General features: G+C 32.8%; 7 protein-coding genes across 17 annotated transcripts; 1 reads left to right on the plus strand and 6 right to left on the minus strand.

The window, feature by feature from the left end:
- Positions 1 to 2,929: 2,929 nt before the first annotated feature.
- Positions 2,930 to 8,092, minus strand: LOC111279537 (uncharacterized). Of its 10 annotated transcripts, none has more exons than XM_089746251.1 (6): positions 7,963 to 8,092; positions 7,279 to 7,812; positions 4,626 to 6,322; positions 3,991 to 4,131; positions 3,698 to 3,870; positions 2,957 to 3,521 (listed from the first exon to the last, which is right to left on the minus strand). In XM_089746251.1, exons 2-5 carry the CDS (start codon positions 7,763 to 7,765, stop codon positions 3,709 to 3,711), a joined length of 2,487 nt encoding a protein of 828 aa, XP_089602377.1. In that variant the 5' UTR covers positions 7,766 to 7,812; positions 7,963 to 8,092; the 3' UTR covers positions 2,957 to 3,521; positions 3,698 to 3,708. The 10 variants fall into 10 exon arrangements, with proteins under 10 accessions (XP_022722241.2, XP_022722221.2, XP_089602377.1 ...); XM_089746247.1 differs by having other exon boundaries at positions 2,957 to 3,447; positions 3,698 to 3,876; XM_089746246.1 differs by having other exon boundaries at positions 3,698 to 3,876.
- Positions 8,093 to 10,395: 2,303 nt separating this feature from the next.
- LOC111287515 (heavy metal-associated isoprenylated plant protein 30-like) lies at positions 10,396 to 12,780 on the minus strand. Of its 2 annotated transcripts, none has more exons than XM_022878133.2 (3): positions 12,447 to 12,780; positions 11,300 to 11,375; positions 10,396 to 11,195 (listed from the first exon to the last, which is right to left on the minus strand). In XM_022878133.2, the coding sequence occupies exons 1-3, from the start codon at positions 12,585 to 12,587 to the stop codon at positions 10,873 to 10,875; spliced, it is 540 nt and encodes a 179-aa protein (XP_022733868.2). In that variant the 5' UTR covers positions 12,588 to 12,780; the 3' UTR covers positions 10,396 to 10,872. The 2 variants fall into 2 exon arrangements, with proteins under 2 accessions (XP_022733868.2, XP_089601925.1); XM_089745799.1 differs by lacking the exon at positions 12,447 to 12,780 and adding an exon at positions 12,012 to 12,424.
- Positions 12,781 to 16,040: 3,260 nt separating this feature from the next.
- LOC149513984 (uncharacterized) lies at positions 16,041 to 16,583 on the minus strand. The gene has a single exon (XM_089746253.1). It carries the CDS (start codon positions 16,391 to 16,393, stop codon positions 16,220 to 16,222), a length of 174 nt encoding a protein of 57 aa, XP_089602379.1. The 5' UTR covers positions 16,394 to 16,583; the 3' UTR covers positions 16,041 to 16,219.
- A 1,965-nt stretch (positions 16,584 to 18,548) lies between these two features.
- On the minus strand, positions 18,549 to 22,059 carry LOC111279573 (protein NTM1-like 9). Its single transcript, XM_022866520.2, has 6 exons — positions 21,468 to 22,059; positions 20,884 to 21,161; positions 20,439 to 20,717; positions 19,935 to 20,327; positions 19,224 to 19,751; positions 18,549 to 19,069 (listed from the first exon to the last, which is right to left on the minus strand). The coding sequence occupies exons 1-6, from the start codon at positions 21,631 to 21,633 to the stop codon at positions 18,785 to 18,787; spliced, it is 1,929 nt and encodes a 642-aa protein (XP_022722255.1). The 5' UTR covers positions 21,634 to 22,059; the 3' UTR covers positions 18,549 to 18,784.
- A 1,591-nt stretch (positions 22,060 to 23,650) lies between these two features.
- Positions 23,651 to 26,689, minus strand: LOC111279582 (uncharacterized). Its single transcript, XM_022866534.2, has 7 exons — positions 26,384 to 26,689; positions 25,621 to 26,023; positions 24,927 to 25,061; positions 24,800 to 24,842; positions 24,273 to 24,329; positions 24,059 to 24,173; positions 23,651 to 23,948 (listed from the first exon to the last, which is right to left on the minus strand). The coding sequence occupies exons 2-7, from the start codon at positions 25,941 to 25,943 to the stop codon at positions 23,818 to 23,820; spliced, it is 804 nt and encodes a 267-aa protein (XP_022722269.1). The 5' UTR covers positions 25,944 to 26,023; positions 26,384 to 26,689; the 3' UTR covers positions 23,651 to 23,817.
- A 17,510-nt stretch (positions 26,690 to 44,199) lies between these two features.
- Positions 44,200 to 45,102, plus strand: LOC111287524 (uncharacterized). The gene has a single exon (XM_022878145.2). The coding sequence runs from the start codon at positions 44,275 to 44,277 to the stop codon at positions 44,746 to 44,748; it is 474 nt and encodes a 157-aa protein (XP_022733880.1). The 5' UTR covers positions 44,200 to 44,274; the 3' UTR covers positions 44,749 to 45,102.
- A 305-nt stretch (positions 45,103 to 45,407) lies between these two features.
- Positions 45,408 to 48,203, minus strand: LOC111287531 (WAT1-related protein At3g30340-like). The gene is made up of 6 exons (XM_089745800.1): positions 47,936 to 48,203; positions 47,614 to 47,676; positions 47,408 to 47,524; positions 46,884 to 47,298; positions 45,815 to 45,966; positions 45,408 to 45,721 (listed from the first exon to the last, which is right to left on the minus strand). The coding sequence occupies exons 1-6, from the start codon at positions 48,136 to 48,138 to the stop codon at positions 45,544 to 45,546; spliced, it is 1,128 nt and encodes a 375-aa protein (XP_089601926.1). The 5' UTR covers positions 48,139 to 48,203; the 3' UTR covers positions 45,408 to 45,543.
- Between the last annotated feature and the right edge of the window lie 10,516 nt (positions 48,204 to 58,719).

Here is a 58,719-nt window from a genome sequence, read left to right on the forward strand (position 1 = left end):
TCATTATTCACATGTTTGTGTGTATAGGTTAGACTGGGCCCTTTTGAGTACGTGAAAGCAAAATTAAAAAAAAAAAAAAAAACAATAACGATGGTGGTAGCTAGCAAGTAGCAATCTAAAAGTAACAGCAGCAGGAGGGAGAGAGACCATTCAATGAATGGCGTGTAGGGCTGCGGTTTTGGACTGAGCTGAGGCAAAACACAAATGACAGCCGTAACGATATCGTGGGCAATACCCATACCTCCTTTTATACCATCAATTTCATGTAATTAGAATCAACTCTGGTCCCTTAACAGTATTTCTGCTCACATGGTTTCCATCTCCCATATGCTTTTGCTTGAAATGACCTCACAGCCCCTCTAACCCTTTCCCGCCTCTCCATTCTTCTGGGTTTGGGGGATTTTCTACTCTCTCTTTGGCTTTTGCACTCACTCAATTGCCTTTTCCTGCAGGCTGTTGCCAGTCATGAGATGATGATCATATCAATGGCAGTTCACACTTTAAAACGTCCTTAATTAATATTCCCTCCCTCTCCAAGTATATAGTATATGCTTGCTCCTTCATTAACTAACTACAAATTTAGCTTTGGAAGCCTGTTCGTACGCAAATGCAAAATCCAAAATGATCAGTTTGAAAACTTCATTAATTACTTTAACTATATATATATATATTTTAAGATATTACATGAATCAATTGAGTTAAAGTGTATATATTTTTTTGCTATTGATGTAAATACTACCACCTTGAAATTGTTGGACATGAAATGCTTGTCATGTAGCTCATGCTTAAGTTAAAATTTATGTTTTGGGTGATCCCACCATCTTATATATGAACAAAAAGGAAGCTCATAAATGACAAGCATCGTGCACGCAGCGAGTAATAACCACCAACCAAAGGCAACAAAGAAAGGTTTGACGAAGACGAGATCAGAGCAATGAATGGATCGGAAACAAGATTAGTCTTACGCGCAAACCTGGGCTGGGGCACCAAGCCCCCACCCTACAAATTAAATAGTGTTTTCAAGATCAGAGGCGTAATCAATGACGACAATAAAGTTGGAAATACAAAAGAAAAGTAGTTCTCCTTGTTTTATTGTCCTCTCTCTCCCAATCCCAAAACCCTGCCAACGGATGAGGACGCGTGCAAACTACTCCCACTCCCTAGACTGCATGGACCACGTTTTGGTTTGATGTTTCATTGGATTTAATGCACCACATTCCCGTGATACCCTTCACTAGTCATCATCTTGCGTTGGCTCTATTCCGGAAGACTTTTTCCATGGTGAAAACTAAAGAAGAGAATTCAAAGAGGAAAGAGAGAAGTGGCACACTTCCCTTCCTTTCCCTTTTCTACCACTCAACATTCCACGTCTCTTAAAGGTGGATGTGGACAATGGATTGCATCTGTCTCTTCTCAGTGTTAGGCATCGAAAATGTCAAACCGTAGACGGCTCTGATTAACTCTGCTTTTCTTGTTTTCGTTATGTAATTTTATTGATATAGATGACGCTATCATGCAGAAAGAAGCGAGAAAAATAAAGTGTAAAGAAAAAAAGAAGTACAAGCTGCAACAAAAGAAGAAGAGAAGATTAAAAAGAAACCAAAATAAAGCTGATAGAAACCAAAATAAAGCTGATGGCCGAGGGGTGGGAGGACGAACTATAGGTACTGATAACAACAACGCTACTGTTTCTATTTCATAATACTATTATTAAATACTAGTATTCTTTATCATGACAGAGCATTCATAATGACAGTGCAAAGGGTGCATGGCAGCCGATCCCATAAAACAACCGCAATTATAGCGAAATATAGAGGGAGGTGACAGTAACAACTCATTGGGTTGCTGCTGCTGAATGACCTTCATAACAGCCGTAAATACTAGAGAGAAAGACTCCAATATTTCTAAAATTTTTATGCTAGTAAATGAAATACTGTACGAAGGGGCCAGTAAATATTTTACAGAAGCAGAGGAGGGGAAAAAAAGGAAGAAAGGGGGGGATGGGGGGAGGTGGGGCTGACTGAAAAATTCTGACCACCTGGGATGTCATGGGGCTGATTTTTTGTCCTACACTTTGCTCTCCCACAATTAATGCCGGGTGCCCAGATTGTTGTTAAGATATCCCAACTGCAACCATTTGCGATATGCCCATTCCCTTCCTACAATGCTCAGATTTTTTTTTTTTTTAGCCTGCCTGGCATGGCATCTTCTAACAACACCATTATTCTGGTTTCATGCAATAATGATGAGATGGGATGGACCATATTTTATGTATATGGACCATTTTTGGGAGAGGGAGCAGCGCAATTAGAGCTAAACTACATTGAGGTTTGGCAGTATTGACTTTCCTTCTATTTATTTTACAAATTAAATTCTCTCTATTGCCATTGTAAATAGGATGCCAAGTTAGGGGTCCCCCACTTGAATGAGTAGTCACTTTAGCCTGAGTGAAGGTTTTACATGGCCTGTCATTGTACTTCCAACTGGGTATTCAAAACCTAAGCCTTTGCGCGGTACCACTATAGTAAATGAGAGATAAATGACCTTCCATCTCCAACCAGACCACTAGAAAAATACTTATCTTTTCAACTATTATCGTACTTAAAATCACAACGATGCTCTTCCCTTCATTAATTCTTGGAACTACATGGTATACCGTTTTGGTTGTACCATTGGCATATACTGAAACGTCATTGTTTTTGACAGGTTTTCGCCGTGAAAATTTGTTGGATATCAGAAGAAAAGAGTGATCGAGGAATTCCACCATTAATCCTACCATGGGATAAATGTGATGGGATATTAATTATGATTCACTCACTCTGGTTATAATGGAAAATGAAAAAATGATTTTGGTGCTGCTTCACTTTGTTTAGTTTCATTCTAACCTCACACTGATTTTTACATCTTAATAATCACGTACGTTTGTCCGAACAAAAACGCAAGAATGGATGAGTAGTACTGCCAAAAACTAGGGCTGCAGCCCTTCAAGTGAATGTTCACATAGGCACAAGCAGTCCAACAACGCTGTTCAATACGGAAAATAGAACAGAACCCACATGTTAAGCGGCCCAAAACGTTTTCTTAGACGCAATGGGCCTAGTTGCGGGACAACAGCCAGTTTAGTATTAGTGAGAGAAATACCATTTACAAGTAATCTGCCACAAGCTGAGTGTATATCCTCAGGGATGGTGAACTGAACCTTGGGGGTGCTTACCTCGATGCCTTGTCAACTGACTTTTCTGCCCCATATTGTCACCAGAAACACAGACTCTGGTGGCTTTATCCTTCTGTGTTAAGATAACAACTTTTAAACTACCATTAAACACAAAATCTGGTAGCTTGCAGGTCCAGGACAGGAGCTTCCATCCAAGGCTTCACCACATTCAGAAATGTATCACAGTTTCTTCATTATATTTATCACCTATGCACAAAATATCCTCCTTCCACCTGCACTTCGACTCATCAACCCCACATGTTAGATTACGGGCTCAAGCAGAGCCCTAAAGTGAACCCCTATACAACTGCCAAAATAGTGAAAATTAGTTATAAAGATGGTCCTACAAATACATGTCTTTTAGCCACAGCTTCCTACAACCATCAATTTAGGGCTTGGAATGCACTGCTGTGAAAATGTGCCAGAGTAGAAAGGCAGTCTCGAAAGGGGAAAATGTTTAAGGGTTGAGGTAAAGAAAATAACCTTTATTTTAATCAGTGTCTGTCTGGCTCTGATTTCATGTGCAAGGCATGCCCTTGATATTTCATTAAATATAAAGCTGCTTTAGCCTCAAGCCACAAATTCCTATAAAATAAGACTTCTGGGGGCATTTCATGCTCTATTGAATGAATTACTTTTGGATCCTTCTCAATAACCTGAATCTTAAACCGAGAATAGAAAGATTCAGCATCGAATTCAGAAACAAAATTAACAAATTCTACTTGATAGCATCAGAATTAGTAACAAAATTACCAGCATACCACCACAAATAATACCTGACCGATGTCATCGCCCTTCCTGAAACCTTCATCATCATTGCTTTGATTAAAAGAATACAACATTCTACTAAAAATGTGAGCAGATGTCTTACGCATTTCCTGATCATGTAAAACAACTTTATCCTTCACCTTTGTTACCTGAAAATTCATGTTCAGTGCTGATAGATAAATTATTCAATTAAGGTTTTTCAGAACCTAATAAAGCTTTTAGTGTGATAATGTTTACCCTATGCTGTAATAGCAAACCATTAAGTCATAGAGGGGCAGCAAGAGAGGACTAAGCTCATTCTTTTCAAGATTATTCTAGCTCAAAACATTCCTTAGAGAACAATTATGTGAGAAAAAAGATTAATAAAGGCACATTACAGGTCAATTGCTCTCAGTCTCAGCGTATAAGAGAAGAATAGTTTTTACTCCGATATAAACAGCCTGGCCGTTGAAAAATAAATCAACCAATCAAATGCATGGAGGTTGAAATTATTATCACAAAAACATAATAACAATTATAATGTGAATAATACATGCTTTGACCTTCCAAATTGGTTTCCATGGTAATTATACCTAAAACATGAAGCAAATTCTCCAGTAAGCAAATAAGACCAATGATGGCAATAGGATATTAAGTATCATACCTCATGGTGAGCAGCTGGCTGTCTCTGGTAGTATAAAGTGCACGGATCACTTGATACAGGCCTCACAGCCATTTGACCAGCCTTATTTCTGATAACAACATAAATGTTATTGATTATATTTAGGAGTTTATCATGCTCATGCTCATGCTCACTCAGTGAACCTAAATCAAATGAAGAATTCTGTAGAAGCAACTCCGACAAATATTGGATTGTATTAATCAATAATTTAACATCTATTTTGGGAGGTGTAGACTTTGATGGCTCTTGAAGTCTTTCAGAAAAATCAGAAAAAAGACCAATTCCAGTGGAATTTGAATTCAAGGCAATTTCTGTTGTAAGGAAAGAGATGCTAGTACTTGGCCGATTACGTGCAATGTCCTCAACACTATCCAACCCATTATGTGTTGCATCCGCAATACCCTCCATGGAGCCACCAACACTTGTACCTCTCACAAGCTGACTTTCAGATGTAACATACTCTTCCCTGAGATTTGGCTGAAAACTACAAGAAGAATTTACCACTGAACTTCTAAATGACTCGAAGGGAACACAATGCTCCTTTCTTGCTATATCACTGTTCCTTTCTGTAGGACATGTTCCTGCTTTAACAGAATCTGTTAATTTGTGTTCTGCTGATGAAGAAATAACAGCTAAAGCCGCAATCTTCTGAGAAGACAAGGAACTATCTCCATGACATTCCTTCTGATGGTAATCCACTTTTTGTTTAGAATTTCCAGGAATAAACACAGGTGCCAGAGGATCTAAACTATTACGTGCCACTTTTTCATTCTTGGAATGTTCTGATTTCAGAGGCACTGAAGCTCTAGCTGCTGGAGATTGACCCTTAGAATCTTCTGAATTTACAGGCACTAAATCTCTGAATGGAGATTTATAAGCCTGGATTCCTTTCCAGCAAGGTGAATCTACATCAGAATCATCATGGTTAGTGGAAGATTTATCATCAGGTATACCTGCTTTAGCACCATGTTGTTCCAGAGTTAAGTCTTCAGGAAAATTGGGACAAGCAGTTTGAAGCTTGGGTTTTGCTGTAATAGAGGGATTTTTAATCTCACTGAGGACAGGTTCAACAATCTTTCTTTTTTCACCTTTTTCTACTATGACTTGGTCATGGCAAGCCACCTTTTCTACAGGATTCTGCACTTCACCAGTATCCATCATGCTACACAAAACATGGTCAAAATAAGTATCCCTTTTGCAGACTGGCTCAGTGCTGCCAGAAGCCGCATACTTTAATGTAAACGGTTTAACAATTGAAGGATTGGAACTAGAACTTGATGGTTTGAAATTTGGAGCTGAATAAGAAAAACACTCTGGTGCACATGAAACCAGAGTTTCAGCTGCACGTGAACCAAAATGTGGAAAGCATCTCTCATTGGTAATAATAGTTGAATCACAATGACTCCAAGTCATTAATGGGGCTGAGTATGACAGTTGACTTTGAGAATCTTGAGGTATGGGAGAAAAGGACAAATCCAATGATGCCGTCAATGGCTTTGTCATACATTTGTTCAACAAATTTATCTCAGAATTAGCCAGTTGATAAACACTGCTTTCAGTACGTATGTCCTCCATGTCTTCTGGTCTAATTCGATTATCTTTTCCTATGACCACACTGACTTTTCCATGCAAAACAGAAGATGTTTCACTAACAAGTTTTGATCCTTCAACAGTTGTACCTGAACAAAACCATTAACAGTTTCAGCCCTTATAGCATGGTCACCAGAAAAAGTATAAATTGATTGAACATGCTTCTTATTTTTATTCATCTTTGCACCTTTAAGTAGTCTCCAGTCAATCCAAGAAGAATAAAACCCTGCGATTCAAAACCGATAAACTACTGCTCCCTTTAGAAGAACAACTCTAAAAGTTATTTTTCAGTATTAGAATGTTACAAACTCACAATTGTTAATACCTAATGACATTAATGAGACTGCCATAGTTAATCTCTGGTATTACACAACATGACAAATCAAAGACAACCGTTCATGTTTTCCTAGCATTGTCCTTTATACATGTAATTTGTGATCAGTGTCTCGAATTATTAAGCTAACCAAAAAAAATCCTAAACAAATGACCAAAATACAATAATGTTTCTCATTTATACACAAGTAATAACTAAAGCTGCTAAAAAATTCTGAATAAAGGAGCAACAAATCTTCACTGAAGTATTATATGCCTCATGTTCTTTCTGGTGTCCCCTCAACATTGATCCATGTCCCAAAATAATTCACCTTTGTTTTCATCATTGAATCATCCCTATCGGTGCCTAAAGTCCATATTAACTTGTAGTTAAGCCAAAAAAATACTGGGGGTAGAGAGCATCATGAAGCCACATAAAATAAGATAGAAACCATGATTTTCATCATCGTACTTACGAGATTGGGGAAATAGTGTTCTTGATGTTTGATAGCAAATGAATTTCCTCCTCTATAACATGTAGGATTTTAATTTTATATTTACAACATTAATTAGAAATGGGGCCATCAGCGGTATAGAAATATCTAACAAACACCATCACAAGTCTCATAAAGGTAACAATGACCGGGTGGGCTATTGTAAGATAATGAATCAATCATAGCAAATTGATTAGTTTGATACGAAAATGAAAATCCTCTTAAGAAATTGAAAATACCTTGCTCAAGCAGTTTCTTGTGGGGAACATCTGGCCCTTGTTGATTCGTTGCAGTTCCCTGCACTCTACTCTTGTAGCCCACATTGCCCAAGCTTGAAGAACTAGGAATGAAACTAGTTTGAGAAGATTGATGAGTAGGCAAAGTGAAATGGGTGTGAACTGCAGATTCCTCTAATGGGTAGTATGGAAAACGAGAATCGGGTTCAAAGTCAAGGTCATCAACATAAGGGAAAGCAGTAATAGAAGTAGTATCTGAGTGATAGGCATGGTAGCCATGACGACCTTGACCACCCAAACTCAGGTAGGGAAAGGGTTGATCAAGATTGGAAGTAGACAAAGAAGAAGAAGAAGAGTCAAGTAAAGGGTCAAAGGATTCATGGCGATTGAAAGGGTTGCTGATAGTGAACGGACGAGCCAAAGGTGACAAACGAGATGAGGATGTTGGGGTTGACAAGACATCAATGGCCTTATTACTCTCACTCATCATTCTCCAAACCAAACAACCCACAACAAAAACCTCTCACTTTTTTCTTTCTACCTTCATTGGCAAAACAGAACAAAAAAACAGAAAGGAATGGATAAGTCGACATGATCATCATCATAGTATAAACTTTAAAGAGGTAAAAGAACAATTGAAGAATGCAAATTGAACAAAATGACTGGAATTGTGTCATATTTCATTACCTGAAAAGAAACATAGATTTTGAAGGTGAAAGAATTCAAGTCTTTTTCTGGGTTTTGATTCAATTTGTTTGTTTTTACACTGCGGTCCGCAGGAATGGATGGAGTGCAACCAGCTCTTCCCCTTGTCTTTGATTTTATTTGAACGGAGACTTCCTCTTATGACTGCTTCTTTCATAAGTCATGGACCAATAATAGACTGACTCGTAGGATCGAAACTTACTCTTTTCCTATTTTTTCTTTTAGCCTTTAACTTTCCCATAATTTTCCTTTTTACGCCCTCATTTTTTTCCCTTACATGAAGACTTTTAACTTTAATTCTATTATTTTATGATTAGTAATATTTTTCATCCTATTAATTTAATTAATCCTCTTTTATTTTCAAATTAAAAATCATTAAAGATAAATTTATAATCTCTAATAATTAACTAGTTTTTCTACACCTACTTTACACAATTAGTTTTATTTTTAAAAAATATTTAATTAATTTATATATATAAATAAGTATATATACACACATATATATAATAGTTTTAAAAATTTTTGAAACTCATGCTATTTTATTGGAATAAAAATTAAAAAGAAAAAAAGAAAACAAATTAAATTTAAAATAATAACAAAAAAATAAAATAACAATCATAAAGCAAAATTTAAAATAATAAAAAAATTAAAATAACAATCATATTGAAAAAATAAAAAAGACAAACTAATATCATTTCTAAGTATAGTAATACCACGAAACCTACAAAAAAGAAAAAGAAATATTATTTGAGTATGATCTCCATAATCTTTTACAACAAAAACCTATATATAGAATAAATAAGAAAGATTAAAAGTCATTGATCATTAATTCATGAAATATAAAAATTTGATATTAATGTAATAATTTTTTTTTTCAAAGGAAGACAAATACCCATACAAAGAGAAAGAGAGATGACGGAGTTCGAACCCATGTCTACATTTTTTTTTAAAGCCTCTTAACCAAAATTTAATTTCAAATTATTAATATTAGTGAAATATGAAAAAATTAAAATTAATATAATAATATTTTGTAATTTTTCATATCTTTATTATTTTATTTAAATTCAATGATTATTAAAATATGAAAAAACTTTTAAAAAATTGATATTTCCTTTCTAACAATGTACCACTACTTTTTTATTTGGTTATAAAATGTGGTGCTCTTCTACAAATAACACATGTACTTAGTATATTTTAGTCCAAATTTGACAATAATCATGATATTTCAGTAGAAAGAAAAATATGCCTAAAATGAGATTTGTAAATACTACAAACATATTGTGGTTTTATGTAAATTAGGAAGAGATGTGAGACTCAAATGTTATTAACTCAAATAGGGGCACATTTGAAAGTTGAAATTGGTTGAGAAATGGTTGGTTTTCATGGGAACAGAAAAGAAGTAAGAAACAAAGAAGGAACCGATAATAATAATAATAATAATTCCTATCTGTTACTTTATAAAAAAATCGACCAATCACCTAACAAAGTGAACGTGGAACACGCTTTTTGCATTGGCAATCAACTTCCACTGTTTGATCTTTCGTTTTGCGAAATACCAAACCAATCTAACGGTCCAAAACAATTCTATTAACTTCGTACCTTCTCAATGAAGTAAACCCCCTGGCCCTGTTCATTTCTTTTAAAGGAAACCAAATGGAAAATAAATCAGAATCCCCTGTGATTATCCTCAAAGAAAACGGGACGTTGTTGGCATTTGGAAAAGGAATTTTATGAAACAATTGTTTCATATGCATTTGATATTCAAATCATGTTACCTAATTTTATTTTTTTAAAATTAATTATTATCATTTATTATGCATGATAATAAAATGATAAATATTTATTTAAAAAAATTTATTAATTTTTTAATAAATAAATAATTTTTAAATATAATTGTTTGATATAATTTGAATGAAAATTTTATATATTGATATAAAATAGTTATTTCAAATAATCTTTTCTCATGACTTCTTTCTATGTGTCATTGTTAGTTAGTTAATAAGTTTTTCTATTGATTTTTCATATCAAATTGAAAAAAAATACAAATGAATATTTTTTTATTTGAGTTTATATTTAATATATTATACAAATTTTATATATTATCAACAAATCAAATTATATTACCTCATTAATAAGCAAAAATCATCTCTTAAAATAAATATATAAAAATTAATATTTTTTAAAAATTTATTATTTTTATTATTTATTAATGAAATGATATTATTTTATTCATTAATAACATTTAAAATCTATACACAAACAGTACATCAAATATAAATTCATCTGGTTTAATCAATCAATATAGCTTATAGTGAAACTTGTTTGGATATGAAAAATAAGACATCTTTAATAACAAAGTATAAATTTGTGAAATTTTTTTTTTCATTTGTTGAATTTATGGCAATAAAAAATTATTTGATATAAAACATTTTTAATTTCACAACATATAATATAATTTTTTTAATTAGTTTTTTCATAAATTCTAAAAAAAAAGTTGACAGCCGCAAATTCTTTTCTATTAAGGGATTCGTCCATGTGTTAGGTATGGCATTTGCTTTCTCTGGTCTAAATCTGCTTTTCATCTCTCAAGGGCTAGCTCAAGGCGTCAGGGGTGATGGGCCCCTCCAGTGGGAAATATTGCCAAATTATTACCGCATATTCCTTCCTTAGCATGACTCAGGAAAACAATAACACAGCAAAGAGAAGCAGATACCAGTTGAATATATTCGCTCTTATAAGAACCACTAGATGAAGATATATTAACTATTTACCTGCACCAAACTATATATTAATATACATTGATGAAAGTCTTTTCACACTAAATGAGTTATTACGTGATGATGATGATGGTGATGATCATAGAAATAGATAGTAATAACTAATTAATATTTTTTACATGAGACGGCAGGCATTGACATTGTCATCGTTGAACATGTTGCTGACCTTGTCATCTCCACGATGAGTTACAGGAATGTTGCCATGCCTCTGTCCAAGGTTGTAGCCATGCCTGTAATAGTTGTAACTCTCTTTGAACTCGTTTGTTGTGTCTTTGAAGTATTCATTAGTAGATGTGAAGTACAAAGGAGGATTAGGGTAGGGCCAAAATTCAGCCCTCTTTCCTGCCCTCCTCACTTGTTTCAGCACCTTGTTGCGATCAACGTACCCAATCACCGTCACCTTTTCCATTTCTAGGTCCACGTCCACCGAATCAATCCCTAAACACAATATCTTTGAACATTAATCCTATGAAACAGTGATTGGACAAGAATCAGTTTAAGTATCGGTACGAGGGAAGATTTTTAAAGAAAGGAGAATATACCTCTAAGCTTGTAAATGGCGTTTTTGACTACTCTCTCGCAACCAGTGCAGCACATCCTGACTTTGAGGTCCACAGTCTGTAAAGAGAGATTAAGTTTAACAGTGATATACGCTATTTTTTTTTTCACAAAATACAGGGTTCTGTTTATCTTTCTTCTTATTCCTTTATCATTCTTTTTGAGGCCGCCCTTTGTGCTTTATGCAGTTCTACGGCACCCAAGGATTAAGAAATATCATGTTGGGTCTAGATTAAACTTAATTGGTTGCAGATTCTTGAATCCACTGAGACCAGGTAACATTGTCTTAAAGTTGGTACCAGAAATATGTTGATGATTCTAAGTAGACCTAGCAATTAAATGATTCAAAAAAAACGTAGTTTAAAATTTTAATATATGGATTTAGCAAAAACCAAAAAATATGTTTTATATTTGACGTGTCTAATGATAATACAATAATTTTGTGTTTTATGCATATTTAACAGTTCACACGAAACAAACAGACATGGATAGACGAATTTGATAAACATGATCAGTAAAAAAGCTTTGAATGGCTTGCCCTCCTAATAAAAGTTTGAATATCGTCAAAAACAATACCTTCACATGCTTTTGGATTGAGTAACTAAAGATTAGTTAACATAAGATTATTCTGCAGGTATATATTTAACTGAAAGTAAGTTGTTTTCAAATTTTGAGACAAAAGATTGAAGCACTTGCCTCAACATGGTCAAGATAATTGGTTGGTGAGGAATAGGAAAACCTTCTTTCATGGATTAAGCTTTAACCAAGCAAAGGAACAAAGATAGCACGCTCGACAAGCAACACAACTTTTTTATGAAGGAAAGCCTGAAGCGTTTTATATTTCTACTTCAACATCCATAAAGGACGTACGAAGGGGAAAGAAAAGGCAAAGATGCTGAATATACATATAATCCATAAAATAGAAGGAAAAGTTTAGCAAATTGGCATCATGGAGATGGTGCCAGTGGATAGATATAATATAAGAGAGCCAGGTTTTTTTTTTTATTATATTATTCATCTGTTTTCTTAACAAGTTGGAGATGGAGAGCCATGGTGAAAGGTGAAGGCAAACAATTAAGATACCTAGATGGATCAAAAAACAAAATATACTTTGGGGGATGAAAGGGAAACCTGCAGAGAAAGTGGTCGACCCTTGGGCATGTTGTAGTAATTGATGTCGCTGACGCTTTTTTTGTTGTCTCGGTAGCCAAAGAAACAGTATGAGATGGCAGATATAATAGAGCCAAATGCTCTGGATATTAAGGTAGCCATAGAAATAAGTCTGCTCAAGTATATAAAGAGAAGGATATAAGAGAAACTGATGAAGACAATCCCAGCCCCAGAAGATATTCCTTTATTGCATTGGCATCGCCTCCCTTAAGTTCTAATCTCTTGGTAATATATTCCAAAGTAGTCCGACACTACTTAAAAGATGAACAATTTCTTGCGCTTAATTATATCCATTGGACTCTGGCTTGGCCTTCATTTATAGTTCACACGTATACATGAAAATTATAATAAACCCTATGGGAGGGAATGGTATCAAACTCTCACGTTAATGCTTGAAATGTGGGTCAAGCTAACATGACTGCTGACACATACGGAAGGGAATATCAGCTGATTTGGGAGATGGATGGGCTTAAGGAAAGCTGGGTTTTGATGCAAAGGGAACATATATTCCTAAAATCTTGTCTTTCCACCATTTTTTGAAAATCACAATACAACATACATGCAAAAATAAATATCTAGAAAAAAGTTTTATTCCCCGCACATTTTTTTTAGTTAAGCCTACAAGCTATAGATATTTTACATTTTTATGCAAGCCTAAAGGAAAAAAGAACCTTTGCATTTTGTAGTACTATTGCCTTTTGGTAGTTATAGAAATATCAGTTGAAGGAATTTAATAGCAGAGAACAAAAGCACTGTTATTCCACACATCAGACTGCAATCCATTCAGGGCAATATTTATATTCTTCCAGCAATTACAGCCAATCACTGACCTGCAGACTGGCCAAAAAAGGATATATAGGAGAACTGAATTTATGGATGGTGCTACTTCTACCCTACTAGTAATGTATTCCCTTTAATGTACTCTGTATTGTTAACTCCAAAGAACGTTATCCATGAGATTTATGCCAATGTAGTTTATTCTGCACTACTTTTGGTTACTAATTATTCACAAGGTTCGGTGCTTTTATATACTTCTTAAAGTTAGTGTCAATTTGTTAATTTTCATAGTAATCATAGCTTATTTATTAGAAAGAGAACAACTTTTATTCTCCCTGCCATTAACACACATTTTAAAGATAGAAACGGTATAACTGGAAGAATGTCCCTTGAATTTATAAGTTATTTGTCAAATCATAATTTGTATTATTGTACTTGGAATCAAGAGCTAGCTTTCCGCATTTTAGTTCTATTGTTTATAAATTCCATGGGCCATGACTCAAGGAAAGGCAGCTGACACGCAAAACACGAGTTAAGAGGTTTTATTAATATAGTCAGCCGGCACAAATGGTCTCATTTTCAGGATTCTCTAACCCTAAGCATGTAAATATATATGTACTTTTGGCTCATAGACCAATCTTGTATATAAACGTTGTATAGCTGTATTCAACGCAAGTTACTCAAGTTATTCAAAAGTTTACATGGTAACTGAGGTTAAGCAAACCCAGCCGCTGTGTCCACAAACTCTGGTATTTATCTGCTGCCTAGGATCCCATAAGCAAGATCAGGTGCTTCATTCCATGAAAGAAGAATGGCCTATGATCTCATCAGAATATAGAGCTGCCTTAATTTCCAAATTACTTCGTCATCATACATTTCTGTGACATTCTGAAGAAACATTGACAGTACCAATTCCTTCAATTACATCAACAATTCAAAAGAGACGATGAATTCTCATGAAAACATTTACTTCCTTCACCGGCTTGCCTGCGGCCTTCCATGTGTGGGGCTTGACCACAGTTACTCTGGATTATGTCACATTATTTGATGATCCCTTCTGCAACACTGCCACTTTTAGGGTGCAGAGAACTTTAGCTTGAAAACTTAATAGCATTTGCTTGGTTGGAGGATTTGAATTTATACCAGCAAAGCATACTTGTTTTTCATAAATACATTCTTCCTTTGATCCCCACCCCTACGGACCAGACACATAGATTAGACGAGCATCAAATTCAGAACCACACTAAACAAGTAATCATTCCACAGAATCATTAAACAGTGCTTGTACATGGAGCTTCTTATGCTGAGGGTCCACATTAGAAGCGATTGTGCTCGGGAAACAGGGAGTATTTCGAAGAATTCCATTCCAATGATTCTGATATCTGAGGCACCCAACAGAATGAGCCTTCAGAATTCTTATTCTTGGAATCCCTAATAAGCACTCTTTCAACTGCATTGCATCAGAGGGCCGGGCCCAACTTGTCATTAGTTGTACGTTAGGCTTTAAGCCTGTCTGAGTTGCCAATGTAAGAAACTAGATCATCATCTAGCCCAACCCAAGAACCAACAAGAAAACAAATCTCGATTAGTCTTGTTGTTCTCGGAGTTGGTCGATTGAAATACAATTAACAGAGGTTAGTTCTTTTTTCCTTTTAAAAAAAAAGAAAGAAAACAAAGATTAGTTTGTTTTTCTTCCCATCTTACCAAGAGTCCATTGAGTTATGCAATAAAAGTCTGTCTTTTTTGTCCTAATTCTATTTTTTTCTAAAAATAAAAATGAGGGTTTAATCTCTTTAAAGCTTAATAATTAGATTAAGACTAAAATATTAAAATTTTTTTGAAATATTTCACTTTTTTAAAAAAAAGATCTTATATTTTTATTATACTAAAATAAACCCTTATCTTTTGTTTTATATCTAAATAAATTTTTATTTTAAATAAAAAATTAATTTATGTTAAGGATTTATTTAAATATAAATTAAAAATTAAAAACTCTTTTAAATGTAAATTAAAAATTAAAAATTTATTTACATAAAGTAATAAAATTTAAGAATTTTGTATTATTTTTGCCTTTGATTAACATACAAACCTTCGGTTAAGGTGTCTCTTCACTTCACGAAGAGAGTTTTGAACTTCTAATCATACAATCAAAATCAGGCAATGTAAGAAAATCACAGAGATAGATATTTTCCCACCTCATCTATTTCTCATCTGATTTTAGATCACAAAAGTACATGTTAATAAGTCGGACTTAGCCAAAACTCATCCGGTGGGCTGACAGTGACACCGGTAAATCTCGAAAGGGTTAAAAAAGTGCTTTAAAACTCCTCCAGTGGGCTGACACTTGTAAAACATCAGCTTAGATACAAATGTTGATGCTTTTGTTTGGCAGGATAAATGAACACTGAAAAACAAAGGACGTTCTAACACGTCTGCGCAACTCACATGCCCCGATGCCGATGCCGATGCCGATGCCTACCTTGTCTTTGTCCCTGTGCTAGTTTGTATCCATCTCTTACTGAATAAACCCTTTCGGCGGAATGTGAGAACTACCCAAAAACAACAGCCAATAGCTTTCTTCGGATATTTTATGAATCGATGTAGTTTCATTTCACTCTTTGACGTATGAAAAATCTGTCTAAACCGGCTTTAAATAAGGCAACGATTGAATATTATGGATCTTCGTGAAGAGATAAATATTAAAATTGAATTGTTTCCAAAATTCAATACCATGTTTCAGATCATCAAAATTGAACTACTCGGAAAGGCAAACAAGACTTTGAAGAACAAAGATTTGGCATAATGCAGTTTCGAATAAAAATTATATTACATAGATAATGAAAAGAGAACTCCGGCGGATGTATAGGTAATTGAAATCCGCATGCCTATCTATCCATAATGTAAAAAAATTTTTTAAAAAAAGAAGGAACAAGGAAAGAAAAACAGGGTTTAAACTTTTAAGCAGGGGCATGGAGAAGAGGGGGAGTGGAGGAAACAAAAGGAAGACGGCGGAGGATACGGAAACGAATACGCCTTGGAAAATGAGCTTCATGAAACATATGCTCAACCACTGTAGCCAACAGCACCGCGTACTCCTCCATAACCTCCGCTACAATAGCCACCAGAAACATCTCTTCAAGCTTGGCTCAGGCTAAAGCTAAAGACTTAAAAGCTTGGGATCACAAATCTAGCAAATCCAAATCAAATAATGAAGTCAATCGTCTCAAAAATATTTATATAAATGGTGAAACTTTGGTGGTCAGGGAAGAAGGGTGGTAGTGCTTATAAGGAAAAGGTTTTGGTAGGGTTGAGTAATCGTTAAGGGACTCAATTGGCCGTGTCCACAAATATAATTTCAGAGCGGAGGAGATGTTTGGTTTTTGGTTTTTTTTTTTTTTTAATAGTAAATTATAATTTATAATTGATAATTTAAAAAACGACATAATAATGTAATGTAAAAATTATATAATAATATAACAAAAAAATTATTTAAAAAAACCTTACGTGACATATTTTAATATTTTAATAAAAACATATAAAATAAAAAATATATTTTATATTGTCAAGACAAATTATAATGTACTATTTTTATACAAAATATAAATGGCGTAAGATAAGTATAATGGCGGCGGCGGCAGCTAGCACTTGGGTTTGCAGTTTTGCAGTTCCAGTTTCCTGTGTGCCGCTGGGTTGAGGAGTTTCCACGTGGAGTTGCGCCCACATGAAAATTCATTGTTTTAAGTTTTGTTTAGACTTATCTGGACTATGACAGCCTTGTCGTTGTCCCTCCCCGTCTTTCATTCGTCCATTTATCGTAATATTTATAGAATTTATGTTTGATGTATTATTAACATAAATAAATTTTATATATTATTTTATTAATAGATAAATATTAATTTTTAAAATAAATATTTAAAAAAAATTATTTATCAATAAAATAGTTATTTTATTTTATTTTATTAATAAAATAATATTATTATATTTATTAATAATATATAAAATCTATACACTAATTTTACGTCAAACATAAATCATTATTTATTATAGTATAAAGTAATTCGGTTGTTATACCACGTCATTTCGCCATTTATGGCTGTTTATTACCGTAACATATCAGATGAATTTATCTGTAAAACTAAGGAAAATGTTTAAGTTTAACATTAATGTCATGTTTACTAAGAGAGGAAAAAAAAGATAATGTTTTTTTCCTTTTTAATTTTGGTAAAAAAAAATAGGGAAGAAAAATAATGAATTTTCATTCTTTTCTCTAAAAAACTATTTTTCTAAAAAAAACTATTTTTATTTAAAATCCAATGAGATGATTTTACACAATCTCACGAGTTCGTTTAAAAAGTGGTTAACTTACGTCGACAATTCTCGGCATCTAAGCAAACAGCAAAAAAAAAAAGCATGTTTTTAATTTAATTCTTTAATTGTAATTCTTACTAGATAGAAATTGGCTAAAATATGTTTAATTTTAATAAATTAATATTATTACGAACTTCAATGAAGGATAAAATAATATTATTATATTTTTTATACATTATACAAATAAATAAAATTAAAATTTCTAAATATTTTTGTTGTATCCTCTCTCTCTCTCTTGATTGGAGAAAAAACGACTACTTACATTTTTGGTGTATAAAAAAAAATCAAAATAAATAATGTGGTAAAAAGATGAATAATTTACATTTTGTGATATTTGCTGGGCAAGGATTGTTGCATGAGAACCGTTGACTGAATGAAATCCGATCAACCAACTGGGAACTCAAATAATATCTCCCATTTGATCATAACGAGTCCAACCTCTTCATTTTGGATTCCAAAAAGAAATAGAAACCGTAGAAGGAAGCCCATCATTTTGGTGGTATGCAATGCAACTAAGCATTGCTTCGCGAATCCCGTAATTAGTTAATTTATATATTTGTATAATATTTTACCAAAAATTATATATCATAATTTATATTTTTTAGTTTTATTAAATTTATATAAATTTTGTTAAAATTTTAATTTATCTCTCTTTTGTGTCATTTCCATGTGGTATCATATGTTATAGATATGGCTTTGCTGACATGGAACGAGCCCACAGTATGCATTGCGTCAACAACATGGGTAGATTAGAGGTGCCCGAGTTTGACACGGAATTACGGATGCAGTCTGTGCAACTTTCAATATCAACAAATCCGCGAATTATTCTCACAGGTCTGTCTACTGAAGATAAATCAGCACGACTTCCAAAAACAAAAGAAAAATGCAACTCAGCGAAACTTCAAACACAGCTCAAACTGAACCAATCGAGATGAGAAGCTACATTGATCAATCATAAAGCTTATCCCGATTTCAACTAGTGTTACCAGCAGTGGACATGCTATCATCCAATTAGTATACCATTAGTCTACAATAATATTTTGAAAAGGGAAAGTAAAGAAAGAACCTGATCATATTTCCTACCAAGATACAGCAGGAAAATGGACTACCTATCTACAGCCTATTTCAACAACATCAAGAATTCAAGATCTAAGTCATCTCCATATTCCCATGACTAGGACACACAAGATAGTAATAATGAAAATAGCGAAAACAAGAATTGATAGAGAGCTTGAGCGATGATGCATGGGGACTGCCTTTGAATGCACTGCTGGGCCTGTTTTGCTGCTTCGATGCTCACCACCCTGCTTAAGCCTCTGCCTCAGTTTTTTACAAGATTCTTCAGTAATATTCACGCTGCCATCAAACTTGAGTAACTCGTTCTCTTTCTCTGGCTCATCAGAGCTACAAGTCTGTCCTGTAGCTTCTGCTTTTGTGACCTGCATTGAAAGCATTTAAAGATATTGCTCACTTTGTAAAATGTACTTCAGTAAACTAATATTATACTTGACCTTAGCCAAAACCCAAAGAAAGGTAAGATAAATTCACTTCAATATATCAACAGCGCTCATGATTAGCTTTCTGTGGTCCTACCTCAGTTAGAGCAGATTGAACTTCTTCATCGAGACCAGTAGTTCTCATTTTGCCATCATCAACACAGCCTGCAGAAACTTTCATTGGCCCTTTAGAAAGTTTCACTTGCAAGTGTATTCTTCTTGGAGCAGTGCCCTTATTTATGATGTACTCTGAATTTGGTTGTTGCTGAGGTTCACGAGTCCTAATCTTGATACCAGTTCCAAGGTTTTCTGAATTTGATTGTAGGGGCTGGTAGGTTCTAGTCTTCATTCCGGTTCCACCACCAAGATCACTACTGTTATTCAAATAATTCTTCAGACTGGTTAATTGTTGCAAATTATTCATATTACCCATTGCAGAATCAGTGGATGAAGTTGCTAGGCCAACAGAATAATTTCCAAGTCCACCAATATTTCCAGTTCTAAACTCTTGGTCATAAAGTGGTGTTTGTGTATGGCTAAACTCAAAGGAAGTTAGCATTTGCCGTGATTCCTTGTTATCAATATGCCCACCAAACCACCTAGGAGATCCAACCTTTGTATCACACTGGTAAAGAAGTTGAAAATATCAAACATAAGTTAGAATCCAACAGTAAACTAAATCTAAGCGCCTTAAAAGTGAAAAATAAATACCAAATAAAAATGGCATAAACCCAAAGTAAAGCTCCAGAAAATGGCTAATTGTTACATACATAGGAACATAAAAGCCAGTTGCAAGTTATTTCTTTACCTGTAGTTGCAGCATTTCAGTGCCTGTATCACTGGATATGTCATTTTCTTTGAGATAGGTTTCTGGTGGTATTGTCTTTGAGATGAATGCATTACCAGACAAAGGTAACTTTGTTCCAGCAACCGAGTTCTTCTGACTGTTTGACTCTTCACAGTAGTCATCATGGTTATTTGAGAACTCATCCAACAATAACAGAGATACATCTTCTTCACTAGTCCTATCCTGGAAATGAAATCCATTTTGATCATGGCCAAAATCACTTGCATAAGGAGAACCCATGAAGAGTGGCAGATCTTCAAAAAATTGTGAGTCCATTGGCGGGAAGAGTTTGTAGTCAATTTCACCAAATTTGGGCTCATACAGATTCGAATTGCCTTCCAGCAGCGGATATTTCTATGTTAAAAAGCAAGACAACAGTGACTTGTCAAGAATCATGATATAATCAAGATAAAATAATAATTAATGCAACAATGCCAAAATGTAGATAAATTGTCCACTTCTCACCTCTATCACAGTTTCTTCTGCTGCATGATCTTCGGCATCAGAAGCCATATGACTTTTGCAGCTGTTGTCACATGTTCCTTGACCATTTTGCATTAAGCTACTGGGCTTTTGAACTTGGGTCTCATATGAAACGGTATCTTGGAGAAGATCCAATGAAGCGTCATCAGGAGTAGATTTTGTCATGGTAGCTGAATATTGTTTTTGTTCAAGTTCATCATACTTCACAATATCATTCTTCTCTTCTGGTTTATGAAACAATCGACATAGAACAAAAGCACCCTGCACCAAGAAGGGGTCCAAGTCATATAATCATTCCTGTTTTTCTTTTAACTTTTTCTTCTTGGCTGTTTAATCAAACCCATAAAACTAAGAATAGCAAAAGTTTATGTCAGTGATGGTAGTGATGGTACTTGCAGTAACTTCAACTAAAAATTAAAAAGAAAACCTGGCCAGGGGCGGTGCCATCAAGGTCCTTAGTAGTGGGTCGATATTCGTGCATGATCCAGTTGGTACGCTGGCCCTTGGGAGCACGGCCCTCGTAAAAAACCAAGGTTTTCTTCATGCCGATGAGAGAATTTTTTGACTTAATGTTTCGATCCTTACCAGTGGCTTTCCAGTACCCTTTATCCGTTGCCCTGTTGGAACGGTGGCCGTTGGTGTACTTCCTGTCACGCGGGCAGAAGAAGAACCACTCCGGATCGCCCGATTTTATCACCGACATTCCTGAATTTAAATCATGACCCCAAAAAATAAAAATAAAAAATCCATTAATTTTGGGATATTAAAAATTCTCAGCATACTGAGAGGAATTTCAAAAAAGGAACATAAGTAGGTATAAAGGAAATTTCCAGTACTAGAAAGCAGGAATCAGAATTAATGAACTATATATATTTATTTCATGTATTGGGGAATAAAGGACTTTAAGTTGACGCTTGGATAAGGCTAAAGTATCAAATATTCAGATCAATCCAACAATTTTTTTTTTCTTTTCTTGGTAAAACTAAATTAAACAGAAAAGGGAGAACATACCAGGCAAGTCCCAGGGCTCCCATTTGCAGACATCAATTTCAGGAATAACCTCGACCTCGGAATGATGACCGTTAATCTTCAATCTAAGGAAGTGATTGACGAGCTCTTCGTCTGTCGGCCTGAATCTAAATCCTAAAGGTAACAAGTCCATCTTTAAAACTGCCATCCTTTCCCTTTGCTCAACGCTAAACTCAATTCCTGTTGCCACTACTCCTTTCTTCTTCCGCTTACTTAACCAAGGCTTTTTGTTTTTTTAAATGGTTTTGCTCCTTTTTTTTGTCCCCTCTCGAACACAAGATTTGTTATTGTACGAATGGGTCGGGTTTCCGTTTCAGTCGCCTTTTCCGTCCGGTCGCTTTCCTCGTAGGGGGTAAGCCGTAAGCCCCACTAGAGTCAAAGACATCATGTGACTCTCACGTGAACTTGTCCGTGCTTGGGGATGCGTCGCTCTACCAGTCGTACGATTAGCTGATCATTTAAGCGTATACAGGCGAATAAAAAGAAACCCGCCCGCAGTGTATAATAACCAATGCCAAACAGCTAATTCAGCACTGCTCCTTTTTTTTTTTTTTTGGTGCATGCTGCTTCATTTGCATACACCGCGTTCAATGCGCTTACTTATACAGAGCGCTGTGCTTAGCTTACCCCGCAAGTCTCTTCTTCTTTCTTTGAAAAACGGTAATCTCAATAATGCCACGCTTTTTGCCTTTTTGCCCCTTTTCTTTTTTTTTTATTAAAGAGAGAAAAAGAAAAAACTTTCCGCGTGCGGCTGGCTTTTCGCATGATTTTGTAGTTTTTGCCACAATTTTTTTGTTTGATTGATTCACGTGCTTGATATTATTTTGTTTGTAATATCACAAGTCATGAGTTTTTTATTCTTAATAACAAATTTTAGATGAACTCCAAATTTTATTGAAATTTTTAATTAAAAAATGAATTCAAGTCCCAATTTTATTATAAGAAAATAAATCATAACAGTCTTGTTTACTCTCAAGCCCTTTGTTACTAGTCTTATTAATGGTCAAAATATGAAATTAATAGTTTCTTAATTCGTGTGAAAATTAAAATTTAATTTTTATTAATAATTGAAAAAAATTTAAACATTGTATTTTCGGATGTAAAATGTCAATATAAAATGAATCAATTCAAAATTACAAAATCACCATTAAACAGGAAAGTAAAAAAAGAGAAAAAGAACATGCAAGAATTTACGTGGTATTTACATATTTTATATAGTCATATTATCAATTCACAAAGTTAAAATTTTATCAAATTTTTTTTAAAAAAATCATATCATCAGTTCAGATAGCTTAAAAATTATCACAACAGTGATTTTGTAATTTTATTACATTTTTATATCTGGAGAAGTAGAAAAAGTAATTTTGTTAGAGTTATTATACATGGATTAAATTCTTATTTTCGCATGGTATGGAAACTGATTCGTAATTTGACCCTTACTAGTTGCTTTCACCGAATAATAGACTCGAAGGGAGATGCTTATTGGTTTTCATCGTCCTCGACCCATCCTCCTATCTGCTTGTTTGAAGAATAAACCTGTACCACCCGAAAGTTAAATCTCAAGGCCATAAGAATTGGTCTGCAACCGCTAAGCGCTAAGCTATCAAGAGAGATAAAATTTAAACCTTTTAACAAATAGGTTGGAAAATGATTTGCTATCTTCGATGGTCAAAAAGATTCGGCTAGCCTTGGAAGCCCACAACCTTTATTCCCACACGCACATGTCTCCATAACATATAAAGTTAGTCGTGTCTGTAATACTCATCCCTGCAATTATACCTACATTACTACATCCTATCTTCTACTATGGCAAAAGAGATAACCCAAACACCAATCTGGCAACTACAATCAATTGGCCATTCATAGCAGCAAGCTCTTTGTTCAATATTGGCTTCACTCAAGTCCAAAGAATGCAGCTCCCATCAAAAGCAGTGGAGATGGAATTTGACTCTTTTTTTTTTTTTTATTAGTTTCCCCTGGTTGTTAGGTTCCCATTTCAATACAAATTATGAAAGATCCACTATAGGGATCCAGTATAATATCACTTTGATTTGAAGACAACAATTAATAGTTATGCATTATGCAATACATGAAAAAAAAAATTACTCATTGAAAACCCTCAGCAACTATATTTGTAACGATGACATACATATCCAAACCAAAAGTTCCACACCAAATTTGATTGTATAAATTCTAAAACCATTCAAGGAGAATGTGTGAGAAGTAAAAAACAACGTTGCCCTCCCAGAATAATAAGCTGAACATTATATACGAAACAACAAGAACTAAACAATTGGCTTGTAGGCTAAAATTTTACCATATACAGATGTACCTAAACAGCAGGATGATGCCCAAGAGTTGCATTTGTTTCTACTCTTTGCACTGCTCTCCTGAAACTCCACTCATGGCAGAATTCCAATGCAAGTCGAAGGATGGTTCCAAGTCCTAGGACAACAATAATACCTGTACAATGTCTCTTGAAGTTACTACACCATGAAGCATAAAAGCTACTTGCTAAGAATTTGATTTCCTATAAACACATACGGGGGAAGATATGATTGAGGTGAACGTACCAATCATGATGTTAACAGGCAGTGCAGAGACACCAAGAGTAATGGATATTAACACATCCAACAATAGACCACCAATAAGGATTGAGAATGCCACCCATAGTGGACTAAAACAACCCTGTCATAAAAAGTGATTTAATACTAAGTTAACACAAACAGGTAGAATTTTCTCAAGAATATGTAAGATCCCAGTTGCTGGCTGCAGTTAACCACTTACCCTTTCACGGTCATGTGATGTAAAGCTTGGATCAACCATCCAAACCCAGTAATTTGTCTGCATCATGAAACACATTTGAGAATCAACACAGGCATGACTATGAGATGCTACAATTAAACCACAAAAAATAGATAGAAAGCTGCAGCACTAGTATTCTGTGTTTGTTTTGGACAGAAACTCAATATAATCAATCACTCAGGCTTTTAAAGTGATAGAACACAGAATCACAGGGGGTATAATGGGTCTTTAATCTATCTCTCTCTCTCACTCTCTCTCTCTCTACAATTAGTTTATGGCAAGCATAATAGTAGTCAAAGAAACAAAACTGCCAAGTTCTATCTTCAACTATGTTTTACTGTCCAGCTTGTAACTTTGGCTTGGGCAATGAAACACTCTTGTTGGCAAATCAAACCCCCCAAAGATGTGATCAAACTTCCTGCATCTTGTAGGCCATGACTAAATGAGACAAGAAAACTTATCCATGGGTTTTTATTGCTAGCCCTTTCACTTAAGCACAGAATACCTACAATGGGCTCGGACTCCGGCGCTGACACATTTACGGCTACTGCTCTGCATGACAGCAGTAAATTGAACCATGATATATGTTAGAAATATGCTAATTTAATGTAGGAAATCAAAATTTGAATAACTTACTGGCATATCTCGCATTTATTAGATCCTTTTGTACGAAACCAAGTGTCAATGCAAGACCGATGTGCTTTTGCAAGACCACCTTTACATTGGCACCCAAGATCTATAAGACCTTCTTCCTTCTCCTGCTGACAAACTCTGAAAAACAATATAGATGGTAATGAGTAATGGCATGTAATACTACAAATTGTTTTCAAGATTAATCTCCAAAAATCAAATTGAAGGTCAGAAAAGGTCACTACGCTAATGGCTGTATATTTAAGATCGTTGACTTGCCACAATATAAAAGATGATCTGACTGAGGCTTTTTTTTCAAGCCTAATCTGATCTAATATCACCAAAGCCTTTATGCACTACATGCTTTTGACACGTTATAATGAAACAGAAACTAGTAGTTAACACATACACACTCCATTAGTACATAATAGTTTAGAAAGTAATAAACAGGGGAATAAGACTACTCTCAAGACTAAATGAAATGCTTAGGACAATTAACATGATAAGATAAAAAAATTCATCTATGGAATCCCAATAAACATAGCTAACACATATTCAATACTATGTGATGATCCTCATTCTTATGAGGATTCATGCTATCCAAAAACCATCAACAATTGGAAACATAAAATAAAAAAGGCACATAAATGAGGATGTTGGATGTATGATTGGTAGAAGATGCGGAAGAAGTATAATGTACCTGCATTGCTCATGAGAACTAGTGGTCCTCGAAAAATACCCCTTTTTTGGAGGAGCCACACTTGGCAATTCCTCTTTAATGGAATCCACATCTTTTGATGATTTAACTACTGGCTGCTGAGTCACATGAGACTCGCCCCTCGTTACCACAATGGTTAACAAAGTCGGATTGCCCTCACAGGCTGAATCCTCAACCGAGCATGGCTGTCTTTCCTCCTGAGGCAACACTGGGATGCTTCCCTGCTTCTCAAGGTCGGGCTCAGGTAAATTACCGGAGCGGTCACCAGATCTGGTGCTAGTCCCACTTGAACTTTCATTGTGCATCTGATTTTTATTTGCAGTGTTACCACAACCCCTTTTGCTCAAAAAATATTTAATTCTCGTGAATTTCCCCAGCACCCTCACTGTTGGTACCAAAAAAAAAAATGAAACTCCTCAAAACTGACAGTCAATCTAAACCCTAGAGATTACTTAATTTTAGAAAGCAAAAAGCTTAAACCCATCAAATCGTGCTCGAACAAAATACAACAGACGCCTTCATAGTTTCATTACTTTGATTCTAAAATAAAAATCAAACAAAAATCTATAAAACCAAAAACAACCCATCAGAGATAGCCCACTAACAAGATGGGAAAAATTAATTACAGCCTTCGGACTAGCTCAGACCAACTGAAATTTTAGTGTGCAATGACCAAAAAATAGTATACAAGAAGGATAAAAAAGAGGCGTTAAAATTTCTATTCAGAAAAGTAAGGAACGCGTACCTGAAGAATGTTTGTTCCGTTGAATCACTGTATAGTTTGTTGACAGTTGAGAGTTGAAGAAGCAACAGCAACAATAAGAAGGAAGATGAACAAGAAATAAAAGAAGAAAGTGGGGAGAGAGAAAAAATTAAAATACTGACTAATAGCATTTGACAGTTTCCTTTCAGAATTTTATGTAATTATTAACGAATTTGGCTAACGAACGCAAGAAGAATCTTTTGTTTGATTACGCAAGGCAACGCCACGGAGTAAGGTCGAGCAGCGCCCTTGCGTGTCTCTTTAAAACATGAATGCATTTTCCTGTTTGAGTTTTTTTTTTTTTTTTTTCTAATAAAATATCCATTGAACCGTTTCCTGACATGGGACCAATTTTTAGTTTTTGGTCTCTCTATAGTTATAGAAGGTTTTTAGGGTTATTTGGGGTCACTCACTAACCTTTCAGTGGCTAAAAAAATTACGAAAAGGTTGAGGGTCGAAACAAATCGTGGCTTGTTTGGCAGGAAATCTGAAAATGACAGTGAAAATGGGCATATGGTGTTTAAATGTAGATTCCATATTTGGTATGTTAAGGCACCAAGGCAGTCAGGGATTCTTTGTATTGCTTCTTTTAATCATCTACTTGAGAGTAGGACAGCCAATAATGATCTGTATTATGGTTTACGGTTATACTCAAAGATTCCCGGGATTCCAGTAGACCTTCGGATTTTTCAAACGAAACTGTCAGCAAGGTTGGTAATCCGACTCATTTTCGATAAATTTCAATCCAATTCGATCTTATAAGATTATTTTTTTCAATTAAATTTTGAGTCGAGTTTGATAAGATAATAATATAAAAAAATCAAGATCAGATCAAGTTAGAAGTTTTTCGTAAATTTAACTTGATTCAATTTGATATTATATAAAAATTATTTTTTAATTATTTTTAATTTTTATTTATATATATTTATATAATTATATATTTAAATATTATATTTTAAAAAATAATATTTTATTAATTTCGAATCGAATATAATTTATACAATATTGAATCGAATTGAATTTTGATATAAAAATATTTTTAAATTAAATTTAATTCAAATTTAATAAATATAAAATTAAATCAAATTCGATACTAACAAAAACTTTCTGTTCATCCGTTGCTAATCTACTGTTGGTTGTTCAATAATTCTGTAGTTGGGCTTGCTTCTGGTTTTAGACGAGGATTGATCTTATGAGATCATAAGTTGTTTTAGGCTTGTCGAACTGACCAAGTCCTTAAAATTCTAGGCCCAAGACGCTCTTCAAGTCCCAGCGGTGGTTCAACAAGATGGACCGAGAGGCTCGATGACGGCATTTACCTCGTGTCATGCGAGACACAAGAATCAGTTCAGGTTTTTATACAGCAGTCTGGCATTTGTTCAATGACTGGAACAAGGATGGCATCTTTCCACTGTAAATATCTAATTTGGTCTAAGTTTAGATTAATTAGATTTGATCTAAATGAATAATATGAACTCATTTTTTTTATTTTTAATTTAATTTAATTTTTAATTTAATTATTTTTTATTATGATTATGATTATGATTATTATTATTTATCTATTAATATTTTTATTTATTTATCTATTATTATTTTTTTAATTATCTATTAATATATTTTATTATTTATTTATTATTTTTATCTTTTTTTTCTTGATCAATTTTCAGTTGGAATTAGGATTAGGATTAAAAAAAATTTGTAATGAATTTAGCCGTAAATTTGGGGACTGGTAGAGTTAGAATTGGATTCAAAACTTAAATCTCAATCCCATATGGAATTGAAATTGATCAAAAACTCTTCTGATCAATTCTTATAAATAGATATTAAAACAGAACCCAATGACACAGAAAAAACACGAAGGAAGAAAGGAAAAATAAAAAAAAAAGGTGTTAGAAAGGTAATGAGCAATCTTAGGAATTTTAGAAATTTTTTAGGGAATTTTTGGTGATTTTTTTTTTTGGAATTTTTGAAAATTCCAGATTTCGATAGAATTTTTCGACGAATTTTGAATTTTTCAGTGACTTTTCTGACGCCGATTGAATTTTTCAACCAGTTACCCAGTTTTCGGAGTATCATTTCCAAAAACTGACCAACTTTTCGGTGAATTTTTTACGAACAACCCAAATTTTGATAATATTTTTCAGAATTCAACGAGATTCAATTGGTGTTCTTGGGATTCTTTTAGAGAGAAAAAGGAAAAAAAAAAGAGAGGAGAGAGAGAGGGAATGAAGTAATCTGTGAAAAAACAGAGATGAAAGTCTTTTATACCCAGCTAAAACGATGTTATTTTGGCATTAGTAAAACCCAGAGGATCCACGCGTTTCTGTTCAGACGATCCAACCCACAACGCAACCCACTTTCGACCGAGTTCGACCTGTTCCTCAGTCATCAAATCGAGCCGAGTCGAACCATTTGAACCGCACCAACTCGAGCTGTTTTTCTATCTCTTAAGTCGAGTCGAGCCATTCCAAGGTTTTATTATTATTATTATTATTATTATTATTATTATTATTATTGATTAGATTAAAATTATTTAATATTCCTTATTTTATTTTTATTTTTATTTTTTAATGATTTTTCAAAAATAAAATTCCAAAAACAAAAATATATATATATTTTGAGGAAAAGTTGAAAGTATCAATTTTTCTTAAAGATAAAATTTTTAAAGATAAAAAAAATATTTTTGAAGGAAAGTTGATTGTATCAATTTCCTTTGAACACAAAAATTTTTTTTAAAGAAAAGTTGAAAGTATCAATTTCCTTAAAAAATAAAAGGTTAAAAAAATAGTTTTAGAAAAAAGTTGAAAGTATCAATTTTTCTTAAAAATAAAATTTTTAAAATAAAATTTTCAAAAAAAAATTTTGGGGAAAAGTTAGAAGTACCAATTTTTTTTAAAAATAAAATTATCAAGAAAAGCATTTTAAGGAAAAGTTGAAAGTTTTAATTTTTCTTAAAATAAAAACTTCTAAATGTTTTAAGGAAAAGTTGAAAGTATCAATTTTTCTTGTACAAAAGCACTGGGTTTTTTAAAATGAAAAGAAAATTATTTATATCAAAAGCTAAATCATTATTCTTTTTATTTTATTTATTTTATTTTATTTTATTTTTCCTTTTTTTTCTTGAAACTTTTAATTGTTAAATAATTCAACGATGGAGTCTTTGCAAGTGAAACAGTAGTTTTCTTGTATATTCTTGAGGTGAAGAGATTTTTTTAATTTTCTGCCAAAAGTATTAGAGTTAATTAAGAATAATTTCTAATAATTAATTACTTGATAAAATTTTTAAGACTTATTAGCTAACATGAATTTGAACTGGTACCATCTTTCGATGGACATTGTGAAGATGCTATAACTTTTTCACTCATAATTGAACTCTCGAATTCTGTTCTGGTTAGTAAACCCGAACCTATTCTTAGAGACCCTTAGTCAACCTTAAGTGCTCATTAAGATGATAGATTCCTTATGTGACCCAATCACACCTAAACAAAAAAGATTGGTGATGATTCTTAAAGTCAATGTCTAGCGATAGATTTTCAGATCTAGACGTTATGACAGTTTGGCGACTCCATTGGAGACATCTGAGAGTTAGGCTAGGAAATAAATCCGTGTTATCCAAAAGCCTAATAAAATTGAACTTTTTGTATAGATTTTATATTCATATTTATTTACTTTGTTATTTCTGTCATTCATATGCATGTGCATAATATGAGCTCTATACTCAAGCTCCGTCCCTCTAGAAGGGAGTAAAGTACCTATTGCTTTCGTGAGGTTTAATGCCTCCGTAGTGGCTAACGAAATACTCTCACTCAAATTAAACTTTTTTCGCTTGTAACCGATAATGTATGAGAATTAGGATGCCTTACTAGTCTGTAATGGACAATGATATAAGAAACAATTTGGGAACCTCTAGACTTTTAACCTTGAACCACATATAGTGAACTTTAAGAATGCCTAACTTATAGATAGAGACATCTCCCTCCCTTTAGAATTGACCAAAAGCATAGGGTTCATTCTTCTTATTCTGTGTGATGTTTTAATTTACTTAGTTATTTATTTATTTCTCTTTATTTGGTATACTAACCTTTTTTCTCATTCTTTTGTATTGGTTCATGCTCATATCATAAAGTTACATAAAGAACATTTGCTTGAAAGATGATCTTCAACAAAAAGTGTTTCATGAACTCCACAAAACGATTAGTTTGCTCTTCATCTGTATTAGCTCCTTATGAGCCACCCAACGAAGTAAAAGTCCAGTAAAAAAAGATTCAACTAAAGATGAAGGATTGTTTACCAATCGACTATGATTCTACCCAGTCTCAAGCAACATCTATCCTTCTCAAACAAAATAACTAGAGGATTTAGTTGATATATAGAAAAAGATGAGCCCAGCTAGACAAGAGAAGTTTGGTCAAAGACATGGGCATATAGCATACATTTTTACAGTAAGTGTTAACAATCAACTAATTAGAGCTACAACATAATTTTGGGATCCTGTATATAAGTGTTTCATCTTCAATGAAATTGATATGATGCCAACCATCGAGAAATATTCGACTTTGTTGGGTTTGCACCTCAAGGCTCCTGACAAGATATATGTCAAAAAATACAAATTAGGATTTCATAAAGATTTAGCCCATCTCATGGGGATAAATAAAAAGATTGTGGATTCACATACAAAGAAGAAACAAGAACATGTTTGCCTACCTTGAAAGTTTTTTCATGATATTCTAGTACAACATGCCAATGAAAAACGAGGGTTAGATGTATTTGCCTTAGCTATATATGAAATGGTGATATTTTCAAAAGTTTTGGGTTATATTGAAATAGCAGTGATTGACTTCTTCGAGAGTGTGATCAATGGTTGTAACCCTTCAACGATAATATTAGCAAAAACTATCAGATCTTTGAGTTACTGTCGTTGAAATAAAAGATGTTTTACGGGCTACATATAGTTATTATACTTATGGATGAAAAGCCATTTCGAGTGAAAAAAATGTTCTTTCTCAAAGCTTTATGTCCTTAATCGAGCTCCAATTAGGGAATTTTACGAAAATGGGTGGTCAGAATAAAAGTTTAAAAATGAGTGGATAGTTTTCCTATAAAAACTGACAAGTACCAAAATAAGATGGTTGATCCCGTGGATGAATTGAAAACCTATGCTATATCAGTGTGGAGATAACATTGTCATCCTACTTTTGGGTTTATGAGGAGCAACAAGTTATGCGTCACTTCTAGTAAAAAGACAGTTTGGGGTAAAACAGTTCATTCCTATGACACATAGGCTTTATCAATCAGATTTTTCTTACAGTGAGCTAAAAGCATTTCAAAGGATGAATGAGATTATTAAAGCATGGAAAAATCCTCGTAGAGTGAATCCTAGACCGTTCACTGATAAGGTCACTTAAAGGTACTTGGTTTGAAGAGCAAGACGAAGACAGGAAATGGTATTCGCTTATGAAAGATTCCAATCGCCAACAAGAGAAAAGTTTGAAGAGACACTATCCAAATTGGAGCTTGCGACAAAAGAATTTGAGTATGAAAAAGATAAGTTAAAGCAAAAAATCCAAAAGCTTCAATAGGAGAAGGATCAATGGAAAAATAGAGCTGAAAAGCATGAAGTTAAAGTTTACAAGATTGCTAGGGAACGTGACACGACTGTCAAAGACTTATCAAATTAACACCATGAACATAAAAAGTTATGTATGAGGGTACAAGCCAAAGAGATAACAATTGATGAGCTGCCTGAAGAGAATGCATGATTGAAATAAGAATATACTAAATTGGAAAAAAAAGTACCTAAGTATAGATAGAGAATAGCATGTTGAATAGCTACCTAAGCAGGTTGAGACAGTAGTTGAATAAAAAAGAAGACTACATCGTTACATTGGTTAGAGAGCATAGAGAGTTATCATACTAAGTTTGGTGTGATAAAAGAGAAAATTTAAGAAGACAGAAGTACATTGAGCACTTAACAACCCAAATTTATAAAAGGGTATGTAAGGCAAGAAAGACGGTAGAAGAGGCAGAGGCATTGAAGTAAGTGGTGGGCCAAGTAGGAGAACATGGGCAGTGTCTCTTAAACCTCATTAAAGAAGCCAGAGCCTAGTATAAGCAGATCAAATGATTTTATGGTTATAACTCTAGAATGATAAACTCTATGTAAACGAAAATTTTTTGGAATAAATAAAATCTTTTGGTTGAGCACTGTCCTAAGGTAAATGTTCTTTACTTACATGCATTTTCATTCATTGCATCCTCATTCATTACATTTAACAAAGTAACCATGAGATAGTCATATAAACTTGCTAACCCGTCCATCGATATAACACAAGAGTCAGAGCTAGACAAATGGAGCAAGAAAACTCTCACCAATTTGAAAAACCAAAAAAAGCACAGGAAAATATTAAGAATGAGTTGAGTAAGATTCTGAATGCTCTCAACAAGCTAAACAAGAAAAAAAATATAGAAAAAAAATGCAAGCCAACAAGGCCTCCCATCATAAGAAGTGACTGACCCTCTATATCCTCCAGGTTTTAGTCCATAACAAGCCTAGTCCGCATAGGATATACCACCATAGCAGTTCATATATTCTGTATCCTTGAAATGCCATTAGTTTTAAACTCAGGGTATTACCATAGCTATGTAAATCATGTCTTTACTGAAAATGTAGAACCAATCCAAGTTCCTAATCTTGATGACTTAAAAAAAAAAGAAAAAAAAAGATAAAAGTGATAGAATCTCAGAAAGATTCAAAGATTAGTATACTTGAACAAAGGTTACGGGTTGTAGAAGGAATTGGATTTTATGGTTCTATCGACGCTGATGGGCTTTACTTAGTCCCGGATGTAGTCATTCCATCAAAATTCAAAGTACCAAAATTTTAAAAATATGATGGTACGAAGTGGCCAAAAACTCATATCACCGTGTACTGTCGAAAAATGACAGTCCATGCTCACAATGAAAAACTATTAATGCATGTTTTTCAAGATAGCCTTATAGGCATCGTTGCTATGTGATATGTCTAGTTAGACAGAACCTGCATCCGTTCTTGAAGCGATATGACTCATGATTTCATTAGTCAATATCGATATATCATGGACTTGGCTTCTGATTGTTTATCTTTATAGAACATGAAGAAAAAGGTAATGAGTCTTCTAAGGAATACGCTCAGAAATAGAGAGATATAGCTTCTCAAGTGCAACTTTTTTTGACTGAGAAAGAGACTACAGTGTTATTTGTCAGCATTTTAAAATCTCCCTATTATGAAAAGATGATAGGGAATACAACCAAAAATTTCATTGATATGGTAATTTTAAGAGAAATTATTAAGAATGTCATCAAGAATGACAAGTTGGAAGGAGGTGAAGCATCCAATAAAAGAACCTCAAAGAAGAAAAAGACTAAAGCTCAAGCTGTGAGCTTTGATAGATAATAATTCAGAGGTTATAAACCCTACCCACCACAAGGATACCCTCCATATTACCCTTCTGTGAATAACACTTCCCCTTACCCATACCAACCAATCTCATAATCCTCTTATCCCTAAGCATATCAACCTTCTTTTAGGCCTCAAAATTTCATATACAATCATAACACTCAACCTATCTTAAGACCTCAAACCCGTTCAGCTAGCCCAATGAATGGTTCACGAGAGCAACGAACTACTCGTGAAAAACTTGTATTTGACCTAATTCTCATGACTTATATAGAATTATGTTGTGAGTTTTACAACAGTCATCTAATTGCTTCTAGCAAATTAAAGTCACTCAAGTCATTTTACCCTAAATAGTATGATCCCACAACCCATTGTGACTATCACTACGGGATTGCTGGTCATTCCATTAAAAATTGCACTGTCATAAAACATAAAGTGCAACAACTAATCAAGGATAGAATGATTAGCTTTGATACATGAGGGGTAACTGCAACTAATGTTAGTAGTAATCTTTTGCCTAATCATAATGTAAATACCTTGAATAACGAACATGAGTGTCATATGAAGAGAAAAGTTACAAATATTAAGACTCTTCTCAGTCAGCTATTTGATGTTTTATGAAAATCTAACATGATACAACCAGTACGTTCGCACAGCTATCATGAAGCATATGTAACAGGCACTAGTGGTAAATATCATAATAGGGCAATTGGTCACCTTATCGAAACTTGTAAGCAATTTCACCAAGAGGTACAAAAGCTTTTAGATTCATACCAGTTAAAAGTCTATGAAAAGAGAGAAGTTTTAAAGAGTGTTGAAGTACCCATGATTGACAAGTTTATAAAATTATTTCTAAAATCGATAACAATTCACTGTAGGAACAAGCCAAAATCAGTCATAGACAAACTCATTCCTAGGTCGATAACATTTAAAGTCCCGACTCAATTCCCATATAAAGATGATAAAGTTGTGCCTTAAAAATATGACTGTTATACAATAGTTCAGGGGTAAGAAAAAAATGTCTCTAAGATTGACATCGCCAATATAACTAGTGTAAGGGGCATTACCCGAAGTGAAAGATGCTACACTCCAGAAATGCTAGAGAAGGCTAAAAAAAAAGGCCAAGATAGGTGAAGAGCGAAATAATCCTGAAGCAGAACCTGATGAGGATTGTCCAAAGCCAGTGTAAAAAAAAAAGGCATATAAATTTTTAAAGTTGGTAAAACATAGTGAATATTCAGTTGTTGAACAGTTGAACAAAATGCTAGTAAGAATGTCATTATTGTCATTGTTGTTAAACTCAAAACCACATTGAAATACCTTGTTGAAAGTGTTGAACCAGGCATATATGGCACATAATATAACTGTTGAATATGTGAACCACTTAGCTGAAAATCTAGTCATACCAAATTACATTTCATTCAGTGATGATGAGATTCCTCCAAAAAGAAAGGGAAGTGTCAAGGCTCTGCATATCACAGTCAAGTGTAATAGCCATATCATGGTTAAAATTCTTATAGATAATGGCTCCGCTATCAAAGTCCTACCCATGTTAACTTTGGCAAGGTTACCTATCGATTACTCTCATATGAAGGACAGTTAAATGGTCGTACAGGCTTTTGATGAGACCAAAAAGAAAGTTTTGACATATATCAAAATACCTTTACGAATTGGGCCATACACTTTTAATGTGAAGTTTCAAGTGATGGATATCTTTATATCTTATAGCTGTCCGTTAGGAAGACCATGAATTCATATGGCAGGTGCTGTGCCCTCTACCCTACACCAAAAAATCAAGTTTAATGTAAAAGATCGATTGGTAATGGTATTTACAAAAGAAGATATGCTAGTGACTCAACCATTGAATGCCCTATATGTGAAAGCTGCTGATGAAGTAATTGAATGCTCTTATCGATCTTTCGAGTTAGTCAATTCTGTGGGTGAAAGATTTAAAAATTAATCTTTTTCAGAAGTAGTAATGAGCTAAGTCATCAATACGGGCTGGTATTCAAGAGTAAGGCTAGGCAAAAACTTACAGGGAATAAGAGAGCCCCCAACAGTGGTGAATAATAGTGAAAGGCTCAGCTTAGGCTAAGAAACAGTATAATGGAAAATCAAGAGAAGAACAACAAGTAAAACAGCAAGATTAATGATCATTTCATACTTATACGAGACTTTTAGGCCTAAAAGATTCATATACCCAAATAAAAAAGAAGATTGTGAACAAAGCATGAAAGAGGCATTCACCCAGTTGACTATCCATGCTATTGAATATAAAACAAGGCTTGAACTAGAAGGGTGGGTTCTCTATTATCCGTCAAATTATGAGCTAAATAATTGGAATACCATTGAAATACCTTTTAATCTTGAGACCAATCCAATGTAATTGTACATCCCAATAGCTATTGCCCAAGGCATTGAGATGATTTTTCTTGTTTGAGCCATTTATCTTTTATTATTAGGATGCATTTTCATTCATTTTTTCTTGTGCTTTCATTTTTGTCATTTTTTTTGTTTTTTTCATTTTTTCCAAACACATCTTGTCAATATATCTTATTTCATTCAATTTCAAGTCTTTAAATGAATAAGAAGGTAATTATGATAACAATCAAAAAGTTAATTTTGAGAATTTAATTAACACTGATAAACTTGACAATTAAGATGATTCTGAAGAGTATGTTATACCTTTGGACCTAATGAAATTGATTGAACAAGAAAATAAGCCAATTGAGCCTCATCAAGAAATAACTGACTTAGTGAATCTAGGAGATGATGAGAATAAGAAAGAGGTCGTATCGAAACTTCACTTTCATTAAGGGATAGGCAACGTTTGAAATATCTACTTTGAGAATTCATAGATGTATTTGTTTGATCTTACCAGGATATGTCAAGGCTAAATATGAAGATAGTAGAGCATAGATTACCTCTGAAGCTAAAATATAAGCCAGTCTAGCAGAAACTGAAGTGAATAAAACTTGAAATGCTACTAAAAATCAAAGAAGAAGTGAAAAAGCAGTTTGATACAAGTTTCTTGCAAGTGGCTAAATATCTAGAGTGGGTAGCCAATATAGTACTAGTTCCTAAAAAAGATGAAAATATACGAATATGTATAGACTATCATAATTTGAATAGGGTTAGCCTAAAAGATAATTTTTCTTAGCTTCATATCGACACATTGATAGATAACATGATAAAGCATTCAATGTTTTCCTTTATGGATGGGTTCTCAGGGTATAATCAGATAAAAATGGTAGCAAATGATATGAAAAAGACTATTTTTATGATCATGTAGAGAATATTTTGCTATAAAGTCATACCTTTTGGGTTAAAAAATACTGGGACAATATACCAAAGAGCCATGGTAATGCTCTTTCATGACATGATGCATAGAGAGATTGAGGTATATGTGGACGATATGATTACAAAATCTCATGAAAATGAAGATCATGTCATCAATCTCAAAAAGTTATTTGAGAGGTTGAGAAAATTCTAACTCAAGTTGAACCCAACCAAGTGCACTTTCGACGTAAAGTTAAGAAAGTTACTAGGCTTTGTGGTCAGTGAAAAGGGATTGAAGTTGATCCAGATAAAATACGGGCTATTCAAAATTTGTCACCTCCGAGTACACCAAAAAAAGTTCAAAGTTTTCTAGAAAGATTGAACTACATCTCACGGTTCATATCTCAGCTTACTTATAAATGTGATCCCATTTTTAAACTTCTCTGCAACAATAATCTTAGGGAATGGAATAAGAAATGCCAAGTAGCTTTTGATAAAATTAAGTAATACTTGTCAAATCCTCCAGTGTTGGTGCCATCTATTCCAAGAAAAACCTTTAATTTTATACTTGACAGTGTGTAAAAATTTAATGAGATGTGTACTAGGACAGCAAGATGAATATAGTTGAAAGGAGAAAGCTATTTACTATCTAAGTAAAAAATTCACAAAATACGAATCCAAGTATTCTTCATTGAAAAAATGTGTTGTGCATTAGCTTGGACTGTCAAAAGACTTAGATAATACATGTTCTATCACACCACTTGGCTTATAGTAAAATTGGATCCAATTAAATACATCTTCGAAAAGCATTCTTTGTCTAAGAGAATTGCTAGGTGACAAGTAATACTCTCGAAATATGATATCATATATGTAAACTAAAAGGCAATAAAAGGGAATGTAATAGCTGAGTTTCTTACAGATCGTGCTACTGAAGAATATAAACCAATGAGATTGGAGTTTTTCGATGAAGACATGATGACTATTTCCCATTAGAGAAAGGGGAGCATGAAGAAAAGTGTTTGAAGATGTATTTTGATGGAGCTACCAATGACTTAAGACATGAAATTGGGGTAATTTTGATTTCCCCAAAAGAACAATACTACCTTATAACAGCGAGGTTAAATTTTAATTACACAAATAACATCACTGAATATGAGGCATGTGTCATGGGTTTACAAGTTGCTATAAATAAGAAAGTTAAAACACTAAAAGTGTTTGAAGACTCAACTCTAGTTATATATCAATTAAAATGAGAATGAGAGACGAGAGATTCAAACCTTGTTTCATATCGTAAGTATATTTTAAAGTTGATAAAATAATTTGAAGATGTATGGTTTGATCATCTACCTCGAGTGAAGAATCTGATAGTTGATGCCTTAGCTACTCTAGTTGTAATGATCCGAATTAGTGATAATATCGATATTCAACCTATCAAATTAGATATTAAAGATATGCCAGCTCATTGCTCTAATGTAGAAGAGGAAGAAGATGGAAAGCCATAGTATTATGATATTTTACAGTACATTAAGAACCAATAATACCCAGTCCAAGCAATGAAAAATGATAAAAGGGTCATCCAAAGATTAGCTATGAGCTTTTTCTTATATGGGGATGTTCTGTACAAAAGAAGCCATGATCAGGTATTGTTGAGATGCGTAAGTAAAGTTGAGATAAAAAAAAATTATTGAAGAGGCACATGATGAAATATATAAGGCATATGCCAATGAACACATAATGGCAAGACAGATCATGAGAACAGGGTACTATTGATTGATAATGAAGAGTGATTGCATTGACTATGCTCATAAATGTCATAAATGTCAGATCTATGCTAACAAGATTCATACTCTACCATCTGTTTTACATATTTTAGCACCATTTTGGCTATTCTCAATATGAGGTATGGCTGTCATTGGTCTTATTATCCCAAAGGCTTCTAATGGGCATAGATTTATTTTCATGATGATAGATTACTTCATGAAATGGGTAGAGACAGCATCATATACAAATGTAACACGATCTATGATTTATAAATTCATAAAAAAAGAGATCATCTGCGGATATGAACTTTCAAAAAGAATCATTTTGAATAATGTTAAGAATCTAAATAGTAAAATGATGTAAAAAATATATGTCAAATACAAGATCAAGTATCATAACTCGATACCATACCGTCCGAAAATGAATAAGACAGTTAAGGCAGCTAATAAGAATATAAAAAAATTATTGAGAAGATGACTAAAACTTATAAAGATTGACATAAAAAGTTACTATTTACATTGCATGCATATCGAATGTCAGTACGTACCTCTACTGGGGCAACTCTATTTTTTTTAGTTTATAGGATGAAAGTTATACTACCAGTGAAAGTGGAGATCCCATCCTTGAGGGTTATAAAAGAAGTTAAATTGGTAGAAGCTGAATAGATTCAAGAATGCTACGAACAGTTAAATTTCATAGAAGAAAAGAAATTAACAGCATTGTGCCATGGTCAACTATATCAAAAAAGAATGATGAGGGCTCATGACAAAAAAGTTTGACCTCGTTGTTTTTGAAATGGAAAGTTGGTCTTGAAATGAATTCTCTCAAATCAACACGATAATAGAGAGAAACGAACTCCAAATTAGAAAGAGCCATATGTGATGAAACAAATTTTTTCGGGTGAAGCATTGATATTAGTTGAGATGGATGGAAATGATTTATCCCATCCTATAAATTTTGATGCTGTGAAGAAGTATTATGCTTGAAAAAAAAAAGAAAAAAAAAGGAATGAAAAAGGAGGACTGAAAGCGAAAACCCTAAATGGGCGGTTTGAGTCATAGGGGGTTTATCTAAGTTGAAAACCTGAAAAGGCAGCTTAGATAAAGAGAATACAGTATCAAATTTAAAAATTCATTGGCATAGAGGCTAGCAAATTCAAAGAAGCTCTAGGTTGTTAAGTGTATCAGATAGTTGAATTTTCAGAAAAACCTTGAGATGTATTATCATGATTGTCTGACTGTTCATTTTTTAGCATTATCTTTTCATACCTATCTTTGTAATTCCTTCTTGGCCAAAGTTTGCCAATTTTTTTGCTAATAAAAAACATTTTTCTTTATTCTTTGTATGCCTCTTCTATTGATTATTTCCTAACCATTCTTATTCTTTTCTCATTAATACCTTGCAATGGAAGAAATGTGTGAATACATTCTTACTTTTTTATATTGAAATAATGATTGATAAATAAATAATAAACATGAAAGATTTTTACACTACATTGGAAAGGTCATGAGTGATAAAGGTAAATTTGAGATGTTCAGTTCTTGATAAAGACATTGAATTTGGAAAAAAGATTGCTTGCAAAAAGGATATGAGAATTAAATGAAAGAGATAATTGAAAGTTACGTTGACTTGGTCTTTGAAGAACAAACGGTTCAAGGTCCAAGAAAAAGCTTGAGAAACTTTAGTACCACAATTAAATAGGAATTAATTAGCCAGTATTTGCATAGCATGCGTTGAATTTCGCACGCATTGCATTTCGCATAACATATACTACATTTAAAAAAGTATAGTGCATAAATTCAATGAGTAAGGATATTCCAGGATCCCACATGAAGAAGACAGATGTGAAGACTTTTTGATTTTTCAATTCTCATTTGAGAAAAAGCTTGTGAGGTAAGTTTCTAATCCTTGAAAAAAGATATCTCTTGGTATCAAGATCGATTTGTAAGACCCTTAGGCATGATCTTTTGAAATTTCTTCAAACACGATCTTCGACTCCTCTAAACATGATTGTCAATGAGCCATTTATTTTCTCAAAGTTCTGTTGCCTCTATTTAGAGGAGCTATTTATTTTTTCAAAAAATCATTGAGCCTCTGTTTAGAGGAACTTTATTTATTTTTTCAAAATCGTTGAACCTCTGTTTAGAAGAGCTTTGTTTATTTTTTTAAAGTCATTGAGCCTCTACTTAGAGGAGCTTTGTTTATTTTACTCAAAGTCATTAAGCCTCTACTTATAGGAGCTTTGATCAAAATTTTAACCAAAAAAATAACAAAAAATTAAAAAAAGCAAAAAAAAAAAGTGTCGAGTTGAGTCTTGAATGGATGTATAAGTCTTTGCATAATTCCTGTTTCACAAAAAATGTGCAAAAAGGGGCAACTATAGACACTTAATTTGGTCCAGGCCTAGATAAATTGGGCCTGGTCCAAATGGGTAATATGGGCTCATTTTTCTTTTTAATTTTAATTTAATTTAATTTTTAATTTTTAATTTTATTATTTTTCATTATTATTATGATTATTATTGTTATTTATCTATTAATATTTATTTATTTATTTATATATTATTATTATTATTTTAGTTATCTATTAATATATTTTATTATTTATCTATTACTTTTATCTTTTTTTTCTTGATCAATTTTCTACTGAAATTAGGATTTGGATCAGAAAAAATTGAAATGAATTTGGCCGTGAATTTAGGGGCTGGTAGAGTTGGAATTGGATTCAAAGTTTGAATCCCAATCTCAGATGAAATTGGGATTGATCAGAAACTCTTCTGATCAATCCCTATAAATAGATGTTGAAACAGAACCCAAGGACACAGAAAGAACACGGAGGAAGAAAGGAAAAACAAAAAAAGACGTTAAAAAGGTCATGAGTAATCTTAGGAATTTTAAAAAAAAATTTGGGAATTTTTGGTAATTTTTTTCTGGAAATTTATGGAAATTCCATATTTCAGTAGAATTTTCTAGCGAACTTTGAATTTTTCGGTGACTTTTCCCGTGTCAGTTGAATTTTTCGACCAGTTACCCAGTTTTTGGCATACCATTTTCAGAAATCAATCAATTTTTCGGTGAACTTTCGACGAACAACCCAGATTTCGATAATATTTTTCAAAATTCAACGAGATTCAACCAGTGTTCTTGGGATTCTTTTAGAAAGAAAGAAGAAAAAAAGGGAGAGGAAAGAAAGAGAGGAAAGGAAGCAATATGCGAAAAAACAAAAGTGAGAGTCTTTTATACCCAGCTAAAACGACGTCATTTTGGCATTAGTAAAACCTAGATGATCCGTGCATTTCTGTTCGGGTGATCCAACCCGCAGCACAACCCGCTTTCGACCCGAGTTCGACCCGCTCCTCAGTCATTAAATTGAATCGAGCCGAACCGCTTGAGCCGCACCAAGTCGAGCCGTTTTCTATCTCCTAAGCCAAGCAGAGCTTTTTCAAAGTTTTTTTTTTATTATTTTATATATTATTATTATTATTATTATTATTTATTGATTAGATTAGAATTATTTGGTATTCCTTATTTTATTTTTATTTTATTTTATTTTATTTTTAATGATTTTTCTAAAATAAAATTCTAAAAACAAATATATATATATTTAGAAAAAGTTGAAAGTATCAATTTTTCTTAAAGATAAAAAATATATATTTTTGAAGGAAAGTTGATTGTATCAATTTCCTTTGAACACAAAAATTTTTTTTAAGGGAAAGTTGAAAGTATCAATTTCCCTGAAAAATAAAATGTTAAAAAAAAATAGTTTTAGGGAAAAATTAAAAGTATCAATTTTCCTTAAAGGTAAAATTTCTAATAATATTTTTGAGAAAAAATTGAAAGTATCAATTTTATCAATTTTTCTCAAAATTAAAATTTCAAAATTAAAAAAAATATATTTTTGGAGAAAAATTGGAAATACCAATTTTTCTTAAAAATAAAATTATCAAGAAAAGCATTTTAAAGAAAAATTAAAAGTATCAATTTTCTTTAAAATAAAAACTTCTAAATGTTTTAAGGAAAAATTGAAAGTATCAATTTTTCTTGTACAAAAGTAATGGGTTTTTTAAAATAAAAAGAAAATGATTTATATCAAAAGTTGAATCATTATTCTTTTTTTTTTTTTTTCTTTTCTTTTCTTAAAACTTTTTAATGTTAAATAATCCGACGATGGAGTCTCTGCAAGTGAAACAGTAGTTTTCTTGTATACTCTTGAGATGAAGGGATTTTTTTAATTTTTTGCTAAAAGTATTGAAGTTAATTAAGAATAATTTCTAATAATTAATTATTTAGTAAAAATTTTAAGACTTATTGGATAACATGAATTTGAGCTGATATCATATTTCGATGGGCGTTGTGAGGGTATTATAACTTTTCTCACTCGTAACCAAACTCTCAAATCATGTTCTGATTAGTAAACCCGAACCTATTCTTAAGGATCCTTAATCAAGCTTAGGTGCTCCTTAAGAGGATAAATTCCTTAAGTGGCCCAATCACATCTAAACAAAAAAAATTGGTGATGACTCCTATAACTAATATCTAATGATAAATTCTCAAATCTAAATGTTATGACATCCACCGTTCTTATTTCTCCGAGATGTTACCAGAATACAGCAAAAGGTTCCCCGACATTTTCATGGATGATTTAATAGCCCACCCAGAGAACAAATACAAGGCCTTCTTTCTTCTGTCAATAATGCCATGACCCGAAAGTAAAATTGCTAATTTGCTAAATATAAACCGTAAAATTCGACAAAAATTTTGAATTAATTTGACATTCCATTTTCTGGTTGGAACCTGACAAAGAAAAAAGAAATTCTATCTTGGTTAGCAGTCAACCTAGCCCTTTTTTTTTATTGTATAACTGATTCAAGTGTTGGCTAAGGTTTCTTTTTCTGTAGGGGAAATGGGCTATTTAGGTTTGACCTGGAAATTTAATTGATGGCCAGGAATAATAAACATACCGTCTACAAAAGTTCAAAAATTCAACTTCCATGCCTAAAAATGGTGTCATCGTGCCATAATGGCTTGACCTCAAGTATCTTAGTAAGCATTATTATAGCTAAAATGAACAAGGTTAGAGTGACAGCTTTAACAATGTCTATATCAGAATGATTCTTTCCCTTCAACTCTCTTGAATAAAAATCAAAAAGCGTAAGAGTGACAAAAGTATAATCTATAGGAGTTTAACCAATTGTCAAGTAATCCCTTTCCTTTAAGTGGGGAATAAAATAAAATCCTTGAATTGCCATTCAAGGCATCTTTATTCCATCAAACAGTTTTGGCCCTGAAGCCACTGTTATATAAACGTTTTCCTTTTGAGCTCCATCTCAAAATCATATTTGCCTATCACAGCTAATTTCTAACTTCCTAGCTCAACTTGTTTTCCTTTTTACAAAACAATGCCTCTGGAAACAAGCAAGCCTGACCAGTCCACTGGTGAAGAAGATAAACATAGACACCTTGACAAAGAAATCAGAGACATGGTCTCCGCCATAACTCACCGTATATCTGGTATTCATAGGCCCGGATCAAGCCACCGTGAAGATGATGATGATGAGCACGGTGAGAGAATTATAACACTTTGTGGAAACAATGCTGGAGCCACAATGCGAAGTGAGTTGGATGAGAAATCCAGTCCCCATGGAATTTCACTTGACGAACCTGATTCATTGAGTACCTATGTGAACAGCAATTTCCAAGCTGTCAACAATTCAATCATGCTCGGCGGCAGCTACAACACCAATGATCCAGGCGTCCATTTGGACGTTTCGGATATTTTTGAACACGAGGGCAAGAAGAAGCCAGCAGATAAGCCCAGAAGGAGAGGAAAGAAAAAAGAGAAGGATTCCTCCCAAAGTGAACATTCCGATTAAGTTAATGAACAAGAAAACCTGGTATAAAATAAATCTTTGTATTGCTTTACCATCCAAGATTATGTTTGCATGACCGCATGTAAAAGGTACAAATCTAAGGGAATTGGAGTATTCCCATAGCATAACTATGTTTCTTTCTTGTTAATGTCTTTGCCATAGATACCGTTTGGTTTTTTCTGCATGATTGTTAGCCATGGTCTAGGTTGTCAGCCATACAAATAATAATCAAGTGTTGAACTTTGGAGTTCATACTCATCCTCTTGAATTTTTTAATGCAAGAAGCTGACGCATTCTGATGAATTCTCTCATCCCAATGCCTCGAAGCCTGTTGTAAATATAATGGTCTATCACTTGTTTCTTATGAGCCCTTCAAATTTCAAACTATCACTTGTTTCTTATGAGCCCTTCAAATTTCAAACTGACATTTTGGCCCTGATATATCAGATATAAGTCATAACATGGTTTGCATGGTCTGCGAAATTCTAATGTGCAACATGGATTCTCCATTCCGTTGAAATCGAAGAATAAAAATAGCTATGTTTTTGCCAAAATCACTAAGTAGAGAGTGCATTTGAAAGTTAAGTTGATTAATTTGTTCAAGGGGAATTATTGCTGCATTTAACAACCATATGTGCAGGTTTTGAAAAGACAAATTACCATCATATATACCTTATTTCAACATATGTCAGTCTTAAACTAATTAATAAGCAATGCACGAAAGCATGTTTTTGCCACCTGAAGCATATAGATTCTTTAAATACTACATGAATGAAGTTGAGGGTAGGCAGCAAAATGTTACTTTGTCTCACGACAGATTGAATCACAGGAAACTGTGATGACTGGTAACTGAGTCTCTTGTTCTTTGATCTGTTTGGCTTCTTGTGCAATTGTTGATGCACAATCCTGCATTTCTTTGTTCTTGCCCCAAAGAAGAATATACAGTCCAATGATGACAACTATGGAACCCAATAAACTGTTCATTTGAGTGTGCCAGGCAAGAAAGTTAGTAATGAGTATTTATCAGCTTGTATATAAGCAGATCTATTAATTAGTCAGAGTAATTAACCTCCCCAAATTGAGTTGTTCATGAAGGATGGGGATATCAAACATGGCTGCCATTATCTGAACAAGGGGACTGAAGGCCGCTGTGAAGACAGGACCCCTCTTCTTGACACACCACGCCATGCCCACATAGGACAAGCCTGATCCTATCATTCCCTGCATTCACAAAACAATGGCATGCAAATCAAGGAAGAAGCTCAAGGAGTAAGGCATCAAGCATTGTACAGCAATAGACCGTTTTGAGCCTATTTGGCCCTCAGTTGTTTAGCGGCCACCATCGTAATCTTATGCAAAAATTTCCAATAAGCTATTTATTTATGGCACATTTCCACTAAGCTATTTAAAGCCCTAGAAGTCTTGGCTTGCGAGTGGCCTTCTTGTCTTTCATTTACGGTATTGTTAATTCAGTGAAAGTAAAACACTAATGCTGTCTGCAATGTTCTCCATTTTGGTTTGTGTAATCTACTTGGATTGTTAACTCAGGGAATGGAAAACACTAATGCTGTTTGCAGTGTTCTCCATTTTGGTTTGTGTAATCTACTTGGATTTGTAACTCAGGGAATGGAAAGCACCTGTCTGCAGTCTTTTCCATTTTGGTTTATGGAATCTACTTGGATTGTTAATTCAGGGAATGGAAGGAAAACAGTAATGATCTCTGCAGTGTTTTCTATTTTGGTTTTGTGGATTCTATTCGGATGCTATATAGAGAGAGTCCCAAGGAGTAGTAATTTCTGCAACCAGGAAATACAAAATTATAAAAAGTTACCTATACTTGAAGTTTGAATTTATGCCCTCACCTTCTTTGGTAATTGAATAGCAACAATGAAAAAGATGTTTTGTTTAGGGTACAAGGGAAACAGATTTCTAGTGCTAGCCTAGCCTACAAGGCCTTATAAACCTAGGCCATTCTTCCCTACTCCTCGACCCAAAACCTGCGGAGTTAAAATTCACTCTGTTATTACCTTCCTAGAATTAGTCATCTAACTACTTGACATTTACACCAAAGAAGCACTTTGTGATAATAACACAACCTACATAATATCATCTTCTACTTCTAAGAAGAGCAGACTTACAGCATAGAGGACAGTTATGATTTCCACTTTTCCCTTCAGAATCCACATAGAAAGGTCCCTGCTTGTAGACAAGCATAAGACAGCTGATTGAATAGCACCAAAGAAAGACATGATTGCAGTGCTGGAATATTGGCAGGGGTATCTTTTGCCTACATTTGATTGAATGATAAACCATGAAGACCACAACAAGGTTCCTACTATCAAAGCTAGGCAACCAAAAGTCCACCTCTCTGCCCTTCTAGAGGAGCTCAGCTTGATTGCATTTGCCATGTTTGGAGCCATGAATTGTGAGTCCGGGTGTTTGAATAGAGGCGTTCCTTTATAAAGTGTTAATAGTAGGGCACCTCCACCACAAATCACCGAACCTAGTATTTTGGCTCTCCCACTGTTGCTTTTGAGGTTCACAGTTTCTATGCTGCAGTACAAGTGGCACCAGAGAAAGTAAAATTACCATGCAGGGATTGATAACTAAGTTTTGCTGAAGAACATAGTACCATAATATAAGAGCTAATCTGCATCCATACCGAAATGGTAACGCCATTAAAAACGTGAGCACCGGCACCATGTTGATGAAGACACATGCAAATGTAGCAGATGTATATTGAATTCCAAGGAGAAAGAAGTATTGTGTTAGTGAGGCCCTACAAGGAATTGTAATTTAGGTGTGTCTCCTGTATTTTTAGCAATAAGGCTAGAAGGAAATTCATGAATCTAGTTCAGTATAACTAACCCAACGATTGCACTACAGAACAGGTAACATAAAATGCGCGGGGTGATGCTTGGTCTGCTGTTCCTGCAATCAATCTTGGATCATCAGGTTGAGTTTAAATTACAAAGATATACTTTGGAAAGCGAACTTGACCATGTAGAGCCATCTAAGTTGTTTACAAAATATGAGTATTTTTGTCCTAAGCAGCTGAAGAAACTAATGACAGGGAACGGCTAAAGCCAAACACACTCAAGAAATCTGAATGTGGCTCACTATGAAAGGTAGAGGATTTTATCATAAATTATAGAAGAAATAGTAGGAATGGAAACCGGGGAGCTCCTACCTTTCCCAAAAGTAGCCAATAGGGGCCAAGAAAATTGTAGAGATTGACAGCCGGAATGTTATGAGGACCAAATGGTTCATCCCTTCATCAAGGACTTTCTTAAGAAGAATATTCACCACCGCAAAAGAAAAATCAATTGCTATCATAGCAATAAAAGGTTTCCATTCATTACAGCTCTTCAACTCTGCCATTAGATCCAGCATTCAAAGAACCAAGGTAAGGGTGATGCAACCTTTCTCCCTTTGCGAACTATTTTCTTACTAGCACAACTGAGACAGACTTGTGTAGCTCTAAATAGATGTACTCCGGAATAAGTGGGAAGAAAGAAAGATTAAATTCTTCAAATCACATCAATTCTTTAAGCAACCAACTTTGACAGTAGTTTAATAATTATTCTCATCTTTTCACATACTTTTGACTGATCCTTTCAAACAAATGGAGATTGCTTTGGCAATTGGAATCCTTTGCCAGGCTCCTGCAAAATATAGAAGCATCAATGCATGTCCACCAGCTTTTCATTTCCATATTTTTTCTAGGCTCTATTGGGTTGTTAGACCATATTTTTCATGCCAGTCAAGATTTTATGGTCAGTAATATTACTACACATAATTCATATAGGCATATTCTTAGGGGCGTAGGAGAAAATGATACTCTTTCTGTTATGCATGGCATCTAATACTTAAATCTTTGAAACAGGGAAGAGAAGCATCCTCGCACCTACAACGTGGGAAACAAGAACAATGTGTCAAATCTAGCACCACTGCACCTGATCAAGAGAAAAGCAATTGATGTACCCTGTGATTAATAAAACTAATTGTTTGCTCTTTGAACTTTCCAGTTCTACAATCCAAGTGCTGAATCGCAAGCCATTGGTATATCATCTTAGAAGTCTACTTAATTATTCTTGATCAAATACAGGTTAAAAATCTCTAACTCTATAGCCCAAATTCTTCACACTGAATCCGAGCTAGCTAGCTTCCATCTATGGATGTTTGGCATTTATTCGTCATTTAATTCAAGGAGAGGTAAATGATCTAAAAAGAATATTCATTACTGCATTTAGAATTAATCATTCTGCACTTTGGAATTTATGTATTGCTCATAGGTCATGGCAGATATAGTTATCCCAGAATCGAAAGAGTTATAAATAAAGTAGCCAATATGCTCCATGTTAGAAATTGTGGTATTCTCCTGATTGGAGATTTATATGTAAAGATCATGTGGGAGATGCTTTGGGTTTTCATAAACTAGGATTTTAACTACAATATATTGCCAGAGCTCTCAACTGAAATTCCCTCCATGCTCCAGCTCCTACTTTCCTTAAATTATGCAGGCTTTGAGAATGAGGTTTTGATTCTAGATGCCAAGAAACAACTTTGCAGTGACCACGACCATTCTTTTATGCCTTTTGTAAGAGACAACAGAGTACTACCTTTAAATTTCTTACGCTGTGGAATAACATTAAAAAATGTTCAGGAAATAGGCAAAGAGTCCTTGGTCCACTCATTCACCCAAACATTCTCTTGCAGATTATAAATCTGAAGGACGATTTTGACTCATCAGTTCTTAAAATATTGGCAAAAGCATTTTAAGTTCTTTTTCGTTGTCCTCTCTTTTATTTCTCTAATCATCGCATTCATTCCCTATTAGATTAGAAAGCTTAGATAGCAATCAGCAAGTTGATGTAAGAATCGCTTCCAAGTTCCAACCTATTGGCAGAACTGTTAAAGCAAAAATAAATATGATGTAAAAGATCAACAAAGTGCGCACCTAGGCACATTTACCAAAGAATTTATTAACTGTTAGTGATCCTTTTGATTTTCAAGGCTGCATCAAAGCAATCAATTCGGTTGTCTTGCATTTTATAGATTGCCCTTTCAAAATCTTATAAGCTGTTATTGGTGCAGATGATCGTATATCCGATTAGCTTTTAATCCAAATTCAGCTATTCCCACCAAACAAAAGACAAATAAGATCGTATATCCGATTAGGACAATATCTAGCATTAGATAGTGATTAGGACTCCGATTACAGACATAATTATCCAATTAAATTTGTGTTTTAATCATCCCCATCAAGTGACATTCTGGTTTCCACATTGAGATGGCATAATGCCAAGCGATGAACTGAGAAAACAAAATCATTGATAACATCCTGTACGGGATAGGAGAAAAACCTTTCTGTAAGGATTTTGTGATCCAGTTTCAGTAGACATCTTTTATTATTAATTTTCACCTCTGGTTTTGGACACACCTATGTCGTCTTACCCCAGATTTTTAGTTGCTGGGAAGAACCACACAAAAGGGTCATTATCAATTTTCTTAGTACCATGAACCTCAGCCCATAATCAAAACAAGATGTTTTTCTGCAGTTGGGCACATTTGTCTTTCCACTTGGACTCTTATGGACTAATGTAGTATCAGTTTTCATATAACAGAATTTTCCATCCAGCAGACGACAGAGCAGAGCAGAGCAGATCCACCTATAAGTTTATTAGATTTAACCGAAGAGTGTAGTAGAAAATATGCACTACTAACGATGATCAAAGCAACCGCCGGCGAATCCGGTAGTTTTTCCCAGAGGTGTCTAGGATTTATCCATCAATGCACTGCCCATGTATTTATCAATTATGTCGATGAAAAGGATGTTTAGGGAAAATTTTTGGGATGTTCAAGGGAAATTTATTTTAAATTTTTTTTATTATCCAATCTTTAAGGTGTTCATGAAATCATGGACACCCTACCAATACACATGGATCCGCCTCTTAAAGCAACTTAATATTTGTGACAAAATTTACCATAATATCAATTGTTTGAAATCATGCAAGTCTAAAGATGGAGGCATCCTACTTTCCAATGTTAAATACCAACTTGTTGTATGCACAGTATAAAATATTAGAGTTATAGAAGCACTGAACCGAGGCTTGTAATTTGATTATTGCTTCTAAATTACAGCATTAATAATATAAACTTATCGTATTAAAGTTAAGAAACTTTTTTCTGCTATGGATAGATACTGGTTAAATCAAACTTAGAGCAACATGTTACATATGTGATAACTAAATTCTTGCGCGTATTACTGTATGTAATGAGTAGTACATTCTTTGGGCACAAAGTAAAGAATGATTAGTTGGTCAATGTTGTTGTTGTACAATTTATAAATGAAAGAATTGCATTAATCATGATGAATCTGTGATTGGCCGTAATCAATCAAGCACAGAAGAAACGATGAGGTGAAGCCCAAGAGCAATTAGCACCGCTCTAACCGTTGTTGTTACAGTGCACAAATTGCTGCCCGGATGGCCAAACACCTTCTGTTGTTCCATCAATTTGAGACAGTGGCATCCTTACCATATTTGTTTTGTTGTTCATATTCATTTGCAACTCTATTGGGCACTGGTTTGAATATGGCAAGTACATGGTTGATTCAGTTGTCCCTGGAAGCGGCGGCATGTAGCGGTTGTAGAAGTAGTGATATTAAACTAGCCATTCGGAAGAACTTGGTTCATCTGTGTGCCCCACGCAGCTTCAAATGACGGGTCGTTGGACCACATCATGCTTGCCATGGATGTCGTTTGGCTTTGTTCATGTTGAGGCCTATGAACCCCAATTTGACCAACAGCTTCTTGATCATCAAGTTCATGATCATGATTTAGGAAAGGTCAGGCTTGCTAGAACCCGGATTTACAGGACTCTGAATAGGGTTCATGTTTCCAATTCCTTGAGGAGCCACGGTTATCGATCCTGACTCTCTGCTTACTTTATTGTTGCAATGGGGAGAGTTAGAAGCAACCCTAGCTTTGCAAACCAGCACAATTAGCAGGTGATAGGACTCTAAGCCCTTTGCCATCAAGCAACTTGGCCTTGAGTGCACCAAGAAACCCATCAGTCTCACTTCCCGTCCCACAGACTTCCTCAAACGAGAAAGGCTGAATGTTAGCCAGCAAGACGCGGTTGCCAGACGTATTAAGCTCGAGCTGCATCCTCGGCAGTATTAAAAGTTCCAAGCCAAAGCCTGGCCTTTTGCAAAGAGTCCATAATCTCAGCCACCCATCCCTCTGATGGTCTCTGCCTAACTCCCACGAATTTACGGTGTTCTCTGGATGATGACTTCCTTCTGCCACGCACTCCATCAGCACCGCTTAGATCCCCCATGGTTATTTTCCTTTTATCAAACCTTTGAGTAGCAGAGGTTCAGGATTCTTATGATTGTGATTTCTAAATGGTATCTTGGTCATTCCATTAGTCGACAACAAAGAAAATGGTGAAAATGGTAAAACCTGGTGTTAGATTTTTTTCTGCTATTAATGAATGATTTTATAATTTAATAAAACAAATTGATATATTTAATTCTAATAGGATACATTTAACGAGAGTTCAAATAATTTAATTGTAATTATTTACGTGTGAGTTTTACATATTTTATTAAATTAATATAATTTTATAGTTATATAAATCTTTGATCCAATAAGTTTTTTATACATAAGTTTTTAAGATTTTAATAAAATTAATTAAAATTCTGTCTTCACTTTTGAATAATTGATATCTAACATTGAGAGCCCCCAATAACTTTATGTTTGAATAAATATTAGTGAAGAAAAAAAAATAAAATAAGAGAAAGTTTTTTAAAGAAAAAGATATATATATGTATCGTTTATTTAAATAATTAAAATTAATAAAAAAATAAATGAATGCTAATGATCATAATTTAATTAAATAATAAAAAATAATATATCATTTTTTTTTCAATTATAACTTGGTTTTATAAAATAATATATGATATAAATTTTTTTGGTTAAAATATAATGTAAAATAATGAACAAGGATAAAATTATTAACGTTTTGATTCTTTTAATTTTTTAAATTTTGATTAATAAATATTTATAAATGTTAATTAAAGATAATAAAAATATTATTTAAATATATATAATGTATTTTTTTCATTAATTTTTTTAAAAATGATGCATCCTTAATCAATTATTGTAACATTTCCTTCTTTTTTTTTTTCTAAAGCAATTGAAAAAATTTATTTTTGTCGCTAGGCCCTCAAATCCAAAGTAAAAGTTATGATCATGGTAATTTATACTTATTCATATTTTCACCTCTTTTCTAAAGAAAAAGAAAACAATATATATATATATATATATATATATATATATATACTTAGTTTTGTTCAACCAAAACAATATAAATAAATTACTACATCTCGTCAAATTACAATTATATATAAATAAATGTAAAATTGTATTTCACCTTTGATACGTCACCTTCGTTTTTATCATAATATTTACATATTATTTTTATTAGCAATAATAATAGTTTAATTTGAATCAAATTTTATTTTATTTTTTTAGATATTACATAATATTATAAAATTTTAAAACTCAATTTGAATTTGAATTGCTTTTTCATACTATTCAATTCGAACTAAATCAAATTTTATTAATTCAGTTTGGTTTAGTTTATCGATTGTTTAAATTTAAATTTTTATTCTTTATATATTATTTCAATTTAAATTTTTAATATATTTAAATAAATTTTTATATAAAATAATTATTTTATTTTATCAAATTTAAAATATATATAAACTAATAAAAATATATAATTCAATTCATTTTTTTCGATTTTTCACTTAATCTGAAATTTAATCTAAATCTAATATATATTTAATATCCAAATTTAATCTAAATCGAATAAAAAAAATCTAAATCAAGACAAATACTATATTCTTGATTTTTTTTGTCACCTCTAATGTCCACATTCGATGTTCTCAAATTTTCCTTGTTTATTTATAAAATAGTAGTCAATGAAAATTTTGAAGTATTAAGTAAAAAAAATTTGAAAATAGTTTATTTACTAGTAAATAAAGTTTTGTATTTTCAATCTAATTTTGAAAGTTGAAGATATACACTTTAAAATTTAGAAAATTTAAAAAAGATATAATAATTGTTTCACATTTTAAAAATTTTTTTTCTTGATTTTTCTTTCAACTTTAGGTAATTGAAAAATTAAAAGAATTTGAAAGAAATCAATGAAAGCTAAGCATCCTTTCTTTTTTTTATTTTATGTCATATTCAAACGAAGGAAATAATTTCCATTTCTTTTTTTTTTTTTTCATTTCTCTCCCTTTACCTCAATTCAAACATAGATTAAGAGAAAACCGGATAGAAAAACTAAGTTTTTATCTATGAAATTACAGTTGCTTCAATTTATTAACTATAATTATTCAAACAAATATGTGCATTAATTATTTTGTTTATGATGTTCTAATTATCAAGTATGTATTTTGAAATTTAATGTTTATATGTGATATTAAAGTCTCTTTATGTGATTTAAAACCCAAAAATTATTATTATTTAAAAAAAAACACTAAATTTTTAATTTTTTTAATTTTAATTTCGCATGAATATTTGTTTTTAGATAAAATTTTATACTCGTGGAAATTCCGGTGATCTTTTCTGACAATTAGATTAGGAAAGATTGAAACCAATAGCTCTGTTTTTCTTAAATCTCATGGCGATTTCTCGATCTCATTGTACAACGCCCAAACAGCCTGGGGTAAGTTCTCTCCGTAATAGTTTCCTGATTCTTGCGCCTTCCCGGAATAAAAAAAAAAATTGATACGAATGAAGATCGAACCTTAACTCGAGTGATTGGACTCGGTTATTCTCAAGCTGAAGCACTCTCATGGACTGCTGAGCTCGGTAACGCGAGCTTGTCACCCAAGTGGGGGTAAAAAGGTGATTATGAAAACCACCCACGAGCCATCTTTTCCCAATTGGCACTGACCTTCTATTATCCTTCCATGTCTAGAGCGGGAGGTCGTGGCTCCTCCACGCATCACTCCTTTGTGCACAGGTGATATGTCCCATCGTTCTAACTCCATGCTAAGGTCAGCAGGCTAGACACAAGCTCGATAACGCTACTGTTAACGTTTAATCTCAAAACATATATTTTAGAAGGAATGCAGTGGGCTTGCTCCTCTAACATATATTTTAGAAGGAATGCTTGCGTGGCATGTGCAGTGGGCTTGTCCCTACTGTAAGCGCTTTACTTCCTAATTGGGCACTTGGGTAAAATCACATTTTGCATATACTCAGATACGAAACAAGCCTTTTCCATATGGGTTCAATGATTCAATTTTGCTTTAGCCCAAGTTGGATAAGAATTTTATTCATGATTTTTTTAATAGCATGAGATATTTGTTATATTATTATATTTATGCATAACTCAATCATTACTATATATTATGCACATAATTTTTTATATTTTATTTCATAATAAAATATTTTGACATATTTAGAATCTATCGAAGGTACATATTGTTATAAGATATTTAAAATTTATGTACTAATTTTGAGTTAAATTTTATGTGTATAATTAAATAAATTTTTAAGTATCCATTTTAAATTCAACATGCATTAATTTTAAAAGTAAATTGGGTTTAAACTTCACTAGAATTTGGTATCACTTGTATCATATCAATACTGTTATTTGATAATTAGATGATATTAAATAATTAATTATTTGAAATAATTAGAGTTTAAACTCGTTGTGTGAATTGATTTTTTCTTTACTCTATTGACGTGATGTATCATTATTAAATTGTAAAATTTTTAATTTTGGTACATAATACATAAGGTTATGGTATTTAATAAAAATATTAAATTATTCATAAAAAATTTAAGACATTCAATTTACCTATAATAAATTACTTGTTGATTTACTGACATATATTCATTTAAAGTATCTCATAATAAAATATCGTATCTATAATGATCCATCAAGATATGCATTGTTATAACATATAGATCCATAAATCTATAGCTAAACTTAATAAGAAGACTTACCACAATCTTTTATTAAGGTGTGATTAGTCACCTAAGTGAATTTATCATTTTAAGGAGCTCTTAAGCTTGATTAAGAGTCTCTAAAGAATATGTTCTAACTTTCTAAATAAAACTAAGTTCGAAAATTCGGTTACATATAGGGAGGGTTATAGCACTCCTACAATACCCATCATAAGATGATACCATTTAATTTTAAATTATCCTAACAATCATCTTGAATATAATGATCTTGATTTCAATGTTTAAACATAAAAAATTACTTATAAGATTTCTCCATCAATCTAATAAAATTCTTAAAAATATTTTCTCACCTCAAAAGTATTCAAGAATCACATTTATTTTCTTTAAAAGGCTTTATCATTGAAAAAACTTAATCATTTATTTTTTGTTAAATTTTCAATATATTAAAAGTATATATAATTATTTCACCATTTGGGCCAATATTATAAATATTTTCTCACATAGAAATCTCTTAAATAATCATCCATTTGCGATTATCATAAATTTCATCCTTGGAATTTATTTTTTTATTTTACAAATTTTATTTTTAAATTTTTTACCATTTGGATCTATTTAGAAATACCTTACAAGTTTCATTTCTAAATTCTCCACCATTTTGGTTAAATTTGAAAAAATTTGTCACCTAAATATTTTTTAGAAAATTTGTCATTTGAAAATTTTAAGAATCTCATCATTAGATAATTGTTAATTCAATCCCAAAATTTTATTAATTTTATTATTTTTTATTTTTTTAATTAAAAATAAATATTAATTATTATTATTGAAATTTTATTTAAAATTTTCCTCTATTTTGGTTAAATTTTAAAAAATCTCCCATCTAAAAATTTTTAAAAAATCACTCATTCGTAATTTTAAAAAATTTATTATCAAATCAATATTCTTGAATTTTAAGCTTTCATCCCTAAATGAATAATAATAAAATTTTTCTAATTTTAAAAAAAATTGAACATTTTTATTTAATATTATATACTTTGTCCATATCAAATATAAATTTTTTTTCTAAGAATTATACATAAAATAAAGTGATTAAGTAGACAAATAAAGAATGATGAAATAAGAAAAGTTAGAAAAAGTACCAAATTTGACTAAAATGGAGACAAGCACATAGGTTTATCTATATAGTCCTCAAATCAATTCAAGCTTTATCAAATCATTTTACTTTCCTTGTTTCTTTTTTTTTTTTCCACTTATCTTTCCTGCATGCTTTTCACTTTTAAGAACCCTTTTTTTTTTTTTTTCTAGTGCTTTCTTTTCCAAGACTACAAGGTCTTAAATGCCATCCCTCATACTAGATGGAAACTTTAGCTGCCAAGCCAGATTACCATTATCTCCTGCTTTTTCCTTTTTTTATTTCTTCTCTAGCTTATCTCCACCTTTTTAGATTTCTAGCTTTCTCTCATTTCTCTTTATAATTCTCACTAAACCCCAAATGATTAACAACCACTGAGACCTCCGTTATTGCCTGTGACTTATTTTCTAGTATTTCTTTGTTGATTGTTGTCACTTTTCTGTGTATATTGAAATCAATTTATAGATGAGAATCCAAATCCAAACAATATTTTAACCAGGATTAAACTTTTCAGGCAATCTATTTTATAGTTGGATTAAGATTAAATTTTATTTTTTAAAAGAACCTTTTATCCAACCAAACAATCATTCTTCAACCAAGTCTCTACCATTTTTTAAACTTTTTTATTAAAAGGATAAATAAACAATAAATAAAATAAAATAAATTTTAAACTTCGAACAAAATGAAATATCTACACGCATTAATTATTACTATTTTACACAAGAATGATCAACTATTTAATGACTTATGAAATATATCATAATTTAGTAGTTTACGATGAATGATCAAAATGCAAACACTTAGCTAAGTATGCAAAATAAACTAAAATTTTCAATATAAAAAATACACTTAGTTAATGTGGGTGTTTAGTTGTCAAAGTAACTCTCTAATTAAAACTTACAAGATTTTTTTATGCGCAAAAACATAAGTATTGTCAAATTATCTTATACAATCGCCTCTTTAAAATGAGTTATTGTATTTGGTAATTTGAAGTGGACAATTAAGCATCATGGTTGAGAATACTAGTTTAGAATGTCTATCTATCTAAAAAAGATAGATTTTTCAAAAATTAAGATATTCTCATATTAACTTCATGTGAAAAAAGCCTACTCATATGTCATATTCTCGATCCAAAAAAGAGTTTGTGATTATGTGCTTGGACATTTAATTTAATTACAAATAACACATCATGATCGGTGCTATTTATATGGATTATTGCTTATATGTAGAAAATTATATTCTTTTGTCTTTAATAATATAGTTGATTTTCAGTGATAAAGATTACGTAGCTCTTATTTAAAAAGATAAAAGATGTTTTAGAGCTTAATTAAACCATTGGTGTTTTCTTAAATATAATTGCTAAGTTTTGAACATTGTCATTAATTACTATTTAATTGTTAAAATCTTTGCATTTTGTAATGATAAAACTCTTTTACTTGAGATAATTTGTGAATCATTTAAATATCATCTAGTCATATAAATCCATAAAATAATTGTGACGTGCATGATTAGTAAGTTTTTTATATTGCTTTGTTCCTATATAACATTATTTGATAAAATAGTTTTATGAAAGATCATGCTTATACAAAATGTAATAGGTGAAATTAAGTTTAGTTATTTTGAAAGCATATGTTATCTAGCATAAATATATTTAACATGTTTAGAATATTTTGTTTTATATATCACGTAATTATAGTTTAGAATTTTTAGACATTAGGTTTATAAATTTTTTTATGGACATATGAAATTATATATAAGTTATAACAATTCATGAAAAACATTTATATTTTATAGTAGTCTATAGAAATAGTGGAAAAGTTTGGCTGTTAAAGTGGTGCAATTATG

Source organism: Durio zibethinus, chromosome 17 (assembly GCF_047325235.1).
Source record: "Durio zibethinus cultivar Kanyao isolate XHJ-2024 chromosome 17, ASM4732523v1, whole genome shotgun sequence".
NCBI lineage: Eukaryota > Viridiplantae > Streptophyta > Magnoliopsida > Malvales > Malvaceae > Durio > Durio zibethinus.

Coding starts and splice junctions, on each gene's coding strand:
- LOC111287531 (XM_089745800.1), bottom strand. CDS start 48,138: ATGCTGGATCTAATGGCAGAGTTGAAGAGCTGTAATGAATGGAAACCT. Junction 47,299..47,407: donor TTAATGGCGTTACCATTTCG/GTATGGATGCAG, acceptor CTTGTACTGCAG/CATAGAAACTGTGAACCTCA. Junction 45,967..46,883: donor TCATAACTGTCCTCTATGCT/GTAAGTCTGCTC, acceptor TTGTGAATGCAG/GGAATGATAGGATCAGGCTT.
- LOC111287524 (XM_022878145.2), top strand. CDS start 44,275: ATGCCTCTGGAAACAAGCAAGCCTGACCAGTCCACTGGTGAAGAAGAT.
- LOC111279573 (XM_022866520.2), bottom strand. CDS start 21,633: ATGGCAGTTTTAAAGATGGACTTGTTACCTTTAGGATTTAGATTCAGG. Junction 20,718..20,883: donor ATGGCACCGCCCCTGGCCAG/GTTTTCTTTTTA, acceptor TTCTTGGTGCAG/GGTGCTTTTGTTCTATGTCG. Junction 19,752..19,934: donor CTGAAATGCTGCAACTACAG/GTAAAGAAATAA, acceptor CTTCTTTACCAG/TGTGATACAAAGGTTGGATC.
- LOC111279582 (XM_022866534.2), bottom strand. CDS start 25,943: ATGCACAATGAAAGTTCAAGTGGGACTAGCACCAGATCTGGTGACCGC. Junction 25,062..25,620: donor AGTTCTCATGAGCAATGCAG/GTACATTATACT, acceptor ATTGTTTTTCAG/AGTTTGTCAGCAGGAGAAGG. Junction 24,330..24,799: donor CGCCGGAGTCCGAGCCCATT/GTAGGTATTCTG, acceptor TTCATGATGCAG/ACAAATTACTGGGTTTGGAT.
- LOC149513984 (XM_089746253.1), bottom strand. CDS start 16,393: ATGTTTCTGGTGGCTATTGTAGCGGAGGTTATGGAGGAGTACGCGGTG.
- LOC111279537 (XM_022866506.2), bottom strand. CDS start 7,765: ATGATGAGTGAGAGTAATAAGGCCATTGATGTCTTGTCAACCCCAACA. Junction 6,323..7,278: donor CAAGAAACTGCTTGAGCAAG/GTATTTTCAATT, acceptor GGTTTTGTTCAG/GTACAACTGTTGAAGGATCA. Junction 4,132..4,625: donor AGCCAGCTGCTCACCATGAG/GTATGATACTTA, acceptor ATGAATTTTCAG/GTAACAAAGGTGAAGGATAA.
- LOC111287515 (XM_022878133.2), bottom strand. CDS start 12,587: ATGGCTACCTTAATATCCAGAGCATTTGGCTCTATTATATCTGCCATC. Junction 11,376..12,446: donor GTCGACCACTTTCTCTGCAG/GTTTCCCTTTCA, acceptor CTCTCTTTACAG/ACTGTGGACCTCAAAGTCAG. Junction 11,196..11,299: donor CGCCATTTACAAGCTTAGAG/GTATATTCTCCT, acceptor TATTGTGTTTAG/GGATTGATTCGGTGGACGTG.